This window comes from Apium graveolens, chromosome 5, assembly GCF_009905375.1.
Source record: "Apium graveolens cultivar Ventura chromosome 5, ASM990537v1, whole genome shotgun sequence".
Classification (NCBI taxonomy): domain Eukaryota; kingdom Viridiplantae; phylum Streptophyta; class Magnoliopsida; order Apiales; family Apiaceae; genus Apium; species Apium graveolens.
Genome location: NC_133651.1, coordinates 95,501,070 through 95,573,158, shown reverse-complemented (window position 1 = coordinate 95,573,158; position 72,089 = coordinate 95,501,070).

Here is a 72,089-nt window from a genome sequence, read left to right as displayed (position 1 = left end):
TAATTACGAATTTAAAATCCTACGGATTTTAATCCAAGAATGATACTTCAAAATATAAAGAATGTATACGAAAGGATTTACACCGCGGACCGCTTACGAGAAATTATTACGAAAACGATTAAGCAACCGAACAAATGCGTAAACGAATAAATAAATGTATCGAACTAAATCAAAGAACTAATCATGGATAGGTTACCAAATAGTAACCTAAGCTAAGTAGGGATGATCACCTAAGCTAGCAAATAGTAACCATGAATATTGCAAGGGAGTACTTAGCTAATAACCTAGCTTTGAATTTATGCAAGCTAGCAAAGATATGTATTAGATATGCATATTTAGGATGAGATATACACACAAACACTATCTTTTAAGAGAAGCAACAAGAAGCATCAGAGAAATCTCTTTCTCTCCCTCACCTTCTTTCCATTCGGCCTCACCAAGAAGAAAAAGAAAATCAAATTCAAAACCCTAAGTTCTATTCATGGAAAAAATCCCCCATTAATTTCCAAGCTTCATACATCCTAAACTAAGGTAAGATAAATTTTTAAGCTCATTTTATCATGGTTTGATGGGTGAAATAAATTCAAGAAAGATGATAATGAATAGTATGAATAGTAACTTTTCTTTGGTTTCTTGATTTTAATGGTTGATCTAGTTTGCAAAACCTTACCAAACACTCCCAAGACTTCACCATCATCAAGAACATATCTCAAGCTTTCCAGAAAGTATAAATCTTTGAACCATCTTGATTTAAGATTTAAGTTCAAGAATCTTTTGAAACCTAGTTATAAACTTAGTTTTAGTGGTTGATTTATTGTAATCTTGATGTTTAGTTAATTAGTTCTAAGGTTTATGATTGTTGCCTCAATAACATGATGTTATTAAGAGGAGTTAGTGTTGGTATGATGATTTGATGATTGTTGGTGGTAGTATAGAGATTTAAAATGTAAACGAAATTCGAATCGTAATCGTAATCTCGCTAAAACGAACAAAACACAACATTAAGTTTCTGCAGAAAGTCCCTAAGGTATAAACTATAGTTTTTTGAAAAGTAACAATTTATTATGATATAAAATGTTATTAGGATCGTTTAGACGCTTGAATCGCTTGATTCCAATTTACGGATCAAAAGTTATGACCGTTTTAGTAAAAGTGAATTAAGCGACAAAAACTGCTACGAGTTACGAACTTTGGAAATAAAAATAGTTGACTTAAAAATATTCATAAATCATAAAATTTTTACAGAGAGTAATAAATAGATTTACTTAACTTATATAAAAATTTCAAGTGAAGTTAATTATTTTTCAATTTTATAAAAATATCAGAACCAAGACCGGGTGATTAGAAAACCGTTACAAATCATAAGCGGAGCCGACGATAAAAATGTAAACGGATATAAGGTACTTCGAAAAGGAAGAGACCGTGACATGAATAAGTACTTAAAGGAATAATAAGGGTAAAATAAGTTGAAAGAATGAATAATAAGTAGCATATGAGTACGAGTCGCCGTAAATTAGAACAGGATCTAACGAAACGGTTTATATTTATGGTTATAGATTTCTGAGCGGACCCTAGAGCATCCTCTACCTCGAAATACCCAGGAAAGTTTACGAACCAAACTCCATATAATATTGTGTTGTGAAAGGATTGTTTTATTATTTTTTGCATAATTTCCATGCTTGCCATGATACTAAATATTTGAGTTTTCACATATATAGCTTTGGTGTTAAGATATGTATATGTCGTAGAATATTTCAACGCCGCCATGAGCATGACGTATAATTATAAGACCGAGAGTCGGTCAGGGTTTTTATAAAGTATAAACCCGGGAATCATCCCGAAGATGTTTTGGATGATTAAAAATCCGCACTTATTTTATTCCAAGGGACTTGATGTCCACTTACGAAATATTAAATACCTCGAACTTTTTTTTAAACGATTTTCAAAGATCGTATTCCCTCAACTATATTTAATTACTTGATTAATGGATATTATTTCATTTATTCATTTAATATAGGAGAATTATTCTCCAACGATTATTTATTTCGAACTCGATAAATTATTAAAGATTACTTTAATTACTTAAACATAAATTAGTTGAGGAATATTATTTCAAATATTCTTTTAAAATATAATTATTCGAGGTTTAATTATTTAATAATTATTATTTAATTCTTAAATATTTATTAAATGATTTAATATGATTTAAAAATCATAAAACCTGATTTAAAATACTTTCTGAATTTCAGAAAATCATTCGAATAATTTCAGATCGTCGAAGAATATTATCTCGACTTATTTCAAATATTTTTCATATAGTTTCAAAAGAAACTCCCCCTTATTTAATTATTTGTTAACAACGGTCAACTCACATCCTTAATATTTCCTCCAAAAATTCTCGGAAGTACATATATATATATATATATACACTGATAAGATAAGCTATTTCTATCAACAAGCAAAACGCTTGGGGAACTTCGATATGGTTCGAGTTCTCGAGATATGATAGGATTCTTTTAAGGACTTGGAGGGGTAGACTCTAGTATTATGTGTACTAGGGAGACAACCAAAGGTACCGTAGAAGAAGGTACTCTGTGTACTCAGGAACTTGTGAAGTATGTGTATACCCAAAATGGGACACGTAGCCCGAATGTGGCAAGGGTGATAACCGGGATACGAAGGTGTCATCCTTCTACTAGTAGAAAAGGTTACTATTTCGGTAGTACGACTGATCATCATATGCGGTGGCTCCAGTGAATGTCCTAAATTCTTCCAATTGAAATTGTGATATAATACCGTAACCCAAGCTAGGTGCTGGGTTTACCATTAAGGTATTCGCAGGATAATAAATCCACTAAAGAATTGTTTTCAAAAGAAGGTGTTTATCACCAATGAAAACTATTTTTGAATAAAACATATTCATCATATATGGTATTATACTTGAGTTTATCATATAGTCATTTCATACTGTACATTATTATGCTGGGCATTATAGCTCACACTTGTTTTCTTAAATTGACATAACATAACAGTGAATCAAGATGCCTATCATGATTTCACTAGATACACTTGGGTTTATTTTCTACACAGGAAGGATGAAACTCCAGAAATTCTTCTGGATCATATAAGGAAAATTGAGAATGGATCCACCCACAAAGTGAAAATTCTGAGAAGTGATAATGGCACTGAGTTCAAGAACTCAAAAATGGAGGAAGTCTGCAAGTACAAAGGAATACAACAACAATTCTCGGCTCCTGGTACACCTCAACAAAATGGTGTTGTTGAGAGAAAGAACAGAACCCTGATTGAAGCTGGCAGGACTCTGCTGGAAGAAGCAAAAATACCCACTTACTTCTGGGCTGAAGCAATAAACACAACATGTTATACTCAGAATATCACACTGATAAATAGACATGGTGTTACTCCTTATCAGATACTAAAAGAAAAGAAGCCCAGTCTCAAACATCTTCATGTATTTGTATGTAAGTGCTTTGTTTTGAGAACTCATACTGATCAGTTAGGGAAGTTTGAATCAAAAGTTGATGAAAGAATCTTTGTTGGTTATTCACCATCAAGAGCATACAGGGTTTTCAATCTGAGAACAAATACTGTAGTTATCTCCATAAATGTATCTTTTGATGATAAAAAGATTCCTAGTTTTGAAGAGGACTCTCATGAAAGTATAATCTTTGCAAATGAAAATGCATTGTAAGAATGTGGATCAAACTCTAATGAACTGTCAAATCATGATAGTCTAAATCCTGATACTCTTTCAGATTCTGAAGATGATTATTGTACTAATAAATCTGCACATGTTGAGGGGGAGCAACAGCAAGGTTCAGCTGATGGTACTAATAATGAATAATTAAGTCAAGTTTTTTCTCAATCTAGTCATTTAGAATCCAATTCTGATTCAATATCAGATGGACATGACTCAAGTCCCAAGACTTCATCAGGAGATAAAAGCACAGATTTAGGGGGAGCCTCAAATGCATTTGATGAGGCATACAATTCAGGGGGAACATCTAGCTCCAGAAGGACACTTTCTAGTGGCAGAAAATGGACTAAAGATCATACTCCTGATCTAATCATTGGAAATCCTGATGAAGGTGTAAAGACAAGGAGTGCAACTCAAAATGAATGTTTGTATCACAATCTACTTTCAAAAGAAGAGCCAAATAAAGTAGAAGATGCACTTAAGGATGCAGATTGGGTTATAGCTATGCAAGAAGAGTTAAGTGAGTTTAAAATAAATGAAGTTTGGAAGCTAGTGCCTAGACATAAGAACAGGCCAATTGTGGGCACAAAGTGGGTCTTCAGAAATAAGACTGATTCTGATGGAACAATAATCATAAATAAGGCAATATTGGTGGCTAAAGAATATTCTCAACAGGAAGGCATTGACTTTGATGAAACATTTGCTCTTGTTGCTAGGCTGGAAGCAATCCGAATTTTCTTGGCATATGCTGCACACAAGAAATTTAAAGTCTTTCAGATGGATGTCAAGAGTGCATTTCTCAATGGAGAACTTGAAGAGGAAGTCTATGTTGAACAGCCACCGGGTTTTATGGATCCTAAACATCCTGATTATATTTAAAGACTTGACAAAGCACTATATGGACTAAAGCAAGCACCTAGGGCATGGTATGAGACCCTTGTTCAGTTTCTACTGGAAAGTGGATTCAAAAGAGGTACAATAAATAAAACTTTATTTTATTTGAATCATGGTAAAGATCTGCTTTTAGTTCAAATTTATGTCGATGATATAATTTTTGGATCAACTAATCAAACACTGTGTCATAAGTTCTCAAAGTTGATGCAATCAAGATATCAAATGAGCATGATGGGAGAGATGAGTTACTTCTTGGGTTTACAAATTAAATAGACTGATAATGGTATTTATATTAATTAGTCAAAGTACACAGATAATATGTTGAAAAGATTTAATATGCAAGAGAGTACAACTGCAACTACTCATATGGCAACTGCTACAAAGCTTGATCCTCATGAAGGTACAACAGTTGATGTCACAAACTAAAAAGGTACGATTGGTTCTCTTTTGTACCCAACGGCTAGTAGGCCAGACATTATGTTTGCCACCTGTCTGTGTGCAAGATTTCAGGCAAATCCAAGGGAACTACATCTAATTACAGTAAAGAGAATCTTCAGATACCTCAAAGGTACTGTATCACTTGGTCTCTGGTATGCAAGGGAAGCTGACTTTGAATTATGTGGATATTCATACGCTGACTTTGCTCGCTACAAGATAGACAGGAAGAGTACATCTGAGAGCTGTCAGCTTCTGGGAGGCAGATTAGGCTCATGGTTTAGTAAGAAGCAGAAATGTAATTCTACTTCAACTGCTGAGGTTGAATATATTGCAGCAGGGAGTTGTTGTGCTCAGTTGTTATGGATGAAAAACCAGCTCATGGACTATGGATTATCATTTTCTAAAATTCCTATTTATTGTGATAATCAAAGTGCTATTGCTATGACAGGAAACCCAATGCAACACTCTCTTTCTAAACATATCAGTATCAGATATCACTTTATAAGAGAACATGTCATGGAAGGAACGATTGAGCTTCATTTTGTTCCTACTGATCAGCAGCTGACTGACATTTTCACGAAGCCATTACCTGAATCAACATTTACAAAGCTTATCAATGAACTTGGTATGGTTAGTTGGGACAGATAAATTCTTTTTAAATTTATATTTGATCAAATCTTGATGTATGTTGATCAAATCCTGATATGTCCTAAATATTGTTCAAGATATTAAGCTGGGAATTTTTGGTGTATTTTGTTTTATGCATGATAAACTAAGTGAATTTATTTGCTAAATGTGCATGTATGAATATATATCATTGTCATTATTATAAATTAGTTTAGGGAGACGTGTTTTAATAAGATATCTTTTGGTTAAATCATTAAGTTAACTCTACACTTAATAATTAATCAGTCTCCTAGTCCTTTGATATTCCTTTTCTCTCTCGGTTATTTAAACCATCATTCTCATTATGTCCAATCATATCTTCCTAAACAGAAAACACTCTCCTCACTATTTCTCATATCCCTTTCTTCTCAGACGATGGCGCATTTCAACTGGTTTTACAACCATTTCAATAATATTATGACTATATTTCATGAGGGAATGCAAACTCCATACCACTTCAATGCCATCTCAAATGACATTTGGATTCAACTTCCAGAAGTCATCAAAAATGAGCTTCTGGGGTTCCAAAAAGATCTTCACCTCTAGACTCTTCGACAACAAGAGAGAATCATTCATCTTGTTGTTCTCTTTGTTGAAAGCAGGAAGAAGCACTGAACATCCTCTGATTGTTTCTCTTCACCGTTAGCTTTTTTAGGCTTCTTAGACCAAGGCTGTTGATGTTCTTCTATTAGACTAGGATTTTCTTGTAATCATCTATGCATGTAATCAAAAATTTCATGAAATGCACTCTCTTGAATTATTAATAAAATTTTGTTTATTGTGCTTACAAGACCTAATATATGATCTTTAGTTGTGTATGCATGTGCTCGTTCCTTTATTGTAGCCTGTTAATCTTTACATCAGACTATTAACATTTATCTTGTGATGATTCTTTAGATTAAAATTGTGGTCTTTTGTTAAGCTTGAGTTGTTTTGACAAACACTGATGAATTTGAATCGACAAATCCTGACGATGTCAAATCCTGACAGATAAGAGGTACCAAATATTGATTACAGGTCAGCTTGTTTTAATTTAGAAAATTATTGACAAATGATTTCTGAATTGTTTAATGCTGAAAAAGTTATTGTCTTCTTAATTATTGTTTGAAAGTGGATAAACTGTTGAACAAAGTCACACGATGATTTACTAAAAGAGTAGTGCATCTTTTGATTCTGATTCCGCACATTACTCCACTTTTCACTCCAATTCTTCAGTAATTACCCTCTATCAGAAGTCTAATTCACTAAGCTTCCTTCTACGAGTGTGTTACATACAACAAAGCTTTACAAACCTATATTTGCGCAAGTACCTCTGTGACACATATTATCATACACACATAGCCTCACTATTCACATCTAACGAACATCTTTTCTCAACACCTACAAACATCATGTCATCATCTGAGCTTTCACCCTTCTTCAGTCAAACCACTATTATTCATGGCAATACTTTTGGAACCAATAACTACTTGGCTCCACGTACACATCAGCAGTTTCCTCAATCTTTTCATAATATACAAGATTCTTACTCCAATGTCCAATTGGATATGCTCTCAAAAATCCTACTAAGGTATCATACAGAGTTGTAATGCAGGTATGTGATACAGCTCTAGTTAATGCAACAAATACTGGTTTCTCTTTTGAATTTAAGGGATAGAGGTATGAAATTGATGCTGATGTTCTAGTTCAAGCATTGAGGTTGCCTGCTTGTGATGGTGCTCCTGACAATTATACAACTGAGCAGCTGTTTGATATGCTCAGAACTCTGAACTACAAAGGTGACATCACAACAATTGGGAAATTGACAAGAACAAAATTAAAGAGGGAATGGAATTTCTTCTTTGATTGCATCAGCAGATGATTCTTGAATAAGACAACAAATTTTGATGCTCTTCCATCCACTTCTATGAAAATTGGGTATTCTCTTCTCTATTATGGTAATTTTGATTTTGGTAACACCATTCTTCAATTCATAATTGCTAGGAGAACATATGCATCAGGAGTAATAGGGTATACTAGATTTCTTCAACTAGTTTTTAATTTTCTATGCCCTAATGTTGAATTTGATAATGATGAATTGCTTCCTGTATTTCAAATTTCTGAGAAGGTTATTATATATCATATCAAAAGAGATGGGAAGAATAAGTTTTCAGGACTTCCCTTCATACCTTAGGAGGTCAGGCAATTTCTATTGAGAAATAGACATACTCCTTCAAAAGTGCCTGCAAGTCCTGATGCTGACACCTCTGTTAAATTTCCCTATGCTGTGGAACAAGACACCACCCTTCTTGTTTCTAACCCAAGCATCTCTTCTACTAAACAGAACTCCAACTCAGCTCCTAAATTAGCCTCCTTTGATGTCTCTCAAAAGGCATCAGTTGTACTAAAGAAAGGCTGGTTAAGATGTAATAACCCCAATTTTTGGAAATTTTTGAAACCCTTATGAATAGTGATTTTGCAGATTATGCTGAATGAGAAAACTTTTCATGCCACACTATGTAGGGGTTCTGTTATTGATCTTCCTGGGATATTATTAGTACTCTATGTGGTATATAAGTGTATGTAAAGATCGTCAGAATCCAATTCCGAACACTTTGATTTTTCCCGAAAATCTACCAGATACAGAAAGAATTGAGTATAAGTTAACAGAATAAAAAGGATTTAAATTCAAGGATTATAAGAGAGGATTATGAAAGGAATATAATATATTGAGAAAGGTTAAAGAAACCTAAGTAATAAGATCCCGGGTATGATCCCTCAAACGATAAACGAAAACGAAAGTTAAGCGAACCGTATAACAGATCAGCGGTCATTAGGCAAGCAATTAGGAGTTAATCAAGGAGGTTAGGGATGATGATGTCATCAAACCAACAAGGTGTGGACAAGTGGAAGCATTATGACATGTGCAAGATGACATAAGCATGACAAGGGGTTTTGTTTTGTTGGTTGATTTTGGGCCATGTAAAATTTACCATGGTAAAAAGCTAAAACATTTTCCAAGGCCAAAAAGTAGAAGCAACCAAGCAAATATCATAAAACACAAAAATTAGAAGTTGACTTTCCCATTTCAAGAAGAAAGCTCTCGGCTAAAACAAACCCAGTAACTTCAAACTGCTATATCTCCTTCAATACTCACTCAAATATTATGTTCTATAGCTCGTTGGAAAGGTATTGAGATGTCCTACAACTCTTGTTCACAAGTCTCTTCCGAATAAGCATAGTAAGATCCTCATTTTTATAGTTCTTTAAATCGGACTTTTAGAAACTTCAAAACCTAACTTTGTGTTCTTGATTTCTTTGGAAAGATCAAGCTTGTAGGAGGCTCCCTAAGGCTTCCTAGCAACTTAACACCTCCCAAGGAAGGTATAAATCTTCACACCCTTTAGTAATAAGTTTGAATGTTGAAGTTTGGAGATGGTTTAGATGGATGAGTAGTAATTTGAATGATAAGCATGATTCGAGCTTAATTGTTAAGTAGTTTAGTTGAATTTGGAGATGTTATAATATATGATTGGATTGAGATCCTTGAGCTTATTATGACTGAAATAAGTAGCATTGATTTGTATCTTGAGTTGTTGTTTATTGGTAGTTGGATTGATATGATTTGGAATGGTAAAAATTTGGGAAATCGCGTAAACATAGCCGTCGTAATATCCGATTTACTTTAGACTGCTTTTGTTCATAATATTAGGACCCGAGAACTCCCTGCTAGGTTTTGACCATTTCCATTTTTAGATAGTTCATGTTACGAGCTTCGTTTTGATATATAGTTCGTTTGATTCCGATGTACGGTTTAGGAGAAACGACCGTTTTAAGTAACGACATTTCGCGACCGAACCATTACCCCTCGCCTTACTTTGAAACCTTGGTTAAAGACCAAAAAGGGTTAATTAGTGTATGAAACAATTATGGTAAGAGTGTTAGGCAGTTGGTAAGACACTCGCGAAGGAATCGCCTTAAAACTCGTAATGGTTAAATTATTAAAAATGGTGGAGCCGAGGGTACTCGAGTGACTTAAGAGAATCAGTAAGCGCAAAACAAGCGTTAGAGTCTAAGTTGGTTAAAGTATAGATTTACAATTGACTTTGGTTTAATTCCAACTTACTTGTTGTTTATAGGTTACCAGACACGTCCCGAGCCTTTTATCACCCCCAGTCGCTCAGGCAAGTTTTCTACCCGTTATACTGTTGTTGTGATGTATACACTTGTATATGTATTATCTTGTAATAGATGCATGATGGTTATATTAGAAAATTCTTGCGATATATTGTAGCATGTGATATGGTACATATGCATGCCTGTTCGTATTCTTGCCATATATATCTGTTGGTTCAGTTGATAATACCTATGCTAGAGAATAGCGGTAATTTGCATATACCCTTAGTATAGGGATCCAAAGGTGAAAATATTTTCTAAAACCGGGAGTCGAGGATCCCGAGTAGATTTGGTGTATATATATATATAATTTATATATATATATATATATGGTTATAGTTTTCAAAACTATTAATCGAATAAGGTTTATTCGATAACTTGATTTTATTAATGAATATTATCTTGAATATTCATTCGAGGACTTATGACTCCTTTATATTATTTATTGAATATTACTTGGATATTCATTTGAGGATGTATGACTCCTTTATTTTATTTAATGAATATTATTTATAATATTCATTCGAGGTATTATGACTCAGCTTATTATTTAATGAATATTATTTCGAATATTCATTCGAGGGCTTATGACTCAGCTTATTTATTTATTGAATATTATTTCGAATATTCATTCGATGGCTTATGACTCAGCTTATTTATTTATTGAATATTATTTCGAATATTCATTCGAGGGCTTATGACTCAGCTTATTTATTTATTGAATATTATTTCGAATATTCATTCGAGGGCTTATGACTCAGCTTATTTTATTTATTGAATATTATTTGAATATTCATTTGAGGATCTATGACTCCGATTATTTGTTGAGATATATTCTTTATTTTATTAAAGAATAAGGTGTCGATAATCAAACTCACTTTTGATTATTCAAATAAAGATAGTACTTTCGTATAGGTATATCTTTGGTTATTTAATATTCATTTCAAGTATAAGTTTTAAAACTTCTACTTCAATTATTTTTATAAAGATTATTCTTTATGGGAATATTATTTAAATAATAATATTCAGATATTTTCTAATATATTGGGACTGATTTACCTTGTTAAATCAGCATCACTCCAAACATTCTTAAAAATGTTTTGCGAGTCTTCAAAATGATTTTTAAAAGTTATAGCGGATCCCAAAACTCATTTTTATATTTAAGATCCTCCTTTCGAAGGGGATTTAAATACTTGCTCAAAACCTGAGGGATCTGGCTCTGCGGTGTGTTTTATATTCGCAACAAGGTTGTTGTTTTGATAAATGAATTGATTACTTACCCAACACTCGGGAAGTAAAATTCTTGGAACAAGTTAATCCATTAACAGGCATCGCCTGGGAAATATCGGTGAGTTTTCCTTTCCAACTAGATACGACTTCTTGGTGGAGCCGTATCAACAAGTTTCTACTTGGGGAAAGGGGGAACGAGCTTTACGTTTCAGAGTCATGGATTTCATCTGAACTAGGAGTGGCGTAAGTGGTCGAGTGGCGCCGGCCCAGCCTTATTATATTGGCCCAAATGGCCTGGAAGTTCCGCTAAGGCGGTCCATTCCTTAGGAGTTCAGTGTTCGGTTGACAAGTAAATCCGACAGGTTCTCCTCTATATGTAGAAAATGGTGGGGTTGCACTACTACGACTGATCATCGTAAGTGGTCTTCCTGGCACGGCAAACTCCCGTAATGAGTTCATCATCCAATTGGATATTTCTGCAACACTACACATAGCACTTCGATAGAAAGGCTACGGTTGGGCGATTGTTGAGTGTTGGCAGGGTCAAGTTTTCAAAATGATGTTTGCATCAAATGAAGTATCTCGTAACTTCATTTTATTTTGATGATATTTTAAAGATTTAATCTATTCAAATCTGGTCTTGTAGTCTCATCTATGTGATGAACTTTGGAAACTAATTATAACTTGAATGGTGGTAGTTCAAGTAGTATTTGGAAAAGATATAAGTATATTGGAGTATCTTGTAACTTCATCTTTTAAACTTATATCTAGTAAATGATTATCTTATGCATGACAAAGATTTTCAGAAAAACGTTGAGACAAGGTTAGATATATGAGATCACCTTGCAACGATATTTTTATACAGTTATACACTGGAACTCTGTGTGTATTATGCATGGAAGAGGACTTCCAATATTTTGAAAAGTATATATGTATATATATACTGAATATTTTGCGACTTCATCGCATTAAGATATCAACTTGGTTCATTTCTTTTGACCAAGACCTTCATGAGTACTATGAGAAGGCTCATATATTGTTAATCATTATACATATTATTTTGGTGGGCTTGCTGCTCACCCTTGCTTTCTTCTTTCATCACACAACATCAGATAGACAAGATGAACAGGACCAAGCTCCCAATTCGCGAGCGGATAGGAAACGTTTCGCAATTTCCTATAGGCGTTGATGTCGCTGTAGCTGAGGTAGGAACTACCAATAGGCTAGGCTTTTAACTTTTGATGTATCAGATTATGTATATTTATGAATTGTAATAATGGCAAAGAAAATGTAAATTTATTCAGAAAACCTTTTAAGGTGTATTGGCAGATAATTGTGGAATAAAATGACTTGTGATTATTTTTTGGATGTTCATCTCTGAGACTATAGCGTGTGGTGTGTGTGTTTATTGTGGGGTCACAATACAGAGTAGTTGATTGTGTATTAAGATTGGGTGTTATTAAGGGAAATGGAACTCGTGACAACCCGGATCCCCGACCCCGGATTTGGGGGTGTTACATAAGAAGTCTGTTCAATCTAAATAAAAAGCTCAACAGGCCTCACTAAGTGAGAGTGAGAAGAAAGAAGAATGTTTTCCAGTCAGGAAAAGAAGGCTGATCATGCAAGATGATTCTAACTCTGATGATCAGATGCCCATTGGGCCAAGGATGAAGACAAAGAAATCAACAGTTACAGTTCCTGATGACTACTCTGTTGACACAACCGGAACTAAGGATCCAACTACTGATGCTAGTGCTCTGATCAAAAAGATTTCAGTAATCAAAGAAACTGTTGTGCTCAAGAAAACTGACAAGAGCAAGTTGAAAAGAAAAGCTGAAGATGTGGTTAGGTACATCAGAAAGGAGAAAAAGAGTCAGTCTTCTACTATGGATATCAGTCCACAAGAACCTAAGTCTCAACGGGATTTAGCAATTGAGACAGATCCAGTCACACAAGAAACATCTTCTCAAAGTGAAGATACATACAAAGAGGCTGCACAAATAATTATTGATTTCGCTAAAGGTGATCTTCTTGCTGACTCTGAACAATTGTAGCAAGAAAAGAAAGCTCATCAGGATGTATTGTCAAAGGTGGATGCAGTTATTAATGATCTGATGTTTGAGGAGAGTACACAAGAACCTTCATCACATCTTGTTGAAGGCGTTGTTTGTTCCTCCACTGTCATCACTGCCACTTGAGGACTCACCTTCAGGTATTGCTTATTTTCCTATATTGTTCTCAATGTTTGTATGATTATAAATAGTCTCTTATTTGAGGTTACCTCTATTTATATGACAAGCATACTACTCCTCTCAGCCATCTCTTATTTTTTTGCAAAATATGTGATTGTGCCTTTCTATGAGACTGTGTGAAAATACTATGTAAAAAAAACTGAGCTGCAGTCTCCTGTACTGGAAAAAGGAGAGGTAGTTTTGAGAAAAGAATTTTATAAGTTTTTCTTTGCTTATAAACTATCTTATGTGAGAAACATATTACTCTTCAAAGTAATATATTGTGTGAGAAGTGATGAGATCACTTGAAAAAAAAAGAGAGACATAGGTGTTACATTGTTTTATATTTCAGGATCTCATCAGAAACTAATAATTATTGCTAAGGATCCTCTTAAAGGAAAAGCAATTCTGCCAAGCTCTGCAAATTCTTCTGAGGGTTTATCTTGCTTTGATTCTGATGAAGACAGTGATCCTGATGATCCTGACACAGCCCAGCTTAAGATTGCTATTGATGAATCTAAGAAATCCAATGTTGGTTCTTCTTCATATTTTAATAATGATCCTTCTTATTACAATGCTGATGCTGAGCATTTTCGAAAGACTGAATAGGATTTTGCATGGAGAGATGCGCATACTTATATCTCCTCAACTATTGGTATGCAACATATTCACAAGGCATATGATGGACTTCAAAACCCTGACCTTAAATTGCATCTCAAGCTTCTACCATCTCTGTGAAAGGAATTCTCTATGAACTTGCTGATATGAAGACATCTAATACTAATTTACAGAACAAGATTGATGCATTTATGATTAATCCACTTACTTCAGCTGAACTCATAAGTGTGATAAAGGCTGTTAAAGCCGTGGTTCAATCTCAACAAAGCATGGATACTCGATTTTCTTCCTTGGAATATAAAGTGTCTTCAATGGCTGATAAACTGGATGCTATGTTTTGTCTTCTTTCAAATACTGATGCCAAAAAGGGGGAGAAGATAGTTGTCACAAAATGTACACCTGACTCTATTCAGTTGAAAGATAAAGATACTGATGATGATGATGATGGTGATATGAATCCAGTTGCAAATGTTCTAATTGCTCCCATTGCTCAACAACCTCAACATTCTAAAAGATCTGATTCTTCAGGATAAGGAAAGTCTACTGGTGCTCATGAAGTTAAGCACAAGACTAATGCTGATGCTCCTGAAACTGGTGATGTTACTGTAATAACCCCCAAAATTTTCAACTTTTTGTAACCCTTGTGAATAGTATTTTAGCTGAATGAGAAAACTTTTCACGCCACACTATGTAGGGGTTCTGTTATGGATATTCTGGGATATTATTAGTACTCTATGTAGTATATAAGTGTATGTAAAGATCGTCAGAATCCAATTCCGAACACTTTGGTTTTTCCCGGAAATCCACTAGATACGGAGAGAATTGAGTATAAGGTAAGAGGATAAAAAGGATTTAAATTAAAGGATTATGATAGAGGATCATAAAAAGAAATATAATGTATTGAGAAAGGTTAAGGGAACCTAAGTAATAAGATCCCGGGTATGATCCTTCAAATGATAAACGAAAACGAAAGTTAAGCGAACCGTATAACAGATCAGCGGTCATTAGGCAAACAATTAGGAAGTTAATCAAAGGGATTAGAGGGAGTGATGTCACCCAACCAATGAGAGGAGGACAAAGAGGGAAAGATGACATCACAACATGACATAGGCATGATATGGGAAGGAAGGAGGTGTGGTGGCTTTTTAACCACACAAATTCAAGGGCAACAAGGTAATTGACTAAATCAAACACAAAAACAAATCAACCAAGCCAAGAAAAATCACTTTTCATCAAAATCAAAAAGAACCAAGGCTTTGTTCTTGAGAGCTCTCGGCTTTTTACTATTTAAAAGGCAAGGAAATTCAAAAATCAAAGATCCAAGCTTCCTAAATTGGTGAGTTAATTCCCTAATCATCTTCATGCTTAGTTAGGGCTATATCATGAGTTTAAGCCATCAATTCCTTCTCCATCTTCTTCATTTAATCAAAGAAGAAGACTATGAATAGTGTTTTCAAGTTTTTAACTTGAAATTTTTCTTGTTTTCCTTGAAGATCCAAGCATTCCTAAGACTTCTCAAAGCTTCTTAAGGCTTCCTAGCTCCTCCCACCACTTCAAGGAAGGTATATCATCTCCAAACCCTAGATTCCTATGTATTATAAGATGATTTTGATTAGTAGGATGATATTGTAGCTTGATGTTGGTGATTTAGAGTTTGGGATTGAATTGGTATTGAAATGGAATGGTAAATGTTGTTGTTTTGATTCAAAGAACTTAAGTATGGTTAAAGTTAAGCTTAGGCATAAGTATGAATGTTAAAATTGAATTGGTTGGGGTTGTTATGATGTGATAAGGATGGATGTTGGTTGTATGTTGGATTTGAGGTTGAATTGGTTTGATTTTGAATGGTTTAAAATTGGGAAATCGCGTAAACATAGCCGTCGTAATGTCCGATTTTCTTTGGACTGTTTTTGTGCATAACATTAGGACCCGAGAACCCCCTTCTAGATTATGACCACTGCCATGTTTAGATAGCTCATGTTACGAGCTTCGTTTTGATATGTAGTTCGTTCGATTCCGATGCACGGTTTAGGAGAAACGACCGTTTCAAGTAACGGCGTTTCGCGAACGAAACTTTTCCCCTCGCCTTACTTTGAAACAAAGGTTAAAGACCAAAAAGGGTTAATTAATGCATGAAACATTTATGGTAAGTGTGTTAGGCAGTTGGTAAGACACTCGCGAAGGAATCGTCTTAAAACTCGTAAAGGTTAAATTATTAAAAATGGTGGAGCCGAGGGTACCCGAGTGACTTAAGCGAGTCAGTAAGCGCAAAACAAGCGTTAGAGTCTAAGTTAGTTAAAGTATAGATTTACAAGTGACTTTGGTTTAATTCCAACTTACTTGTTGTTTATAGGTTACCAGACTCGTCCCGAGCCTTTTATCACCCTAAGTCGCTCAGGCAAGTTTTTCTACCCGTTATACTGTTGTTGTGATGTATATGTGTATATGCATTATCTTGCGATAGATGCATGTTGGTTATTAGCAAATGTTGTTATATATTGAAGCATGCTGCTATGGTATATATATATGCATGCCTGTTTCGTATTCTTTCCATATATATCTGTTGATTCAGTTGATAATACCTATGCTAGAGGATAGCGGTAATTTGCATATACCCTTAGTACAGGGACCCAAAGGTGAAAATATTTTCTAAAACCGGGAGTCGAGGATCCCGAGTAGATTTTGTATATATGGATATAAATATATATATATATATACTTATATATATATATATGGTCATAGTTTTCAAAACTATTAATCGAATAAGGTTTATTCGATAACTTTAACTTTATTTTATTATTGAATATTATTTCGAATATTATTCGAAGGCGTATGACTCCTTTATATTAAATGAATATTATTTTGAATATTCATTCGAGGACTTATGACTCCTTTTATTTTATTATTTGAATATTATTTGAATATTCATTCGAGGGCTTATGACTCAGTTTATATTATTTAATGAATATTATTTGAATATTCATTTGAGGATTTATGACTCCGATTATTTGCTGAGATATATTCTTTATTTTATTAAAGAGTAAGGTGTCAATAATCAAACTTATTTTCGATTATTCAAATAAAGATAGTACTTTCATATAAGTATATCTTTGGTTATTTAATACTCATTTCAAGTATAAGTCTTAATACTTCTACTTCAATTATTTTTATAAAGATTATTCTTTATGGGAATATTATTTAAATAATAATATTAAGATATTTTCTAAATATTCTGGGGACTGATTTACTTCATTAAATCAGCTTTACTCCAAACACTCTTTAAAGTGTTTTCGAGTCTTCAAAATGATTTTTAAAAGTTAGAGCGGATCCCAAAACTCATTTTTATATTTAAGATCTTCCTTTTAAGGGGATTTAAATACTCGCTCAAAACCTGAGGGATCCGGCTCGGTGGTGTATTTTATATTCGCAACACGGTTGCAGTTTTGGTAAATGAATTGATTACTTACCCAACGTTCGGGAAGTAAGTCCATCTATTAAGTCGGCATAAGCAACATGGGCTCAGTGGGCGTCCATGATAGTGTAAGTGGCTCAGTGGGAGTCCATCAAATGCATAAGTGGCTGAGTGGCAGTCCAGCATAAGGTCCTATTACGACCAGGGTGATGACCAGTGGGGAATTCGTCCATCTACTAGTAGAAAAGGTTACTTATGGGTATCTTCGCCTGATCAGCAAGATATCTGGTTTATGCCAAATTCTTTTCCTTTCCAAATTTATTGGATATTGCAATTCTGTTCATACTTTACATGACAGAGGTTTTCAGGAAATTGTATAAAGAAGATGTATATGTGGATATATATATATATATATATATATATATATATATATATATATATATATATCAGAACTTAATGAAGTATATCACGACTTCATTTCCTTTATTAAAATTTCAAAGATTTAATCTATTCAAATCTTGTCTTGTAGTCTCATCTATGTGATGAACTGTTGAAAACTCATAATACTTTGAACAGTGGTAGTTCAAGTAGCTTTATAAATGATATAAGTGTAGGGAAGTATTTGGTAACTTCATCCCTTGTTTTTACTTATATCTAGTAAGTAATTATCTTACACTTGATAAAAGATTCTAGTAAGTATCCATTTAGATACTTATATTATTGTTATCACTACATATTATCTTGCGAGCTGTCAGGCTCACTCTTGCTTTATTTCTTCATCACACAACAACAGTTAGGAAAGATGGCCAGACTCCAGCAGACCCAGCGCAAGCGCGTGGGAAGCGTCCCGCGTCTTTCCGATGATGTTGTAGCTGCTATAGCTGCAGAGGTAGATCTATTGTAGATCAGACCATCTACTTTTGAGAATCAATTATGTATAATTATAACTTGTGGCAGATAATGGCAATTAACTGTAAATTTATCAAGTAATCGTTTTGGGTTGTAATAACTTTTAAATTGTGGATTCAAAGACTTGTACTTATTTCAATTTCATCTCTGAGACTATAACGGGTTGTGGTGTGTGTTAGTGTGGGGTCACAGCATAAGGTTATTTTTATTAATTAAGTGAAGTGATATTGTGGAAGGAAAGACCGCGACGACCCGGATCCCCGACCCCGGATCTGGGGGTGTTACAGAAATGGTATCAGAGCTAAGCGTTATAAACCTCAGAGATGATGCGTCGATATAATAACAAACTCACAAAGATAATAAGAACTCTTGCCAAGTTCATGGTCGGACTACTTAAAGTAGTGCTGACAGTTAAGACCCTTACGGGAACCCTTATAAGTATTATGATAGTAACTTAGCTCATTTAATGTGTAGGCGCCTGAGATAGAGGACCCTGAGATGTTCGAGCGTGAACATGATGAGGCACTGCTAGATGTTGAGGATCAGGAGGAGCCTGAGATGGAGGAGGATGAGGAGCACCCCTCAGAGGAGTCAGAGACGGAGGTCATTGCTATTTCTGATGAGGAGGACCCCTCAGAGGAGTCAGAGACAGAGGTTATTGCTATTCCAGATGAGGAGGACCCGGATGAGGTCCCAGTAGCTGAGGAGCATGTTGGACCTATGGAAGTGTATGCTGGTACCCCATTACCCACACTTCCGGTGGTCAGAGCCCCTACCCCTCCACCACTATCTTGGATTCCTGATGATGACAGCTCAGAGACCCATACTTCCGAGCCTAGGCAGACCGAGGAGGCACCCTCAGCGGCTCCGGATTCACCACCTCTTGACCCTGCCCACAGGCAGTCTTCGTTAGCTCATGGATATGTTCAGGATGTTCTGAGGACCCGATCGGCTGTTGCCGAGGCCCGACTGGATGAGGCCAGGAGGGAGTTGGATGCAGAGAGGGCGGGTAAGCGTACCCGAGCTTATGAGACTAGGGCTTCTATACCCCGATCCTTGAGGAGGGAGCTTACGGGGATAGAGCTCACATCCCGAGCGAGGCTCAGATCGCTCCAGGGGGACAGGCATGGTAGGATCTCCAGGCGGCAGGCCGACTATATCTTCCGTCGTGCGATGGAAAGGGTATGGGAGCTGACCCGCTCCGGTGTGTGATTCAGGATTGATGATGGAATAGTCTAGTTGTCTAGTTAGCCGAGGCCTTAGTAAGAGCCAATTTTCCGGGATAGTTGACTTGTATATAGCATCCCTTTTTCTGACTAGACAGATAGACTCTTGTGTATCACTTTTGGGACAGATGACTGTAGCACTGTTATACTTTTGACCAGATCAAACTATGTATTTCTCGCATTATGTATATATTTGTTTCCTTTGGTTCAGTTCATTAGTGACGGGATCACTGTTTTTATCATTATTATTACTGCACTTCGTATTAGAACTGTCATAAAATAATAGAATTGCGATATACGTTCTCCCCATTATAAGAGCTGTGCAGGGCACAATGTTGTATATGATTGTGACCTAACGTTGAATTTTCCCAATAATTTTTTTTATTATCAGAATCATGCCGCCAAGAAAGATTGGAACTAGGGCGAACCCTGGATCTGAGGATCAGGGAAGCCATAACCAGGATGATAGGAACCAGGAATATAGTGAAGAGAAAGATGAGGATTATGTGGAACAGGATGACTCCCTGTATGAAGAGGAAGAGGAAACATATGATGTTGAGGGATTTAAGATAGAGGCTGAAGAAGGAGAAACTGAGGTTGAGCAACCAGTACCAAACCCAGGCATGGATCCCATGGGCCAGTTCATGCAACTCCTAAGGCAGAATTTGGAACGTCAACCCAACCCACCCCCTCAAGGAAATAACAATACTGTGGCAAACTCTTTCAGGGCTTTTAAGTCCCTTAAGCCCCCTGAGTTCCACGGATCAGCCGACCCAGTTGAGGCAAGGGCATGGTTAAAGGAAATGGAGAAATCCTTTGAGATTTTGAGTACCGATGAGGCACAGAAGACTGTATTTGCTACCTACCTTCTGAAAGGAGAAGCTAACTACTGGTGGGAGGCCAAGAAAAACATGGAGACAGATGCTATTATAACCTGGGAGAGATTTAGTCAGCTGTTTCTGGGAAAGTATTTCCCGAGGTTTATGTAAAACCAGATGGAGCTCAAGTTCTTGGAGCTAAAGCAGAATAACTTGTCTGTAGCAGAGTACGAAGCGAAATTTACTGAGTTATCAAGGTTTGTGCCGGAGTTTGTGAGCACCGAGGAAAAGAAAGCTAGGAGGTTTCAGCAGGGACTGAAACCGTGGATTCAGAATAGGGTGGCAATCCTTGAGCTTACGGACTATGCCACTGGTGCAAAAGGCAACGATTGTAGAAGTTGGAAGTGAACAGATGCAGAAGGAAAGAGAGAAGAAAGGAATAAAGAGGAAAAGTATGAGCATGGGTGGAGGTTCCGCAGGAAGGAGCTTCCCAACTAGATTTAATCGAGGAGCAATGTCCTTACCAGGAAGGAACACTGGGTTTAAGCGGCCAATGAGTGTGAGTGTGAGCCAGGGCGGCCAGAAATCAAGAATGTCCTATTCCAACCAGTCTCGACCCCCATTGCCAGCCTGTAACATATGTGGAAGGAATCACACTGGGGAGTGTAAAGGAAAGCCAGTAACCTGCTTTAAGTGCGGTCGGGAAGGCCACTATTCAACTAAGTGCCCATCATCAACCCCTGCCGTCATTCCAACCACCACTTGTCATCAGTGTGGACGCCCAGGTCATTGGAAGAGGGAATGCCCAATGAACAAACCAGCAGCTTCGGGAGCAAGCAGGGCTGCTTCTAATAAGCCACCTACTGCGAGGACTTTCAACATGACAGTCCAGGATGCTATGAAAGATTCAGATGTGATAGCAGGTACCCTTTCTCTAAATTCAGTCAGTGCAAATGTTTTATTTGATTCGGGAGCAACTAAATCTTTTATATCAAAGGACTTTGCGCGTAAGTTAAGACTTAAGGCTGAACCCTTGATAGAACCCTTGCAAGTAGAAATAGCCAATCATGAAATTATTCCTGTTAACCAGATTCACCCCGCCTGTGAGATAGGCATAGAGGAGCAATCTTTTAGTGTTGATCTGATTCCTTTTAAATTAGGGGAGTTTGACGTAATTTTGGGAATGGACTGGCTATCTAGCAATGATGCTCAGATAGACTGTAAAGGGAAGAAAGTTAAGCTAAATGTCTCAGGGAAGAAAGAAGTTATATTTAGAGGAAAGAGGCAGACGCATAAATTTTTGACTATGGCCCATGCCAGAAGGATGCTACGAAAAGGAAATGAGGCCTACCTAGCCTATGTGGTGGACACGCAGAAGGAGGTGCCCAACTTACAAGATATTCCAGTAGTCAACGAATTTGAAGATGTATTCCCACAAGACCTTCCGGGATTACCACCCGATAGAGTGATTGAATTTGCTATTGAGTTGGCCCCAGGGACGGCGCCAGTTTCAAAAGCACCTTACCGGTTAGCCCCGTTAGAAATGAAGGAATTAGCTATCCAATTGCAGGAACTCTTGGATAAGGGTATGATAAGACCCAGTGTGTCTCCATGGGGAGCACCAGTTTTATTTGTTAAGAAGAAAGATGGGAGCATGAGGCTGTGCATAGACTATCGAGAGTTGAACAAGCTAACCATAAAGAACAGGTACCCATTACCTAGAATAGACGATCTATTCGACCAGCTAAAGGATGCTGTTTATTTTTCCAAGATCGACCTGAGAACTGGATATCACCAACTGAAGATTAAACCCGAAGATATTCCCAAGACAGTGTTCCGTACCAGATATGGGCATTATGAGTTCTTGGTAATGTCCTTTGGATTAACCAACGCCCCAGCGGCTTTCATGGATTTAATGAATAGAGTATTTAAGAAGTACTTGGACAAATGTGTGATAGTTTTTATTGATGATATTTTGATTTACTCAAGGACTAAGATAGAACATGCAGAGCATTTGAGGATAGCTCTAGGAATACTCAGAGAGGAACAGTTATATGCCAAATTCTCTAAGTGTGAATTCTGGCGGAATGAAGTACAGTTTTTAGGACATGTGATCAATAAAGAAGGAGTATTGGTCGACCCCTCCAAGATAGAGGCGGTCTCAAATTGGGAAAGGCCAACCACACCCACAGAGGTAAGGAGTTTTATAGGATTGGCCGGCTACTATCGTAGATTTGTACAGGACTTTGCGAAGATCGCAACCCCTTTGACCCGACTTACTCGTAAGACAGAGAAGTTTGAATGGACGGAGAAATGTGAGAACAGTTTTCAGGAATTAAAGAAAAGGTTGATAACGGCTCCGGTATTGTCATTGCCGGACGGAAAAGGAGATTTTGTGATATATAATGACGCGTCGCACAAAGGATTAGGATGTGTGCTTATGCAGCACGGTAAAGTGATTGCGTATGCGTCGAGACAATTGAAGGAATACGAGGTTAGATATCCTACTCATGACCTTGAGCTCACGACAATAGTATTTGCCTTAAAAATTTGGAGGCACTACTTGTATGGAGAGAAGTGCGAGATTTTCACAGACCATAAGAGCCTCAAGTACATATTTACGCAGAAAGAGCTCAACATGCGCCAGAGGAGATGGTTAGAACTAATCAAGGACTATGATTGTGAGATTCTCTATCATCCAGGGAAAACCAATATGGTGGCTGATGCCCTTAGTAGAAAGGAAAGACTCAGAATGATAACGACTTCGGAAGAATTGATAAGGGATTTTGAGAGAATGGAAATAGAAGTAAAGGTAACCGGAACCGGAACTGAAAAGTTTTTTGAGATCTCAATGCAGCCAGAGTTATTGGAAAAGATCAGATTGTGCCAGGACAAAATAATGAATGAAGGCAGAGAGTCAATGACTGGAGAGGAGATCCATACTGAGAAAGATGATAAAGGGATAATGAGGTACTCCTACCGGATTTGGGTTCCGAATGTTCAAGAGCTTAAAGATGAGATATTGGATGAAAGCCATAGTTCAAGGTATTCCATTCACCCGGGAAGTACCAAGATGTATAGGGATTTGAGGGAATATTACTGGTGGCCCAACATGAAGAGGGACGTAGCAGAATGGGTAAGCAAATGTTTGACTTGCCAAAGGGTAAAGGCAGAGCACCAGAGACCCAGTGGACTCTTACGACCCCTGGAGATTCCCGAATGGAAATGGGAACAGATAGCGATGGATTTTGTTGTAGGCTTGCCAAGGACGAAAGCCAATCACGACGCCATTTGGGTAATTATAGACCGACTGACAAAGTCAGCTCATTTCATTCCTATCAATGAGAGATACACAGTCGATAGACTGGTGGACATTTACCTTAAGGAAATAGTGACGCGACATGGAGTCCCAGCGTCCATTATCTCAGACCGAGACCCCAGGTTCAACTCCAGATTTTGGAGGAGCTTTCAGGAATGTGCGGGGACCAAGTTAAATATGAGTACCGCATACCATCCCCAGACGGATGGGCAGAGTGAAAGGACCATCCAGACACTAGAGGATATGTTGAGAGTCTGTGCAATAGACTTTAAAGGGAGTTGGGATGATCACTTACCGTTGATCGAGTTTTCTTATAATAATAGCTTTCATGCTAGCATCGGAATGCCGCCTTATGAGGCCCTGTACGGAAGAAGGTGTCGATCTCCCTTATACTGGGATGAAGTAGGAGAGCGGAAGATGCTCGGACCCGAAGTGGTCCAAAGGACCAAAGATATAGTGGATCTTATCAGAGGGCGACTTGTAGCAGCCCAAGACAGACAGAAGAAATATGCAGACCTAGCCCGAAAGGACAAGGAATATGAAGTAGGGGACTTAGTACTGCTAAAGGTATCCCCTTGGAAGGGATTAATGAGGTTCGGAAAGAAAGGAAAACTAAGCCCAAGATACATTGGACCTTTTGAGATATTAAGACGGATTGGAAAGTTAGCTTACGAGCTAGCCTTACCCCCTAACTTGCAACAAGTTCATAATGTGTTCCATGTGTCAATGCTAAGGAAGTATCATCGGGATGCTAGACATATAGTGGAGTACGAGTAGGTGGATATGCAGCCAGATCTAACTTACGTGGAGAAACCAGTAAGGATTATAGATAAGAAGGAGCAGGTGCTTCGGAACAAAGTGATCAAGCTAGTCAGAGTACTATTGCAGAATCATAATGTGGAAGAATCAACTTGGGAACTAGAGAGCGCAATGCTAGAAAAGTACCCCCATTTGTTTTCTGTTTGATTCCGGGACGGAATCCTTTTAAGGAGGGGAGACTGTAATAACCCCCAAAATTTTCAACTTTTTGTAACCCTTGTGAATAGTGTTTTAGCTGAATGAGAAAACTTTTCACGCCACACTATGTAGGGGTTCTGTTATGGATATTCTGGGATATTATTAGTACTCTATGTAGTATATAAGTGTATGTAAAGATCGTCAGAATCCAATTCCGAACACTTTGGTTTTTCCCGGAAATCCACTAGATACGGAGAGAATTGAGTATAAGGTAACAGGATAAAAAGGATTTAAATTAAAGGATTATGATAGAGGATCATAAAAAGAAATATAATGTATTGAGAAAGGTTAAGGGAACCTAAGTAATAAGATCCCGGGTATGATCCTTCAAATGATAAATGAAAACGAAAGTTAAGCGAACCGTATAACAGATCAGCGGTCATTAGGCAAACAATTAGGAAGTTAATCAAAGGGATTAGAGGGAGTGATGTCACCCAACCAATGAGAGGAGGACAAAGAGGGAAAGATGACATCACAACATGGCATAGGCATGATATGGGAAGGAAGGAGGTGTGGTGGCTTTTTAACCACACAAATTCAAGGGCAACAAGGTAATTGACTAAATCAAACACAAAAACAAATCAACCAAGCCAAGCAAAATCATTTTTCATCAAAATCAAAAAGAACCAAGGCTTTGTTCTTGAGAGCTCTCGGCTTTTTACTATTCAAAAGGCAAGGAAATTCAAAAATCAAAGATCCAAGCTTCCTAAATTGGTGAGTTAATTCCCTAATCATCTTCATGCTTAGTTAGGGCTATATCATGAGTTTAAGCCATCAATTCCTTCTCCATCTTCTTCATTTAATCAAAGAAGAAGACTATGAATAGTGTTTTCAAGTTTTTAACTTGAAATTTTTCTTGTTTTCCTTGAAGATCCAAGCATTCCTAAGACTTCTCAAAGCTTCTTAAGGCTTCCTAGCTCCTCCCACCACTTCAAGGAAGGTATATCATCTCCAAACCCTAGATTCCTATGTATTATAAGATGATTTTGATTAGTAGGATGATATTGTAGCTTGATGTTGGTGATTTAGAGTTTGGGATTGAATTGGTATTGAAATGGAATGGTAAATGTTGTTGTTTTGATTCAAAAAACTTAAGTATGGTTAAAGTTAAGCTTAGGCATAAGTATGAATGTTAAAATTGAATTGGTTGGGGTTGTTATGATGTGATAAGGATGGATGTTGGTTGTATGTTGGATTTGAGGTTGAATTGGGTTGATTTTGAATGGTTCAAAATTGGGAAATCGCGTAAATATAGCCGTCGTAACGTCCGATTTTCTTTGGACTGTTTTTGTGCATAACATTAGGACCCGAGAACCCCCGCTAGATTATGACCACTGCCATGTTTAGATAGCTCATGTTACGAGCTTCGTTTTGATATGTAGTTCGTTCGATTCCGATGCACGGTTTAGGAGAAACGACCGTTTCAAGTAACGGCGTTTCGCGAACGAAACTTTTCCCCTCGCCTTACTTTGAAACAAAGGTTAAAGACCAAAAAGGGTTAATTAATGCATGAACCATTTATGGTAAGTGTGTTAGGCAGTTGGTAAGACACTCACGAAGGAATCGCCTTAAAACTCATAAAGGTTAAATTATTAAAAATGGTGGAGCCGAGGGTACCCGAGTGACTTAAGCGAGTCAGTAAGCGCAAAACAAGCGTTAGAGTCTAAGTTAGTTAAAGTATAGATTTACAAGTGACTTTGGTTTAATTCCAACTTACTTGTTGTTTATAGGTTACCAGACTCGTCCCGAGCCTTTTATCACCCCAAGTCGCTCAGGCAAGTTTTTCTACCCGTTATACTGTTGTTGTGATGTATATGTGTATATGCATTATCTTGCGATAGATGCATGTTGGTTATTAGCAAATGTTGTTATATATTGAAGCATGCTGCTATGGTATATATATATGCATGCCTGTTTCGTATTCTTTCCATATATATCTGTTGATTCAGTTGATAATACCTATGCTAGAGGATAGCGGTAATTTGCATATACCCTTAGTACAGGGACCCAAAGGTGAAAATATTTTCTAAAACCGGGAGTCGAGGATCCCGAGTAGATTTTGTATATATGGATATAAATATATATATATATACTTATATATATATATATATGGTCATAGTTTTCAAAACTATTAATCGAATAAGGTTTATTCGATAACTTTAACTTTATTTTATTATTGAATATTATTTCGAATATTATTCGAAGGCGTATGACTCCTTTATATTAAATGAATATTATTTTGAATATTCATTCGAGGACTTATGACTCCTTTTATTTTATTATTTGAATATTATTTGAATATTCATTCGAGGGCTTATGACTCAGTTTATATTATTTAATGAATATTATTTGAATATTCATTTGAGGATTTATGACTCCGATTATTTGCTGAGATATATTCTTTATTTTATTAAAGAGTAAGGTGTCAATAATCAAACTTATTTTCGATTATTCAAATAAAGATAGTACTTTCATATAAGTATATCTTTGGTTATTTAATACTCATTTCAAGTATAAGTCTTAATACTTCTACTTCAATTATTTTTATAAAGATTATTCTTTATGGGAATATTATTTAAATAATAATATTAAGACATTTTCTAAATATTCTGGGGACTGATTTACTTCATTAAATCAGCTTTACTCCAAACACTCTTTAAAGTGTTTTCGAGTCTTCAAAATGATTTTTAAAAGTTAGAGCGGATCTCAAAACTCATTTTTATATTTAAGATCTTCCTTTTAAGGGGATTTAAATACTTGCTCAAAACCTGAGGGATCCGGCTCGGTGGTGTATTTTATATTCGCAACACGGTTGCAGTTTTGGTAAATGAATTGATTACTTACCCAACGTTCGGGAAGTAAGTCCATCTATTGAGTCGGCATAAGCAACATGGGCTCAGTGGGCGTCCATGATAGTGTAAGTGGCTCAGTGGGAGTCCATCAAATGCATAAGTGGCTGAGTGGCAGTCCAGCATAAGGTCCTATTACGACCAGGGTGATGACCAGTGGGGAATTCGTCCATCTACTAGTAGAAAAGGTTACTTATGGTATCTTCGCCTGATCAGCAAGATATCTGGTTTATGCCAAATTCTTTTCCTTTCCAAATTTATTGGATATTGCAATTCTGTTCATACTTTACATGACAGAGGTTTTCAGGAAATTGTATAAAGAAGATGTATATGTGGATATATATATATATATATATATATATATATATCAGAACTTAATGAAGTATATCACGACTTCATTTCCTTTAATAAAATTTCAAAGATTTAATCTATTCAAATCTTGTCTTGTAGTCTCATCTATGTGATGAACTGTTGAAAACTCTTAATACTTTGAACAGTGGTAGTTCAAGTAGCTTTATAAATGATATAAGTGTAGGGAAGTATTTGGTAACTTCATCCCTTATTTTTACTTATATCTAGTAAGTAATTATCTTACACTTGATAAAAGATTCTAGTAAGTATCCATTTAGATACTTATATTATTGTTATCACTACATATTATCTTGCGAGCTGTCAGGCTCACTCTTGCTTTATTTCTTCATCACACAACAACAGTTAGGAAAGATGGCCAGACTCCAGCAGACCCAGCGCAAGCGCGTGGGAAGCGTCCCGCGTCTTCCCGATGATGTTGTAGCTGCTATAGCTGCAGAGGTAGATCTATTGTAGATCAGACCATCTACTTTTGAGAATCAATTATGTATAATTATAACTTGTGGCAGATAATGGCAATTAACTGTAAATTTATCAAGTAATCGTTTTGGGTTGTAATAACTTTTAAATTGTGGATTCAAAGACTTGTACTTTTTTCAATTTCATCTCTGAGACTATAACGGGTTGTGGTGTGTGTTAGTGTGGGGTCACAACATAAGGTTATTTTTATTAATTAAGTGAAGTGATATTGTGGAAAGAAAGACCGTGACGACCCGGATCCCCGATCCCGGATCTGGGGGTGTTACAGTTACGATCTCTAACATAGCAAATGCTAAAGGATTATTCTTTCCTTACAGCACAAGGAAATAGGTGAAGAGATTGTTATGTACTACAAGGATAAGAGGTTTGAGCAAAAGAATGCTAGACGTGCTGTTGGGTTGATAACTGAAGAATTTCTTGATCTAAAAACTGAAGAAGCAGTTATGCAACAGAAGGAGCTAATGGCTCAAATTGAATCTGAAGCAAACACCTCTAAAGGAAGAGGAAAAAGAGGTGGAAGAGCCACAAGAGCCAGAGGAAGAAGAGGAAGATGAAGAATTTCTAATTCAAGTCAAGGTTTCGTGATTGATTCTGTATTTCTGAATATTCTATTCAAGGAAGGTTTTGTTCATGTGCAAGGAAATGATGTAAAAGAAGAAGCTGAGGATACTGAATAAATGATTGTCCAAAGAAAGAAGAAATCAACCGCTGACATTGCTCAAGTTGATATAACTAATGCAAATGTGTCTCTTGAAGCAGACATAAAATCTGAGGAAAAAGCAAAACCCGATGATGTGAATCCGATAGCTGATTTTGACATTGATGAAAAGGTGATCAAAGTATTGGATCAATCAATTCTTGATGAATACGAAATAATTGACAGAAGAAAAGTTGATCGAGAATGCAGTGACTATGAGCAAAGAGTTCTAAATTCAAGAAGAGAGTTGTGGTAGAAAACAAGAGGAAAGATTCATGATTTATCTACAGGGTATGCTCCTCTCAGCAAGAAGGATAAAAGATGGAAATATGTTTATAGATTTAGTTATCCTAAAGAATTCAAGCATATTGAATTTTTGTCAGCAGGATTTAGGGATTCTATTTCAGAACAGGAGGATATTGATAAGTCCATCAAGAAACCTTCTTGGGTGGAACATAATAAAACTTATCAAAACTCGTACTAGAGGAGGTATTGGTCATCTTGGAATGGAAAATCCGAAGTCTGATTTACTGGACATAGATATTTTGACTGAAAATCTTGGTAAGAGAATTACTCCTTCACATCTTGAGAAAGTTGAAGCTATAAAGATTGTTTATAGGAAGATAATTCTTGGTGATGTCAGAGAAGAGATTTTGTACTTATTTAGAGATGGTAAAGTGAAAAGCTTTACATTGCAGCAACTCTTGATGAAGACTATGGCAGAGTTGAAATATATTCACTATCTTCTTAGAGTTGAGGATAATGTCACCAGAAACTAGTCTTCTACGATACTTGAGAGTATCATAAGAAGAGTCATGAACAAAGAGACAAATACAATGGTGATTATGTTCCTATATACAGAACTTATACTGGTCAAGAAATGAAGATGGAAAAGGGAGCTGCAGTTCTGAAAGTTTTTCTCAACAATCCTCGGTTATCTTTCAGTCCTGATCATGAAGATGTTAGCTTAAACTTAATGTCAATTGGTGATCTTGAAATAACTAAGAGTTCAATTTCTAAATTAAGATCAGCCATTTATCAGCTTGGAGAAGATACTGAAGAGAAGAAAGAGTTGAAGAAAAAGCTTGTCAAAGTCCTTCAAGATAAGGAGGAATAAAGGTTAAACAGATTTCTGAAAATAACTGTCACTTATCTTAGGATACCGAAGTAAGCCTTATTCCTTGTACATTTTGTAGTTGGTTTTGGCACCATTGAGAATGGAATTTGTGCTTCATTACATTAAGCATAAATTGGGGGTGGGTGATAGGACTTTGTATATTCTGTTAAACATATGTATCATTTTTTGTTAGTAATTGATAATGCATATCTTAGACTGATTTGTAGAAGTTGGTTTTTATATAAACACAGTTTAGGTCATCACATAGTGATTAACTCGAGTATTGTACGACCTAGCAGCTCTCAAGAACATCAGTACTTCTTGAGAGAGTTTGTAACAGTTTTTATCATAAATATAAAGAATTGTTATATTTTTGTACTTGTTCGAAATGTTTATACAATTGTATCCAACTCCCTTAAACAATTTTTTCATTACTGGACAACAGTTTCATATTCAATGACTACTCAAACCGAGAATACTAATCAGATTGCTCAGACTAACCATGATCCTGTGAGTCCATTCTATATTCATCCATATGATGCTTCATCTACAGAACTTATTTCAAGCAAATTTAGTGGATCAGGTTTTAACAATTAGAAGGGATCTATGGTTGATAAAAGATCATTCAACAATTTTAACAGAACTGGCAATTTCTCAAGATTCAAACCACAACATTCTGGAAACTTTGGCAATTCTAGCAATTCCGAAAACTTTAAAAATTATGGAAACTTTGGTAATTCTGGATATTCTAGAAATTTTAAGAACTTTGGAACAAACTATGAGAGTGGAACAGGTCCAAGAACTAATGTTGCTAAAAAAGGGAAGCCTGGTGCAAATTATTTTATTACTCATTGTCAGGTACCTAGTCAAAATGTTGATAGGTATTTTCAGATTCATGACTTTCCTCCAGGATTTAAAACTAAAGAGAGGAAAGTAGTTGTAATAGCTCATCATAGTTCAGCTAATTTTGCAAGCTCAAGTAATGAAACTAAACCTGAAGGTACTGGAAATATGTCTTCTGATCAATACAACCATCTCTTGTAAATGATAAAACATCAACAAATCTCTGGAGATTCTTCTGCAAATAAGGTGTCAGGAAATTCCAGCATCAACTCAGGGTCTTACACAGGTCATGCACTCTTGACAAGTAATATATGTCTTGTATATACTTATAATATCACTTAGTTAATAGATAATGGAGCTACATGCCATATCTTCTCTACACTAGAAAGTTTTCAGTCTTATACACCAGTTTTTTATAATAATATCACTGTTCCTGATGGTAAATCTATTCAAGTTAAATATGTTGGCACTATTCAGATTTCAGACAACTTAACTTTGAATAATGTGCCTCATATGCTAGATTTTTATTTTAAATTGATAAATGTACATAAGCTATGCAAAGATATGTGTTGTGATGTTCTGTTCACTGATACACAATGTTTTATTTAGGGCCATTCTCAGAAAGGGCATCTGATTCATCCTGGTGATTTGAGAAATGATCTTTATGACCTAGAGCCTACTGAAAAGATTCAGACTTCTCTTTCTTCTCAGAAAAAAACTGTTTTGGAGCTATTCAAATGCTCAATTATGGCATATGAGATTATGGCATATTCCTTTTTCTTAGATTAAACTAATACAACCAGATTGTTATGTAAAACCTTGTATTGACTCTTCTGCTTGTCAGGTTTGTCCTACAACAAGACAAACTAGAAAATCATTTCCTCATAGCTATATCAAATCTATTAAACCTTTTAAACTTGTTCATCTAGATTTCTGGGGTCCTTACAAAACCAAAACTCAAAATGGTTGTACACAATTTCTTGTTATTGCAATTTCTTGCTATTGTGGAAGATTTTAGTAGATATAATTGGGTTTATTTACTAAAATTTAAATCTAATGTATGTGAAGTTATGCAGAATTTTGTTAGCTACATTGATAATCATTCAGTGTTAAGCTGCTTACTGTTAGATGTGATAATGTGCTAGAGCTGACAGAGGGTAATTTTAAAGCTTTCTTTGCTAGTAAAGGAATTATTCAACAAACTAGTTGTCCTCACACTCCTCAACAGAATGGTGTAGTGGAAAGGAAACATATACACTTGTTAGAAACTACTAGAGCTTTGATGATTCAGTCCAAAATTCCTGAATATCTTGGGGGTGATTCTATTCTTTGTTTTTCTTATTTGATCAATAAAATGCCTTTGAACAACTTAAATTTTGATACAACTTATCACAAACTCTATAATGAGCAATCTTATTTAGATCATCTTAGGAACTTTGGTTGTTTATGATTTGTTAATTCTTCCATGGTTCAAAGATCTAAGCTTGAACCTAGAGCTACTCCTTGCATTTTTCTTGATTACCTTCCTAATACCAAAAGTTATAAAGTCATGGATTTAGCTACCGATCATTTTATTATTTTCAAAAGTGTTACTTTTCATGAGTTGTATTTTCCATATCATTTGATTTCTGCTGAGTGCAATAAATCCATATATCTTCATTCTATTTTTCTTCCTTCTATAACCACTCCAATTATTGACACTAATTATTCAGAGTCTGTTGCTTCAATTCCTGATCCATCACCAACATACAATCACCTTCTCCTGAACCATTACCTATAGTCAAACAGTCTACTAGAACAAGAGTTGTACCTAGTTACCTCCAGGATTATCATTGTCATTTAAGTAAACTCACTAGTTTACCCTCCAAATCTCTTCACTGGTGCAATCTTATCTCCACTCAGAATTCTGCTTCTCATATCATCACTGAACCTCAAACTTACTTGGAAGCTTCTAAGAATCCATTGTGGATGGAAGTCATGCAAAAGAAAATCAAAGATTTACAACATAACAAAACTTGGGATATTGTAGATTTACCTATTGGGAAGGAAGCAATAGATTGTAAATGGGTTTATAAGGTAAAATTAAAGGGTGATGGGACACTTGAAAGATGTAAGGCTACGCTAGTTGCCAAGAGTTATAATTAGACATATGGTATTGACTTTCTAGAGACCTTTTCTCCCGTGGTAAAGATGGCAATTGTTAGATATCTGATTGCTATAGCTGGTAGCAAGACATGGCCAATTTATCAACTTGACATCAATTATGCAAGCTTACATGGATACTTGCATGAAGAAATTTACATGAAAATTCCTAAAAGCATTCCTTGTTTTGGGAATAAGGTTTGTAGATTAAGGAAATCTTTGTATGGTTTAAGGTAAGCATCCATAAAATGGTCTTCCAAGATGATTAGTGAGTTGTTAACACAGGGTTTTACTCAATCAAAAAATGACCATAGTCTGTTCATTAAGAAATATGGTGATCATATTATTCTTGTTGTTATATATGTGGATGATATCATAGTTACAGGCACTGATTTGGCTGCAATTAATGGTTTGAAGTTACATTTGGATTTAGTTTTTAGTATTAAGGATTTTGGGCTGCTTTATTACTTTCTAGGTTTTGAAGTTTCTTATTTCACTGAGGGTGTTGTTTTATATCAAAAGAAATTTACAAAAGAATATCTGGCTGATTGTGGATTTGATCCGCCAAGAAAAACATCTACACCTTTGCCTTTGAATCTGAAATTAACAGCATCTGATAGTGCTCTTCTTTCTACTCCAAAATTTTATAGGTCTATGGTTGGGTAAACTTAATTTTTTAACCAACACTCTACCTGACATATCTTATGTTGTTCAAGTTCTAAGTCAATATATGCAATCTTCTCGCATCAGTCCCTAGGCTGCTTTTGAACATACTTTATGTAATATTTCTCAAACTGCTGCTCAAGGTATTTTGCTCAAAGCAACATCTCAGTTGACTTTACAGGCCTTTACCGATTCAGACTGGGCTGCTTGTTCAGATTCTAGATGATCAATTACTGAATATATTATGTTATTAGGTCAATATCCTATTACTTGGAAATCCAAGAAATAGAGTACAGTTTCCAGATCTTCCTCTGAATCTAAATACAGGGATATGGCTTCTTCTTCAGCTGAAGTTACTTGGTTAGTCAGGTTGCTCCAAGAGATGGGGGTTGATTCTTTAACACTAGTTTAGTTACATTATGACAATATGTCTTCTATTCACATTACCAGAAACCCGGTTTTTCATGAGAGGACAAAGTATATAGAAATTGATTACCATTTTACCTAAGACAAAGTTTTAGAAGGGCTTATTCAGCTATCTTATCTTCCAACTCAACAACAGTTAGCTAATGCTTTACAAAAGGTCTTTCATCTGCTCAGTTTCAGTTTCTCTTGTCCAAGATGGGATTGATTAATATTTAATACTTTACCTTGTTCAATGCCCATCTTGAGGGGGGATATTGAAATTACTGATAGATCAAATACCGATGCACTAGCATCAGGACCTAACCGACCAAATACTGATGCACTAGCATCAGGACCTGACCGACCAAATACTGATGCGCTGGCATCAGGACCTGATCATATTGTAAATAGTAATACTAATAGTTCATTACTGAAAATAGATTAGTATTTTTTAGAATGACAACAAGGCATAAAAATTAGTTATTTCCTGCCAAGCTTCATTCAAAATCAATTGGTTTGTATATTTTCTAGTATAGAACAAAGACTCTGTACCTTTTTCCATTCTGAAAAAATAAACTTGTTATTTCAGTTTTACAAAACTTCTAAGTTAGTGTAGTTTAGGAGAATTTATGTAAAAGAAAATTATCAACTGAAGATGTTGTGATGTTTCTTATAATGGTAGTTAATACAAGGACTCATGATGTGAATAGTTGTAGTTTAGGGTTTTCGATAATTAAAGTTACTGACTAACCATGCAGCTAGTAAAATTGTTGAATGAGGAAGCAAAAGTGTGTAGTTTTTGATAGATGGACAGTAGGACAGACGGGTAAAAAGAAGCATTGCCTTTGGAAAATGATGGAGATACTACTGGTGTTCAACTTTGAGCATCCATTTAGAACAAACTAGCATAAATTTTTAACCTAACATTCCAATCAATGAAGTAATCGGTGGTACCAAATTTAGAAGTTATTGATTGTACTGGTACTTGTATGTATGTATATATATATATGTATATATATCGATAACATAAGAAGCAGTACGAGCAAATAAGAAAGTTAGTTGCGCATGAAGAGTCAGTGCATATGTCATAGAAATTGATAAAATCAGCAGAAATTCTTCCAGTTTGTAAAATCTATGAGACATACATTTTAACTATTTGAATTCTGTTAGTATTGTTTCTTATGAACCTTATTATACTTGGAAATACTTGTGTTTGTTTACAGTCAGACATCCTATTGTATATTTGTTGCCCAGTAGTAATACAATTGTTTAAGGGGGATTGGATACAATTGTATAAATGCTTCGAACAAGTATAAAAATATAACAGTTCTTTATATTTCTGATAAAAAATGTTACAAACTCTCTCAAGAAATATTGTTTAAGGGGGGTTGGATACAATTGTATAAATGCTTCGAACAAGTATAAAAATATAACAGTTCTTTATATTTCTGATAAAAAATGTTACAAACTCTCTCAAGAAATACTGATATTCTTGAGAGCTGTTATGTTGTACAATACTCGAGTTAATCACTATGTGATGACCTAAAATATGTTTATATAAAACACAGCTGCTACAAATCAGTCTAAGATATGCATTATCAATTACTAACAGAAAATGATACATATCTTTAACTGAATATACAAAGTCCTATCACTCAGAACGTAACGGATATTTATCCCTCAAAATAAGGAACAAAATCAATCTTCACAACAAACTGCCTTCAAATGCTGATGTTCTGCAGATACTGATGATGCATCAAATCCTGATGACACATCAAATACTTATGACATCCAAACACAGTCAGATCCTGAGCTTCTCCTGATCATTAAGAATCAACACGTAACAATCACCCCCAATTTATGCTTAATGTAATGAAGCATAAATTCCATTCTCAATGATGCAAAAACCAATTACAAAATGTACAAGGAATAAGGCTTACTTCAGTATCCTAAGATAACTGACAGTTTTTTCCAGAAAATTGTTCAACCTTTCTTCCTCCTTGGCTTGAAGGACTTTGACAAGCTTTTTCTTCAACTCTCTCTTCTCTCCAGTATCTTCTCCAAGCTGATAAATGGCTGATCTTAATTTAGAAATCAAAATTTTAGTTATTTCAAGATCACCAATCAACATAAAGCTTAAGCTAACATCTTCATGATCAGGACTGAAAGATAACTGAGGATTGTTGAGAAAAACTTTTAGATTTGCAGCTCCCTTTTCCATCTTCATTTCTTGACCAGTATAAGTTTTGTACATAGGAACATAATCACCATTGTATTTGTCTTCTTTGTTCATGACTCTTCTTCTGATACTCTCAAGTATCATAGAGGACTAATTTCTGGTGACATTGTCCTCAACTCTAAGAAGATAGCGAATATATTTCAACTCCGTCACAGTCTTCATCAAGAGTTGCTGCAATGTAAAGCTTTTCACTTTACCATCTCTCAAGAAGTATAGAATCTATTCTCTTACATCATCAAGATTTATCTTCCTATATACAATCTTTATAGCTTCAACCTTCTCAAGATGTGAAGGAGTAACTCTTTCACCAAGATTGTCAGTCAAGATATTTGTGTCCAGTAAATCAGACCTCAGAGTTTCCATTCTAGAATCACCAATACCTCCGCTAGTATGAGTTTTGATAAGCTTTAGCTTTTTATTATATTCCACCCAAGAAGGTTTCTTGATGGACTTATCAAAATTCTCTTGTTCTGAAATAGGATCCCTTAGTCCTGCTGACACAAATTAAATATGCTTGAATCCTTTAGGATAACTAAATGACTAAACATCTTTCCATCTTTTATCCTTCTTACTGAGAGGAGCATACCCTGTAGATAAATCATGAATCTCCCCTCTTGTTTTATGCCACAGCTCTCTCCTTGAATTTAGAATTCTTTGCACATAGTCACTACATGCTTGATTAGCTCTCCTTCTATCAATTCTTTCTTATTCATCAAGAATCGATTCATCCAATACTTTGATCACCTTTTCATCAGTATCAAAATCAGCTATCAGGTTCACAGTATGAGGATCTGCTTTTTCCTCAGGATTTGTGTTTGCTTCAAGAGACACATTTGCATTAGTTATATCAACTTGAGCAATGTCAGTGGTTGATTTCTTCTTTCTTTGGACAATCATCTCTTCAATATCCTCAGCTTCTTCTGCTAAATCATATCCTTGTACAGGAACAAAACCTTCTCTAAATAGAACATTCATAAATGCAGAATCAATTGCAGACACTTGACTTGGTTTAGAAATTCTTCCTCTAGCTCTTGTAGTTCTTCCACATCTTTTTCCTCTTCCTTTAGAGGTGTTTTCTTCAGCTTCAATTTGAGCCATTAACTTCTTCTATTGCATAAATGCTTCTTCAGTTGTTAGATCAGGAAATTATTCAGTTATCAACCCAAGAACACTCATGGCATTCTTTTGCTCAAACCTTTTATCTTTGCAGTACAGAACAATCTCTTCACCTGTTTCCTTGTGTCTTTAATGAAAGGAATATGTGCTAAGTCCAATCATGTATTAGGATTTAGGAATAACTCTTTATGTAATATGTTTTGATTTCATTAATATTAATAAAAGACTTGTTTTGTTTTTATTACGGGCTCTATCTATTTAAGTGTTTAAATAAGATATACCATAGTTTAGAGTAAAGTTTTTTATGGATTATGATGAGATCATAATAATGAGACCTAAAAGATGATAACTCTAAACTTAAATAGTTCTTGATCATAGGATTACTAACTGGTAATTAATAATCCGCAAAGATCGGTACATACTATGCTTGCTTCATTATAAAGGATGTCTGTTCTCATTGACATTTGTGTGGTGACACTATAGCTAGTATGTAGGTGCTTATTATAGAATAAGTTCACTGAACATGACTCGCACAGCTGAATAACTGATGAAGTTCACTCACGTGTCAGCAGTTGTTCACATAGTGATAGTTGTACAAGTATCCTTAGACTTTAGGTCATAGTCATCTTGTGTACACTGAACTATGCTTTGGTTTAGTTCTTAGTCTCCAGGGACAATTATTAGGGCTCTACTGGGTATAGGAATTTGTACACGAAGATAGAGTATGATCAATAAAGGATCTACCCCTTCCAGTGAAGGAAGCGAATGTTCAAGGCTGATCCACTTATGCTAGTTCAGGAATCTCTGGCCAAAGTGAATGAAATTAGAAAGGAGTTACTAATTTGCATAGAACTACGCATAGTAAATGGTTAGCAAGTGATTAAATTAGATAGGCTTGACACGAGATCCATGCCTTGTATTTAATCGGGACATTGTAGGGTAGAAGGAGTTTATTGTACGGTAACTATTCACTGAATAGGTTCTTGGTATTCTAAGCAGTGAATTCATATTATCCGGATAGTCGCGATATGCTGAGAAGTATCCCTCACGATGTAGAATAAATGTGATTAATTAATTAATCATATTTAATAAATTAGAGAATTTATATAAATAATGATAAAATAGTTTTATTATTATTTATTTCTACTACCGGCTTAATATTGAACCTACAGGGTCACACCATAAAAAGAGAATGATTTAATGGTGGAGAAATTAATTAATAATGGCTAATAATTATTTATTTGTGAAATAAATAATTAATTGGCAAATTTAATAATTAATTAAATAAGATTTAATTGATTATAAATTAATTAAGATAAAGTTCTTAATATTATTAATTAAAGGATTTAATTTTTGGAAATTAAATCAAGAGAGAGAATTATTTCTAAAGTGTTTAGAAAAAGGATTAATAATTAAAAGGTGTTTTAATTATTAATGAGAATAATAAATGGGATAATAATATTATTTATGGGAAAATTTCAGCTGAAAATTTTGCCTATAAATATACTATTATAAACCCTATTTTTATTCGAACCCCAAAATCCAAAAAGTTTGGAAAACCCAATTCTCTCCACCTCCTTCCTCCTCCTTAACATCGTTTTCTTGGTGGATACCGGTGGAGTGCTTCACACTTGAGGAGCAACTGCTAAGTATCTCTGATCGTTGTCTCCGAATTATTTTAAAGGTTAGATTCGATCCCTATATTTTTACCAAGATTTATATGCTTTTATTTGGATTATATATGTGTAAAATTATTTTGCCATGCCCCGCTGCGATTAAAAATCCAACAATGGTATCAGAGCATAGGTTGTATGCATATAGATCTGTGGTAAAAATTTCAAAATTTTATGTGCTTGTATGAATTAGTTATGATTTTTATAAGTTATATCATGGATTAATTTTGTCTGATGAGAAATCGTTTCTCAGAATAATTTTGAATGTTGATCTGGGTTCTACAAGTGTTGTAGATCGTCTGGGTATTTTTTTTCATAATTTTAGGATGTATAATTTTTTTATTATGATTTTTTGAAGTTCTTATAATTAAATTCGTAATAAAATATAGATATATATATAATATGTTGTATATATATATTATCAGCTATTGTGAATCTTGTGATATACATCTGCTGTGGTCTGCTATTGTCCGACTGGCTGCACGGAAGCAAAGAGAATGACAGATGTTAGGCTCGTTTTCCGAGGAAAGCAACGGCGGCTGCTGAAAAAGAAAAAAAAATAAGGGTGTCGCGCATTCCGGGAATGCGTTACACCCTGTGGCGCATTCACGGAATGCGTTACACCTTTTAATTGGTTAAAAGGGTTGTAACGCATCACCGAAATGCGTTACAGGGCTTGTAACGCGTTCCTGTAATACGTTACAGCCCGACTGTCCATATTAAAATTGATTTTCTGGGAGTTTTGTAACTCCGTTTTAGGGTGCAATATACCGTTGGATTCATTTTTCCGAGACGGATCTAATGGAGTGATCAATTTTAGTTTATATAAAAGTTTTGAACTGTTTATATTTCCATGAAGTGTTTTAAAGCTGTTTTTAACTGTTTTAATTGCTTTTAAATGCTTCATGTGATACATAGAGATGTATAATGCTTAGACTAATGTGCTAGATGATATAACATGCCTACCTTGATGTTTATTCATGTTTATATATGTGATATATGCTTAGTTTATCATGCGATGATAGATTTAGGTGAACTTAAATGAACATAAGGCGTTTGTTAGACAACCTAGTATAGTGAAATTGTTTCATAACCTTAATAACAATATTATGAATACAATCATGAGATTCTTGTGTTTGTGAAACACGTAATTGAATATGAATTTTCAATATGAGAGAAAGGATGATTCTGTCAACAACAGATTTCTATCTGTAAGAAAGGGTTATTAAGTGACGCCTCTTGACAATGCTCCACCCGATCTGGGAATCATCTGATTATTGATTATTGGTTTGAAATATTTAATTTAAAAGGAAGAATCTCTTTATAATATGATTATGATTGTAACGTAATATAATCCCTCTAAAATTAAATAATATCAAGTAGTAATTGGCCAATGACACAACGGGCTTGTGTCGGTCATAGCCTTCCAACATGATAGAAAAGTAGTTCTTATTTTTGAATCATTGTCAGTTCGTGCTACAGCCGAGGGCTTTGATTTCGAAATAAGAAATACTTGTCTATTACATAGAGATGTGTACATTGAATAAGAATCTAAAGGTCGTTACGTGCCACAGCCATGGGCCTTTGGGGACTGATTCAATTGTACAGAATGTTGGGTTAGACTTGACTTAGAATATTGAGTTTGTCGTGCCACAGCCGTGACTCAATTATTCAAGAGGCTAAAGTTTGATTAGGGAATAACATAAGATGTAATTGACAAGAGTTGTCTGCCTATTGAACATTACCTGGCGGTTCGTGCTACAGCCGGGGTTGTGTAATGGAATGTAGGATCCCTATCTCCACTAGCATTATGAATGCTTAATTTTTCACGTAGGGGGTTGAATAAATTAGGTAAACTAGTGGGAGCCACTTATGAATAAAGACCCGATTCATATAGTGTTTTTAAAATGAAATCAAATATTTGCTAAGTGTTGTTATGTGTTTATCATTTACAGATTTACTTTGTACGTTATGTCTTCTGTACTATCACTCAGGAGCATACTAGATGCTCACAAATTGACTGGTCCTAATTATGCTGACTGGCTTCGAAACTTGAGAATTGTTCTCAGGATTGAGAAGCTGGAATACGTGATTGACTCACCTAAGCCTACTGAACCTGCTAGTGATGCACATAATGATGAACATGTTGTATATCGTAGGTGGATAGATGATGCAAATGTTGCTCAATGCATCATGCTAGCTTCCATGAACATTGAGCTACAGAAGCAACATAAGCATATGGATGCTCACACTATCCTCATGCATCTACAAGAGTTGTATGATGTGGCGGGGAGGACAGCTCGATATGAGACATCGAAGGAGCTGTTCGGTTGTAGGATGTCTAAGGGATCATCTGTTAATGACCATGTACTTAAGATGATCAATTTGATTGAACATCTTGGATAACTTGGTTTTTCCATGGATGGGGAGTTGAGCCAAGACTTGGTCTTGCAATCGCTTTTGAGTTTGTTCTCGCAGTTTGTTGCGAAATTTCACATGAATAAGTTGGATGTCAGCCTGCATGAACTCCACAACATGTTGAAGACTGCGGAATCGAATTTTCCCCCTAAGAAGAGTTCTGTTCTTCTAATTGGTGAAGGTTCCAATCCTAAGAAAAGGAAGAGGAACCCTTCCAAGAAAAAGAAAGTAGGTGAGAAAACGCCGGTTCCACCAAAAGCTAAAGACCCCAAGAGCAAAGTTGTTTGCTTTCACTGTAATAAGGTGGGGCACTGGAAGAGGAACTGCAAGGTTTACCTTGCAGAATTGAAGAAGAAGAAGGGTAGTGAGACTACCGCTTCTGATTCAGGTATGTTCATGATAGAAGTGAATATGTCATTAAATCAAATTTCTACTTGGGTATTAGATACCGCCTGTGGTTCTCATATCTGCAATTTATTGCAGGAACCAAGGAGAAGTAGGACTCTTGAGGAAGAGGAGGTGATTCTACTGATGGGAAATGGAGCAAGAGTTGTTGCTGAAGATGTAGAACCATTTCATTTACATATGCCTACGGGCAAGACTATTGTTTTAAATAATTGTTATTTTGTTCCCAGATTGTGAGGAATATTATTCCCATGTTAGACTTGGCTGGATTTTCATTTATTATTGAGAATAATGAATGTTCTATTCTTAGAGATAATATTCTTTATGGACGTGGTACTTTAAATAATGGTCTGTATAAATGTGACATAATTTACTTTAGATTGAACAAACTAATAAAAGAAAAGGGATGATGAAAATCTCACTTCATAATGGCACTGCAGTCTCCATTTAGTTGACATGGAGAGAGGACTGCAAATTTGCTAGGAATGGTACACACAAATGTATGTGGACCAATGTCTAAGCAAGCCATGGGTGGATTTTCATACTTCATTACTTTCATAGATGATAGATCTAGATTCGGATATGTGTTTGATGAAACACAAGTCTGAAGCCTTTGAAAAGTTCAAAGAGTATAAGTATGAAGTGGAGAAACAAACCAAACATAGTATTATAATTCTTCGATCAGATCGAGGTGGTGAATACTTTAATGGAGTGTTTCTGGATTATCTCAAAGTAAATGGTATAGTCTCCCAGTGGACTCATCCAGATTAGTATCTGAAAGGAGAAATCGAACTTTGTTAGACATAGTTCGGTCCATGATGAGCTATGCAAATCTTCCAGTATTCCTATGGGGTTATGCATTGGAAACCTCAGCATTTTACTGAATAAGGTGCTTTCCAAATCTGTTCCTCAAACTCCATATGAGATATGGAAAGTAAGGAAACCGAGTCTTAAACACGTTAAGATTTGGAGATGTCCAGCTTATGTCAAGTAAGTTGACCCAGATAAGCTGGAATATTGATCCGTAAAATGTAGTTTTGTGGGATATCCTAAAGAGACTTTAGGGTATTACTTTTACACCGATCATCGGGTGTTTGTCTCCAGAAATGCTACCTTCTTGGAAAAGGAGTTTATCCTTGAAGGAAATAGTGGGAGCAAAATTGAACTTGATGAAGTTCAAGAAGCACAAACTACTACGGATCAAGTGGAAACACCTATTCTGACTGAACAACCTTTTGTGGAACAGCCCATTCATAGAATAGGGAGAGTGTCTCGCCAACCTGAGAGGTAATATGGCCTTGTCATTAAGAATGACAATGAGTTGTCGATCATTGATGATGATGACCCTGTGACCTATAATGAGGCTATGAGTAGTGTTGACTCAGAGAAATGGCATAGTACCATAAAATCCGAAAAGGAATCTATGTATACGATATATGAAAGAATGATTGGAGCAGATGGCCAGGTGGAGACCTATAAGGCCAGGCTTGTGGCAAAAGGATTCAAACAAAGGTAATGGATTGACTTTGATGAAACCTATTACCTATAGCCCTGTTAAAATCAGTTCGGATTTTGCTTGCGATTGCTGCTTACTACGACTATGAGATCTGGTATATAGCCAGATGGTTTTCTTTCCGAGGGAAATGAAAACCTAGTGTGTAAGCTACTGCGAATCATATGTGGTTTAAAGCAAGCTTCTCGTAGATGGAATATCCATTTTGATGAGACAATCAAAGAGTTTGATTTTATGAAAAACGTAGATAAACCATCTGTCTACAAAAGGGTTAGTGGGAGCGCGGTAACATTTCTTGTATTGTATTGAATTAGAGTTGACACACATAACAACATAGCAGACCCACTCACAAAGCTACTTTATGAAAGTCACTTTGATCGTCATAAAGACAAGATGGGTATTAGATACCAGAGTGATTGGCTTTAGTTCAAGTGGGAGATTGAAAGGAATATGTCCTAAGTCCAATCATGTATTAGGATTTAGGAATAACTCTTTATGTAATATGTTTTGATTTCATTGATATTAATAAAAGACTTGTTTTGTTTTTATTACGGGCTCTATCCATTTAAGTGTTTAAATAAGATATACCATAGTTTAGAGTAAAGCTTTTTATGGATTATGATGAGATCATAATAATGAGACCTAAAAATGATAACTCTAAACTTAAATAGTTCCTGATCATAGGATTACTAACTGGTAATTAATAATCCGCAAAGATCGGTACATACTATGCTTGCTTCATTATGAAGGATGTCTGTTCTCATAGACATTTGTGTGGTGACACTATAGCTAGTATGTAGGTGCTTATTATAGAATAAGTTCACTGAACATGACTCGCACAGCTGAACAACTGATGGAGTTCACTCACGTGTCAGCAGTTGTTCACATAGTGATAGTTGTGCAAGTATCCTTAGACTTGAGGTCATCATAGTCATCTTGTGTACACTGAACTATGCTTTGGTTTAGTTCTTAGTCTCCAGGGACAATTATTAGGGCTCTATTGGGTATAGGAATTTGTACACGAAGATAGTGTATGATCAATAAAGGATCTACCCCTTCCAGTGAAGGAAGCGAATGTTCAAGGCTGATCCACTTATGCTAGTTCAGGAATCTCTGGCCAGAGTGAATGAAATTAGAAAGGAGTTTCTAATTTGCATAGAACTACGCATAGTAAATGGTAAGCAAGTGATTAAATTAGATAGGCTTGACACGAGATCCATGCCTTGTATTTAATCGGGACATTGTAGGGTAGAAGGAGTTTATTGTACTGTAACTATTCACTGAATAGGTTCTTGGTATTCTAAGCAGTGAATTCATATTATCCGGATAGTCGCGATATGCTGAGAAGTATCCCTCACGATGTAGAATAAATGTGATTAATTAATTAATCATATTTAATAAATTAGAGAATTTATATAAATAATGATAAAATAGTTTTATTATTATTTATTTCTACTACCGGCTTAATATTGAACCTACAGGGTCACACCATAAAAAGAGAATGATTTAATGGTGGAGGAATTAATTAATAATAGCTAACAATTATTTATTTGTGAAATAAATAATTAATTGGAAAATTTAATAATTAATTAAATGAGATTTAATTGATTATAAATTAATTAAGAAAAAGTTCTTAATATTATTAATTAAAGGATTTAATTTTTGGAAATTAAATCAAGAAAGAGAATTATTTCTAAAGTGTTTAGAAAAAGGATTAATAATTAAAAGTTATTTTAATTATTAATGAGAATAATAAATGGGATAATAATAATATTATTTATGGGAAAATTTCAGCTGAAAAATTTGCCTATAAATATACTATTATAAACCCTATTTTCATTCGAACCCCAAAACCCAAAAAGTTTGGAAAATCCAATTCTCTCCACCTCCTTCCTCCTCCTTAACATCGTTTTCTTGGTGGATACCGGTGGAGTGCTTCACACTTGAGGAGCAACTGCTAAGGAACTCTGATCGTTGTCTCCGAATTATTTTAAAGGTTAAATTCGATCCCTATGTTTTTACCATGATTTATATGCTTTTATTTGGATTTTATATGTGTAAAAGTGTTTTGTCATGCCCCGCTGCGATTAAAAATCCAACATTTAAGTAAAGAATAATCTTTTAGCATCTGCTAAGTTAGAGATTGTAGCATCACCAGTTTCAGAAGCATCAACATTAGTCTTGTGCTTAACTCCATGAGCACCAGTAGACTTTCCTTGTCTTGAAAAACCAGATCTTTTAGAATGTTGAGGTTGTTGAGCAATAGGAGCAATTTGAACATTTGCAACCGGATTTTTATCATCATCAGTATCTTTATCTTTCAACTGGATAGAGTCAGGTGTACAATTTATGACAGCTATCTTCTCCCCCTTTTTGGCATCAGTATTTGAAAGAAGAGAAAATATAGCATCCAGTTTATCAGCCATTGAAGACACTTTATCTTCCAAGGAAAAAATCGAGTATCCATGCTTTGTTGAGATTGAATCACGGCTTTAACAGCCTTTTTCACACATATGAGTTCAGCTAAAGTAAGTGGATTAATCATAAATGAATCGATCTTGTTCTGTAAACTAGTATGAGATTTCTTCATATCAGCAAGTTCAGAGAGAAGTCCTTTCAAAGAAATGGTAGAGGCCTTAAGATGCAATCTAAGTGCAGGGTTTTGAAGTTCATCATAGGCCCTGTGAACATGTTGCATAACAACAACTGAGGAGATAGAAGTATGTGCATCTCTCCATGCAAAATCCCATTCAGTCTTTCGAAAATGCCCAGCATCAGCATTCTAATAAGAAGAATCAGCATTGAAATGGGAAGAAGAACCAACATTGGACTTCTTAGATGCATTAATAGCAATCTTAAGCTGAGCTGTGTCAGAATCATCACGATAACTATCTTCATCAGAATCAGTGCTAGACAGACCCTCAGAAGAATTTGCAGAGCTAGGAAGAATTGCTTTTCCTTTATGAGGATCCTTAGCAATAAGTATTTGTTCCTGATGAGATCCTGAAATATAAAACAAGGTAACACCTAAATCTCTCTTTTCTTTTCAAGTGATCTCATCACTTCTGCACAATATATTACTTTTACGAGTAATATTTTTCTCTTAGAAGAAAATTTATAAGTAAAGAAACACTTATAAAATTCTTTTGTCAAATCTACCTCTCCTTTTTCCAGTACAGGAGACTGCCACTCAAAATTTAATTTTCTCACATAGTCTCACTGAAAAACACAATCACACATTTTGCAAAGAAATAAGAGATGGATGAGAGGAGTAGTATGCTTGTCATATAAATAGAGGTAACCTCAAACAAGAGACTATTTATAATCATACAAACATGAAGAACAATAGAGGAAAATAAGCAATACCTAAAGGTGAGTCCTCAAGTAGAAGTGATGATAGTGGAGGAACAAACAATGCAGCAGGATGCTTTATCAAGCTAGTTAGCAGCAAGGAATCATCAGTAGAAGTTGCTTGAATAGACAGTTGATCAACATCAGGATTTGTTGTAGCATCAGGATTTGATTTGTCAGGAGAATGAACTAGGCCAGCATCAGTACTTTGAACTAATGGTTCTTGTGGGGCCTGAGGAATATGAGCCGCTTCAGCAAGTATTGGTGAAGGTTCTTGTGTACTCTCTTCAAACATAAGATCATTAATAACTGCATCCACCTTTGATAATACATTTTGACGAGCCTTCTTTTCTTGCAGCAGTTGTTTAGAGTCAGGAAGAAGATCATCTTGAGCAAAGGCAACAATTATTTGTGCCGCCTCATTGTCTGGATCTTCCCTTTGAGAAGATGGTTCTTGTGTGACTGGATGTGTCTCAGTTGCTAAATCCCTTTGAGACTTAGGTTCTTATGGACTGACATCCATAGCAGAGGACAACCTTTTTTTTCATTCTGATGTACCTAACCACATCATCAGCTTTTCTTTTCAACTTGCTCTTGTCAGCTGTCTTGGGCACAGCAGTTTCTTTGATTACTGGAATCTGTTTGATCAGAGCACTAGCATCAGTAGTTGGCTCCTTAGTTCCATTTGTGTCAACAGAGTCATCGGGAATTGCAATTATTGATTTCTTTATCGTCACCCTTGGCCCAGTGGGCATCTGATCATCAAAGTTAGAATCATCTTGCATGATCAGCCTTCTTTTCCGGATTGGAAAACATTCTTCTTTCTTTTCACTCTCACTCAGTGAGGCCTGTTGACCAACCTTTTCTTTAGTACAACTGATGCCTTTTGAGAGACATCAAAGGACGCTAATTTAGGAGCTGGATTTGAGTTCTGTTTAGGAGAAGGAATGCTTGGATTAGAAATAAGATGGGTAGTGTCTTGTTCAACAATATCAGGAAAAGTGACAGAGGTGCCAGCATCAGGATATGTAGGCACTTGTGAAGGAGTAGGTCTATTTCTCAATAGAAATTTCCTGACCTCCTGAGGCAGGAAAGGAGGTCCTAAAAACTTATTCTTTTCATCTCTTTTAATATGATCAGTGATAGCCTTCTCAGAAATTTGAAATAGATGAAGCAATTCATCATTAGTAAATTCAGCATTAGGGCATAGGAAATTAAAAACCAGCTGAAAAAATCTAGTATACCCTATTACTCCTGGTGTATCTATTCTCCTAGCAAATATGAATTGAAGAATGGTGTTACCATAGTCAAAATTACCATAATAGAGAAGAGAGTACCCAATTTTCATAAAAGTAGACGGAAGAGCATCAAAATTTGTTGTCTTATTCAAGAAACATCTGCTGATGCAATCAAAGAAGAAATTTCATTCTCTCTTTAATTTTGTCTTTGTCAATTTTCCAATTGTTATAATGTCACCTTTGTAGTTCAGAGTTCTGAGCATATCAAATTGCTGCTCAGTTGCATAATTATCAGGAGCACCGTCAAAAGCAGGCAACATCAATGCTTGAACCAGAACATCATCATCAACCTCATACCTGCGTCCCTTATATTCAAAAGAGAAAGAAGTATTTGTTTCATTAACTAGAACTGTGTTCCATGTAACGACTGAGAAATTTACGTTTATATTATATCATAATTATAATAAAATATGTGTATTACTATGTCATTTATGTGTGATTATCTGATAAACCCTAACTGTTATGTGTTACGTGTATTCCATGTCATTTCTGTAATTTTAAGGTATTTTTCAGATATTTTATTATGCATTCATAGGTTTCATTTCAAACGTTTTACGACCCAAATAATGATTTTAAAGCCAGTATTTCAAATAAAATAATGGGCCTTATTTTTCATTAAATGGCTTTTACAATCGCATTATTCTGAACATCTAGATATTTTATAAATTTTCTCGTTTTGCGAAAATTGACTTTTCCGGGCCCCATTGGGTGTCAAAACCCCATAAAATCATATTTTTATTTTTATAAAATTATAGGACTTTCAATTATATTATTTCTTTGCATTTTTGCATTATTCACAATTTTTGGAAAATTTTGGCATATATATTGTATATATAAAATATTTATAAATTAAATTTTAATACTCAAAAATTATAAAATTAGGGGCCTATTAATTTTAAAAAGTGTAGAATTAGGGCCTTAATTTTAATTAGGAGTATTAATTTTACTACTATAAATAGCTTAATTTTTATTTAATTAATTATAAATAATCATTAAAATCTGCAAAAATACACAAAATTCTCTGAAATCGGATGGGGAAGAACAGGTTCGGGTCGAAGAATCAAGTCGTGATTTCTCACTGATTGCAACATCAAATCGTGTGATTCAAGTACTCAAATCGAAGGTTTTGATCCGTTTTTTCTGTTTCTTACATCAATTTCATGTTTTATTACATCGTTTTTGATTTTCGATTTCTAGGGTTTATGTTCGAATTAGGACTTTTTGATTCTAGGGTTATTTTGATGTTTTGATGATTGATAAAGCTTTGTTGGTTGATTTACAGTCGATTTATGGTATTTAATTGAACAAACGATGCCTGGATAGTGATTCACGATTTCTAGGGTTTATGTCAGATTTTCAAAACACAACTCGATGATTTCTGTGAATATTTGGTTCTTGTAATATTAGGGCTTTGATTGTATATGTTCTTAGCTTCAATTTGCACTATAGAACGTTGAGTTTGGTTTACAGAATCAAAAGATGATATTTTGGTCGGAGTTCATGTCGATTTTGACCGGAGATTGTGATTCTGAGATGTTTTTGGTATGTTTTGGCCGTGGTTAGATTGCTGTATTGATTTGCAATGAAAAGCACTCAAAAACAGCACCAAACGGTGTTGATTTGAGACTGATCGGAGTTGGCCGGACTCCGGGAACTCACCGGATTCTGGGAAAAATCCGGTGATGTTCTTGGCAACCCGGAATCCAACCCGGTTGACCCGTTTCCAGAACCCGGGTTTGATCTGATTTTGTCAGGAATTGGGTTCTGACATGTGTTTCTGTAATTTTGATTATGATTTTATTTTTATTAATTTTAAAAATCAGTTTTATTTATTTTGTAAATTGATTAATTAATTGTTTAATTAATTGATTTATATTATAAATAATTCTGAATTATTTTCTAAAAATCAGATTGAATTATTTTCTTAATTATTTATTATTTAATTATTATTTATTAGTTATTTAAAAGTGATTAATTATTTTGATAATTAATCAAATAATTTTCAATAAATCATAATAAATTTATTTTAATTCCAAAAATTATAGAAAAATTATTTTTAATTCTGATTTTTCTTAAATAATGGTTTAAAAATTATTTTTGAGTTTTAAAAATTAGTAATAATTATTTATAATGATTAATAAATGGAATTAACAGTATTTAATTGATAATAATTCAACCGTTAGTCCAATTTGCGTGAAACGAAAGCCTGTTGACTCAGAAAAATAAATTCTTTTCATTAAAAATAATATCAAAGCTTAATTTCTTTTAAAAAATTAGTTGATTCTGTTACTTGTTTGATTATCAGTCGAGTTACGTGCCGAGACGAGTCCGAAAAATTCCGGAAAAATGGGAAACGAGTCAGATAACGATCAGCGAGGTGATTTTGGTTTTAAAAATTATTTTAACCATAAAATGATTATGTGCTTATGTGCTTATGTGTATTACGTGGTTAATCGAGTCTTACTTGCTTATATGTAATACATGAGTCAGTCATAAGCGCATGGGTAGATGTTAAGAACGGTTTGAAGTCGATTCAAGATGCAAATGAAGTACGACGTGACGTAACCAGTCTGTTTTGCCAACAGAAGCTAAGCCAGCCAGGCAAGTTGAGTCGGTAATAGTCCAAGGTGATAGACAGAAGTGATTCAATTGCAGTGAGTCACACAGAAGGCAAGTTTTTCCCCTATTCTACTTTCAGAATAGTGATATTGATTCAAATGCTTATCACATTTGCATTCTTTTGATTATTGTTCTTGATCACTGATATACACTTGATATTCCTTTGTTCATATTTCATTTCGATTCTTGATTTCTCCGTTTCTTCGGATTCTTGATTCATATTCTGTTGGTGACACATGGAGATTGATATATTCTGGTGTTTGGAATATATCAAAGTATACCGATTGTTCCGGTTGCTAAGCGATGGACTGGATAATGATATTTTTGGGATTGAGTGTATCTTAATCCTGAGGACCGGGATGACTGGTGCCTCGACGTGGGCCGCAGTGCCTGGGTACCCGACTGGATCTATATATTGAGATATGGATCTGCATTATATTCTGACTGTTCAGCAGAATATAGATGTGAACTTGTGTCCAGTTTAGTTCATTTGTACTCCCCAGTAATGGCCTTCTTGCTACTCTCGTGAGGTTATATCTTTACAGATATACCTGGAATGACGAATTCATTTAAAATGCTTTAACACTATTTATATTTTGTGGACTTGTTGAGCAATTTTTGGCTCACCCCTTTTATTGTTATTCACTTTATTGTTTTCAGTTAAGAAGGAATATAAAACCAATCAGGACTCGAGTGGTAAAGAAGCGGGTCAAGCCTCGGGATCCTCTCATACCCAAGGTATTGATCCTAATCCAGGAAGAAAGCTTTGAATTTCCCGAGTAGGTTGAGTGTTAATAGATAGTGTGTGTGTTTGAATAAAAGTTGAACTTAACTTCAAATGAATTAGACAATGGTTTGTAATAAAGAGAGTTTGTGAGATTTCGAATGTTTGGTTGTAATAAAAGCAGTTAGTGGTTCTTGTTTTCATACTTCAACCTAAAAAGATCCTGGTTAGTGTTAAAGGGGTTTAATTTCATTTCTTTATTAATTGTTAATCAAATTGTACAGGTTTGGTGATTAGCTAGTAACCCCCAGACTTATACCCCGGGTCTGGAGGGCGTTATAGGTTTGGCATCAGAGCTGTAGGTTTGGTCCCTGAAAACAAGAACATTAGGATTAAGATAGGATAGGGAGATCACATAAGATAGGGATAGTTAAATTAGGAAGAATAGTGTTAGGATTGAGGTCAGATTAGAATAGGGAAGTATAAATCTTAGGATTGTTAGTGACTTTTTCTTTTCTTTGGTACATTATCAGATGACATCTTCTGGTTATTCTGCGTCTTCCGAGAGAACAGTCACTGGGCCAGCAACACCAGTTATACCTCCAGTATCTGAGTATATGTTTCCTCCTCTACCACCTCCACCACCATTGTCACAGGAGCCGGTACCACCAGTTCAGGGGATAGTTCTTGACCCCATAGAGATGTTTGATCCATATGAGTTCTTTGAGTCGATGGTTCCTTTACCTATTGAGCACCATTTTATACCAGGTATTGAGCAGGAGTTACCACCACCACCATTGTTACCTCCTATACCAGTGCATGCCTCAGAGCCGGACATAGTTCAGATGATTCCAGTCGAGGGGATGGGAGAGCATGATGTGGATCTACAGTTAGGTTTACCATAGCATGGTGCAGGTATACCGAGGGTTCCTTCCCAGGAGTCAGTAGGTCAGGTTGCTCAGCCACATATGGTACCATACCATGAGTATAGAGTTATGAGGGATGATATGGAGTATTGGCGGGCACAGTGTCGGGAGATTATGCATCTGTTTGATCAGAGGGACAGAGGACCGTTAGCGGCCCTACAGCCGGATTATTATATGAGACAACGATTGCAGTTAGTGTTGATGAGTGCTACTTGGGAGCTGGATGATTTGACTCATGATGAACCTCCTTCTTTTGCAGAGTTCTACAGGGTTTTCCGCTTGGCACAGACTTTGGTCCAGGCACTTAGGGAGGATCTTAGGCGTATTCCGCCTGGGTTTTGAGGCAGTGATAGTTTGAGACAGTGACTCTAGAGTACATATGTATATAGAGGCAGCATAGTATATCTTAGTGAGTAGTGTGTATGCGTGTATCAGTAGTTTAACTTGTAGTAGTAGTTTAACTTGTAGCCGTAGTGATGACCAGTAGCCCGAGACTTTTTGTATCAAGTATTTACACCTGAAGCTGGTGTCACGCATATATATAAGATGAACTTTTTCAATTCCTTTTATTTAAATTTCAGTCTTTATAGTTTACAGCATTTACTTTCACTTTATAGTTTTCCATAATATAATTCCTGTTGAAGAAAAAAAAGAAAAAAAAAGAGAGAACAATTATTTTATTTAACTGTTTACATTTCCAGTCTTTACATTCAGCAACTGTTTTCTTTAAATAAACCATGTTATTAATACAGGATAAATTGTTTTTCTTACATATTGTCAATTGTTTATTAAACTGTTAAATAAATATCACCTGTTTTATTATCAGAAGAAGATGGCACCAAAGAGAAAGACTAGGGCTGAGACCTCTAACAGCAATTTCGAAGACCAGACTAATGAGACCATGAACCAAATGTTCCATCTGATGCAACAACAGATGGTAATGATGCAGCAGCAGATGCATCATCAGCAACAGCAGATACAACAACAAATATTACAACAGCCACCTCGTCTTGAGCCTCAATTACCACAAGTATTACCTGTTTTTACTTTTAAACAGTTTCAGTCAGTTAAACCTCCAGAATTTGAAGGGTCTACTGATCCTATTAAAGCTACCACCTGGTTAAAAGAAGTAGAGAAAGCGTTCGCACTAGTGAAGATAGGTGATGACCAGAAGACTGACTTTGCTAGTTACTTGTTGAAAGGAGAGGCGAATTATTGGTGGGAATCTATAAAGGCTTTGGAGGGTGAAGATGTTATTGTGTGGGATAGGTTTAAAGAGTTGTTTTTAGAAAAGCATTTTCCTCGTTATGTGAAGAACCAAATTCAGATTAGGTTTCTTGAACTAAAACAGGGAAGTCCGTGGCAGAGTATGAAGCCAAATTTACTGAGTTGGCTAGGTTTGTTCCGGAACAGGTTGACACTGAAGATAAGCTAGTTCAAAGGTTTCAAGAAGGGTTACGACCATGGATTCGTGGCCAAGTTGCAGTTTTCGAATTGACAACGTATACAGCCGTAGTTCAGAAAGCTTTGATTATAGAAGGGGAAAGTGAAAGATCTCAGCAAGACAAGGGACAGGGAAGTTTCCAAGATCGCTCCAGCAGAAAGCCGGGATTTCAAGCCCGGGCAAATTTGAATTTTAAAAGGATAAGACAAGGTCCACAGAAGGCAGGTAATCGTTTCCAAACCTCCAGTCAGCAGGGAATGGTCAGAGTTCCAGTGCCGTACTGTAAGACATGTAATCGAAAGCATACTGGTGTATGTATCAAAAGGGATGTAACGTGTTATCAGTGTAAGCAGAAAGGGCATTATTCTAACGAATGTCCAACAGGTAGAACAGCGGAAATGACTTGTTTCCAGTGTGGAAAGAAAGGACATATCACCAGAAATTGTAAAGGACCAGCTATGGCAACCAGTGTTCTGAGAGTGTTAGCATTACCTCTGCCGCCGCCTAATCAACCCAAAGTAAAAACTTTTAACATGACAATGAAAGAAGCGGTGCAGAGTCCAAGTGTGATTGCAAGTACGCTTTTGGTGAATTCCGTAAGTTCAAAAGTATTAATTGATTCTGGAGCTACTCGTTCATTTATTTATGAAGAATTTCTTGATAAGTTACATTGTGAAATCGAATGGTTGGGCGAAACATTAATTATAAAATTAGCGAATGACGACCAAGTTCCGGTAGATCGAGTATGTCCTGCATGTGATATAGAAATAGCCGGACATCATTTTTTGGTAGATTTAATTCCTTTTAAGCTAGGAGAATTCGATATTATTTTGGGAATTGATTGGTTAGCATGTCATAATTCTCAGATAGATTGCACGAATAAGAAAGTCAAATTGCGGACTGCGGAAAATGCAACGGTAATATTCAAAGGCGAAAAACAACGGAAGAAATTTCTTACTGTGATGCAGACTAAATGATTGCTTCGACAAGGATGTGAGGCGTACATAGCTTACATGTTAGATACTGAAAAAGAAAGTCCTAGAATAGAAGATATTCCAGTGGTATGCGAGTTTCCAGACGTCTTTCCAGACGAGCTTCCAGGGTTACCGCCAGATCGAGAAATCGAGTTCACGATTGATCTAGCACCAGGCACAGAACCATTTTCAAAAGCTCCATATCGGATGGCTCCAGTCGAAATGAAGGAATTGTCAACGCAACTGTAAGATCTTTTAGACCGAGGCATCATACGACCTAGTGTATCCCCATGGGGTGCACCGGTGTTATTTGTGAAGAAGAAGGACGGCAGCATGCGATTATGCATCGACTATAGGGAATTGAATAAACTCACTATCAAGAACAAGTATCCCTTACCGAGAATCGACGATTTGTTCGATCAGTTAAAAGGAGCAGCATGGTTTTCAAAGATAGATTTGCGATCAGGCTATCATCAATTGAAGATTAAAGCTGAAGATATTCCAAAGACTGCATTTCGTACAAGATATGGGCATTACGAGTTTTTGGTAATGACATTCGGTCTGACAAACGCCCCAGCAGCATTCATGGATTTGATGAACAGAGTATTCAAGAAATATTTGGATAAATTCATGATTGTATTCATTGATGACATCTTGATTTATTCCGAGACGGAAGAAGAGCATGCGGAACACTTGAGGATAGCTTTGGAAATTCTGAGGAAAGAACAACTATACGCAATATTTTCGAAATGTGAATTCTGGTTAAGAGAAGTACAATTTTTAGGGCATATCATCAGTAGAGAAGGCATCCAAGTTGATCCAGCGAAGATTGAAGCTGTGTTAAATTGGGAAAGACCAAAGACGCCGACAAAAGTTCGAAGTTTCTTGGGGTTGGCAGGATATTATCGAAGGTTTATCAAAGATTTTGCGAAAATAGCAACGCCGCTGACCAAGTTAACTAGAAAAAGTGAAAAGTTTGAATGGAATGATAAGTGTGAAGAAAGTTTTCAAGAGTTGAAAAATCGATTAGTAACCGCACTAGTACTTGTATTGCCAGACGAGCAAGGAAATTTTGTCATTTATAGCGACGCTTCGTATCGCGGGTTAGGATGTGTACTGATGCAGCACGGTAACGTCATCGCATATGCTTCGAGACAACTTAAACCTCATGAACAAAAATATCCTACTCATGATCTGGAATTGGCAGCGATCGTATTTGTGTTGAAGCTTTGGAGACATTATCTCTACGGTGAAAAATGTGAAATCTACACGGATCATAAAAGTCTGAAGTGTATCTTTACGCAAAAGGAGCTGAACATACGACAACGTTGATGGTTGGAATTGATAAAGGATTACGATGTCACGATCAGTTATCATCCAGGGAAAGTAAATGTTGGAGCACATGCGCTGAGCAGGAAAGAAAGATGAATCGATTAACTTCATGTGAAGAATTAACCAAGGGATTCGACAAATTGGAAATTGAGATTCGTATTTCCCATGAATCTGCAGAAGCTATCTACACTATGACTTTCCAACCGGAGTTGTTAGAGAAGATTCGCCGCTGTCAAGATGAAGTGATGAGTCAAGATGACGACCTGACGAGAGAAGAGATCACAACTCAGAGAGATAACGAAGGAATTTTATGCTTTGCGTCAAGAATCTGGATCCCTAATGTGGTAGAATTAAAAGAAGAAATAATGCGAGATGCGCACAGTTCAAAGTATTCCATTCATCCAGGAAGTACAAAAATGTATCGCGATCTGAAAGAAAACTTTTGGTGGCCGAACATGAAGAAGGAAATAGCTGAATGGGTGAGTAAATGCTACACATGCCAGCGACTTAAAGCGGAACATCAACGTCCGAGCGGATTATTACAACTGTTAGACATTCCAGAATGGAAATGGGAACATCTAGCGATGGATTTTGTAGTAGGACTACCAAGGACAAAAGCAAATCATGATGCGATATGGGTAATCATTGACAGACTCACAAAGTCAGCACAATTTCTACCAATTAACGAAAGATTTTCACTCGACAAGCTAGTGCACTTGTATCTCAAGGAAATTGTAATGCGACATGGAGTTCCAATATCTATCATGTCCGATCTAGATCCTCGTTTCAACTCAAGATTTTGGAGACAATTTCGAGAATGTTTTGGAACCAAATTGAACATGAGTACCGCTTATCATCCGCAAACTGATGGGCAAAGTGAAAGAACTATTCAAATGATTGAATACATGCTATGAGTTTGTGCGATCGATTTTGAAGGCAGCTGGGATGAACATCTACCTCTGGTGGAATTTTCTTATAATAACAGCTATCACGCCAGCATTGGAATGCCACCGTATGAAGCATTATACGGGAGGAAATGCAGATCACCAGTACATTGGGATGAAGTCGGAGAACGCAAAATTTTGGGTCCAGAATTAATTCAACAGACGAAAGAAAAGATTGAACTCATTCAGAAACGACTCCATGCAGCACAAGACAGGCAGCATAAATATGCAGATCAAGCCAGGAAAGATATGGACTATCAAGAAGGAGAAAATGTACTACTCAAAATATCTCCATGGAAAGGATTGACCAGGTTTGGCAATAAGGGTAAATTGAAACCACGATACATCGGACCATTTAAAATTTTGAAGAAAGTGGAAAAAGTTGCATACGAATTAGTTCTACTGCCTCATATGCAGCATATTCACAATGTGTTTCACGTGTCAATGCTTAAGCGATATAATCCTGATTCTAGGCATGTAATAGAGTATGAGCCGATAGAAATCCAAACTGATTTGTCTTTTGTAGAACAGCCGATAAGAATTTTAGATCGGCGAGAGAAAATGTTGAGAAATAAGTCTGTATATTTAGTGCGAGTGTTGTGGAGAAATCCTATGGTTGAAGAATCAACCTGGGAACTCGAAAGTGAAATGTTAGAGAAATACCCTCATTTGTTTTCATAGAAGATTCTGAGAACAGAATCCTTTTAAGGGGGGAAGGATGTAACGACTGGGAAATTTACGTTTATATTATATCATAATTATAATAAAATATGTGTATTACTATGTCATTTATGTGTGATTATCTGATAAACCCTAACTGTTATGTGTTACGTGTATTCCATGTCATTTCTGTAATTTTAAGGTATTTTTCAAATATTTTATTATGGATTCATAGGTTTCATTTCAAACGTTTTACGACCCAAATAATGATTTTAAAGCCAGTATTTCAAATAAAATAATGGGCCTTATTTTTCATCAAATGGCTTTTACAATCGCATTATTCTGAACATCTAGATATTTAATAAATTTTCTCGTTTTGCGAAAATTGACTTTCCGGGCCCCATTGGGTGTCAAAAACCCCACAAAAATCATATTTTTATTTTTATAAAATTATAGGACTTTTATTTATATTATTTCTTTGCATTTTGCATTATTCACAATTTTTGGGAAATTTTGGCATATATATTGTATATATAAAATATTTATAAATTAAATTTTAATAATCAAAAATTATAAAATTAGGGGCCTATTAATTTTAAAAAGTGTAGAATTAGGGCCTTAATTTTAATTAGGAGTATTAATTTTACTACTATAAATAACTTAATTTTTATTTAATTAATTATAATTAATCATTAAAATCTGCAAAAATACATAAAATTCTCTGAAATCGGGTCGGGAAGAACATGTTCGGGTCGAAGAATCAAGTCGTGATTTCTCACTGATTACAGCATCAAATCGTGTGATTCAAGTACTCAAATCGAAGGTTTTGATCCGTTCTTTCTGTTTCTTGCATCAATTTCACGTTTTATTGCATCGTTTTTTATTTTTGATTTCTAGGGTTTATGTTCGAATTAGGACTTTTTGATTCTAGGGTTATTTTGATGTTTTGATGATTGATAAAGCTTTGTTGGATGATTTACAGTCGATTTATGGTATTTAATTGAACAAACGATGCTTGGATAGTGATTCACGATTTCTAGGGTTTATGTCAGATTTTCAAAACACAACTCGATGATTTCTGTGAATATTTGGTTCTTGTAATGTTAGGGCTTTGATTGTATATGTTCTTAGCTTCAATTTGCACTATAGAACGTTGAGTTTGGTTTACAGAATCAAAAGATGATATTTTGGCCGGAGTTCATGTCGATTTTGACCGGAGATTGTGATTCTAAGATGTTTTTGGTATGTTTTGGCCGTGGTTAGATTGCTGTGTTGATTTGCAATGAAAAGCACTCAAAAACAGCACCAAACGGTGTTGATTTGAGACTGATCGGAGCTGGCCGGACTCCGGGAACTCACCGGATTCTGGGAAAAATCCGGTGATGTTCTTGGCAACCCGGAATCCAACCCGGTTGACCCGTTTCCAGAACCCGGGTTTGATCTGATTTTGTCAAAAATTGGGTTCTGACATGTGTTTCTGTAATTTTGATTTTGATTTTATTTTTATTAATTTTAAAAATCAGTTTTATTTATTTTGTAAATTGATTAATTAATTGTTTAATTAATTGATTTATATTATAAATAATTCTGAATTATTTTCTAAAAATCAGATTGAATTATTTTCTTAATTATTTATTATTTAATTATTATTTATTAACTATTTAAAAGTGATTAATTATTTTGATAATTAATCAAATAATTTTCAATAAATCATAATAAATTCAATTTAATTCCAAAAATTATAGAAAAATTATTTTTAATTCTGATTTTTCTTAAATAATGATTTAAAAATTATTTTTGAGTTTTAAAAATTAGTAATAATTATTTATAATATTAATAAATGGAATTAACAGTATTTAATTGATAATAATTCAACCATTAGTCCGATTTGCGTGAAACGAAAGCCTGTTGACTCAGAAAAATGAATTCTTTTCATTAAAAATAATATCAAAACTTAATTTCTTTTAAAAAATTAGTTGATTCTGTTACTTGTTTGATTATCAGTCGAGTTACGTGCCGAGACGAGTCCGAAAAATTCCGGAAAAATGGGAAACGAGTCAGATAACGATCAGCGAGGTGATTTTGGTTTTAAAAATTATTTTAACCATAAAATGATTATGTGCTTATGTGCTTATGTGTATTACGTGGTTAATCGAGTCTTACTTGCTTATATGTAATACATGAGTCAGTCATAAGCGCATGGGTATATGTTAAGAACGGTTTGAAGTCGATTCAAGATGCAAATGAAGTACGATGTGACTTAACCAGTCTATTTTGCCAACAGAAGCTAAGCCAGCCAGGCAAGTTGAGTCGGTAATAGTCCAAGGTGATAGACAGAAGTGATTCAATTACAGTGAGTCGCGCAGAAGGCAAGTTTTTCCCCTATTCTACTTTCAGAATAGTGATATTGATTCAAATGCTTATCATATTTGCATTCTCTTGATTATTGTTCTTGATCACTGATATACACTTGATATTCCTTTGTTCATATTTCATTTCGATTCTTGATTTCTCCGTTTCTTCGAATTCTTAATTCATATTCTATTGGTGACACATGGAGATTGATATATTCTGGTGTTTGGAATATATCAAAATATACCGATTGTTCCGGTTGCTAAGCGATGGACTGGATAATGATATTTTTGGGATTGAGTGTGTCTTAATCCTGAGGACCGGGATGACTGGTGCCTCGACGTGGGCCGTAGTACCTGGGTACCCGACTGGATCTATATATTGAGATATGGATCTGCATTATATTCTGACTGATCAGTATAATATAGATGCGAACTTGTGTCCAGTTTAGTTCATTTGTACTCGCCAGTAATGGCCTTCTTGCTACTCTCGTGAGGTTATATCTTTGCAGATATACCTGAAATGACGAATTCATTTAAAATGCTTTAACACTGTTTATATTTTATGGACTTGTTGAGCAATTTTTGGCTCACCCCTTTTGTTGTTATTCACTTTATTGTTTTCAGTTAAGAAGGAATATGAAACCAATCAGGACTCGAGTGGTAAAGAAGCGGGTCAAGCCTCGGGATCCTCTCATACCCAAGGTGTTGATCCCAATCCAGGAAGAAAGCTTTGAATTGCCCGAGTAGGTGGAGTGTTAATAGATAGTGTGTATGTTTGAATAAAAGTTAAACTTAGCTTCAAATGAATTAGACAATGGTTTGTAATAAAGAGAGTTTGTGAGATTTTGAATGTTTGGTTGTAATAAAAGCAGTTAGTGGTTCTTGTTTTCATACTTCAACCTAAATAGATCCTGGTTAGTTTTAAAGGGGTTTAATTTCATTTTTTATTAATTGTTAATTAGATTATACAGGTTTGGTGATTAGCTAGTAACCCCCAGACTTATACCCCGGGTATGGAGGGCGTTACATTCCATACATGCATTACAACCCTGTATGATACCTTAGTAGGATTTGTGAGAGCGTACCCAATTGGACATTGCAGTAAGAAATCATGTATATCATGAAAAGATTGAGGAAACTGCTGATGTGAAAGCGGAGCCAAGTAGTTATTGGTTCCAAAAGTATTGCCATGAATAATAGTGGTTTGACTGAAGAGAGGTGAAATCTCAGAAGATGACATGATGTTTGTAGACATTGAGGAAAAATATTCGTTAGATATGAATGGTGAGGCTGTGTGTATGATGATTTATGTTACAAAAGTTCTTGTCCAAATATAAGTTTGCTAAGCTTAGTTGAATGTAATATACACAGAGAAGGAAGCTTAGTGAATTAGACTTCTGATAGAGGGTAATTACTAAAGAATAAGAGTAAAAAGTGGAATAATGTGCGGAATTAGCAACGAAAGATGCACAGCTCTTTCAATAAATTGTTGTGTGAATTTGTTCAACAATTTATCCACTTTTAAACAATAATTAAGAAGACAATCACTTTTCAGCATTAAACAATTCAGAAATCATTTTTTAATAATATTCTAAATTAAAACATGCTGACCTGTCATCAGTATATGGAACATCTTATCTGTCAGGATTTGACAATCCCATTGCGGTGCTTCATGGAAGTTTTATTTATCAGGATTTGTCTATTCAAATTCATCAGTATTTGCCAAAACAACTTAAACTTATCAGAAAATCATAATTTTAATCTCAAGAATCATCAAAAGATACATGTTAATTGTATAATTTAGAAATTAACAGGCTATTATTAAGAACAAGCACATGCATACACAACTAAGGAACATAGATTAGGTCTTGTAAGCAAAACAAACAAAATTTCATTAATAGTTCAAGAGAGTACATTTCATGAAATTTTTTGATTACATGCATAGGTGATTACAAGAGAGTCCTAGTCTTAGAGAAGAGACATCAACAGCCTTAGTCTAAGAGACAAGGTTGTTGCGATTTGTTAGTTCCTCTTGCTCTGCACGAACAGTACAACAAGATGAATGATCCGTTCCTGCTGACGAAGAGCTTCTCATTTTTCTTCCTTCAAGCGATCGAGATGGAGGCGATAATATATTTCAAGGAACAGAGATGCGCCGTGACCTCCTGTGAAACCCAGTTCCACACTTCATTGGGAATGGCAGTGATATGCCATTCCTGCTACCAATCTTCACAGCTAAACTCCACATTGAAGGTTTCGTAGTTCATGAACAGATTGCATTGAACCATTTTTATGGAAGAGGAGAATAATAAATAGAGAGTTGAGAGTTGAGTGATGTGAATATATGATTGGACTTGATGAGAATGATGGTTTAAATAATCGAGAGAGAGAGAGGGAATATCAAAAGACTAGGGGTCTGATTAATTATGAAGTGCAGAGTTAACTTAATGATTTAACCGAAAAATATCTTATTAAAGCGCATCTCCCTAGACTTATTTGCAATGATGACAATGATATATATTCATACATGCATATTTAGCAAATAAATTCACTTAATTTATCATACATATAATAAAATATATCAAAAATTCCCAGCTTAATATCCTGAACAACATTTAGGACATATCAAGATTTGATCAATATACATCAGGATTTGATCAAATATAGATTTAAAAGAATTTATTTGTCCCAATTAACCATACCAAGTTCATTGACAAGCTTTGTGAAGATATCAGCCAGCTACTGATCATTAGGAACAAAATGAAGCTCGATCATTCCTTCCATGACATGCTCTCTTATAAAGTGATATCTCATGTTGATATGTTTAGTAAGAGAGTGTTGCACTGGGTTTCCTGTCATAGCAATAGCACTTTGATTATCACAATAAATAGGAATTTTAGAAAATGATAATCCATAGTCCATGAGCTGGTTTCTCATCCATAACAACTGAGCACAGCAGCTCCCAGCTGCAATATATTTAGCCTCAGCAGTTGAAGTAGAAATGGAGTTTTGCTTCTTACTGAACCATGAGACTAATCTGCCTCCCCAAAATTGACAGCTCCCATATGTACTCTTCCTATCTATCTTGCATCCAGCAAAGTCAGCGTCCAAATATCCACATAATCCGAAATCAGCTTCCCCTGCATACCAGAGACCAAGTGATACAGTACCCTTGAGGTAGCTGAAGATTCTCTTCACTGCAATAAGATTTGACTCCCTAGGATTTGCCTGAAATCTTGCACATAAATAGGTGGCAAACATAATGTCTGGCCTACTAGCCGTTAGGTACAAAAGAGAACCAATCATACCTCTATAGTTTGTCACATCAACTGTTGTACCTTCATGAGGATCAAGCTTTGTAGCAGTTGCCATAGGAGTAGTTGCAGTTGCACTTTCTTGCATATTAAACCTTTTTAACAGATTCTTTGTGTACTTTGACTGATTAATGTAGATACCATTATCAGTCTGTTTAATTTCCAATCCCAAAAAGTAACTTATCTTTCCCATCATGCTCATTTGATATCTTAATTGCATCAACTTTGAGAATTTATCACACAATTTTTGATTAGTTAATCCAAAAATGATATCATCCACATAAATTTGAACTAAAACCGAATATTTACCTTGATTCAGATAAAATAAAGTTTTATCTATTTTACCTCTTTTGAATCCACTTTCAAGCAAAAATTGAGCAATGGTCTCATACCATGCCCTGGGTGCTTGCTTTAGTCCATAGAGTGCTTTATCAAGTCTAGAAAATATAAACAGGATGTTTCGGATCCACAAAACCTGGTGGATGTTCAACATAGTCTTCCTCCTCCAGTTCTCCATTGAGAAATGCACTTTTGACATTCATCTGAAAGACTTTAAATTTCTTGTGTGCAGCATATGCCAAAAAAATTCTGATTGCTTCCAGCCTAGCAACAGGAGCAAATGTTTCATCATAATCAATGCCTTCATATTGGGAATATCCTTTAGCCACCAATCTTGCCTTGTTTCTGACAATGGTTCCATCAGAATCAGTCTTATTTCTGAAGACCCACTTTGTGCCTACAATTGACCTGTTTTTAGGTTTAGGCACCAGCTTCCAAACTTCATTTCTTTCAAACTCATTCAACTCTTCTTGCATAGCTCTGACCCAATCTACATCCTTGAGTGTATCTTCTACTTTCTTTGGCTCTTCTTTTGAAAGTAGATTATGATACAAACATTCATTTTGAGTTGCACTCCTTGTCTTTACACCTTCATCAGGATTTCCAATGATCAAATCAGGAGCATGATCTTTAGTCCATTTTCTGGCACTAGGAAATGTCCTTCTGGAGCTAGATGCTCCCCCTGAATTGTATGCCTCATCAAATGCATTTGAGGCTCCCCCTGAATCAATGTTTTTATCTCCTGATGAATTTTTGGGACTCGACTCATGTCCATCTGATATTGAATCAGCATTGGATTCTGAATGACCAGATTGAGAAGAACCTTGAGTTGATTCTTCAGTGTTAGTACTATCAGTTGAACCTTATTGTTGTTCCCCTCAACATGTGCAAGTTCATTACTACAATGATCATCACCAGAATCTGAAGGAGTATCAGGATTTGGATCATCAGTAATTGATAGTTCATTAGAGTTTGATGCAGAATTCAATAGTGCATTTTCATCAACAATTACAAGTGTGTACATTTTCTTGTTGATAGACATTATGTTTACTGGTCCAAAGATATCCAAGTGTAACATGTGATATAGCTCAGTGATAGAGAATTATGTTTTACTTTTGAAAGATACTCTTCTTTGCTTGGAATTTTGACAAGCATCACAAAGACCATCAGATGAGTATAGCATATTTAGTAATCCTCTTACTAGCTCATTCTTAGAAAGTTCATTGATTGAATTGAAGTTGAGATATGAGAGCTTCTTATGCCAATTCCAGCTCTCATCTACTGATGCCTTTGAGACCAGGCAAGTAGCTTCTTGCTCAAGACTTTCATGCAGTCTTGCTTTGTTAGGTCTCACAACACTGTAGAAGGGGGTTGAATACAGTGTTTATACAATCAAATCGATTTACCACAAGTATGTAATAAAGATCAAGTATATTGAATAAACTCTGTTACACCTGTTGTTCTCTCTCAGTGATGAACAAATATCACTAAGAGCTGCTAGGTTACAATGTATAATCTTCTCGATAATGATAATACATATAGTGTAAACCCTAAGTCTGTGTTTATATAGTATACAGTTACAAGATAACTTCTAATTGATATGGAATATAATTCTGTCTCCTAAAATATATCAATCAGATACCTTCTACAAGTCATCCAGTCTTCTAACTCTTTCCATGCATATCTTCTTTTGTTTTAGTCTCGATCTTCTACTGTAAATCAGCTTCCTTCCTTATATGAAAGCCTTTCCGCACTTAAGTTTTGATATGACCTTAAGTTCTGATATTAAGTTCTGACTTCCAGTAAGTCCTGATTTCAGTAAGTCCTAATATGTCCTGTTTGTTAAGATCTGAAAACTAAATATGAATCATATTAGATATGACATCTCAAATATATCTAACATGCTTCATACATATTACCATGTCTGTATCCCATCAAGACAATCTTCTTTGACTTGTTGTGAACAACTTCACAGTGAGAGTCATAGAACACCACATGATAACCTCTTTCAGTGATTTGACTGATGCCTAGAAGATTATGCTTCAGTCCCTCCACCAGAGCTACAGTCTCTATTGTTATATTTCCAATTATCAAGTTGCCATATCCCAGAGTATGTCCTATATTTCCATCTCCATAATATACATCTGGGCCAGCCTTCTTTTCAAATTCTGACAACAGGAATTTATTTCCAATCATGTGTCCTGAACATCCACTATCCAAGACAAGAGTATTTTTCTTGTTACCCTGTAGTCAGAAGAGTAATTAATTAGAAGGATTTTTAAGGACCCACACTTGTTTGGCCCTCTTTTTGGACAACTTAAGCCTTTGTGATTCAGAAATACTTCTGACAGTTTTTCCTTTGTCAGGATTTGTCTTATCAGAAGTAGATTTAGTAGAACTAGAAGAATTGAGCACACAAGCAGTTTTATTGAATTTAGGCAAAGGTTCATAATAGTTGTGATACAGCTTATGATAGGAACTACAAGTGTAAATTGAATTCCAAATACTACCACAATGAAAACAAGGATTTTGTGGTTTATAAAATACCTATCTACCCCTAACATCAGACTCAGGAATAGCAGTTTTCATTTTCTTACTCCTCCTGCAATCATTAGAAAGATGATTAGTATTATCACAGTTAAAACAAGTTTTTCTAGGAGCATTGGGAACAAACTTGTAATTAGAATCCTTAGAAATACCTTGCTTACCATTCCTGTTCCTTTTAGGACTTTTAACTTGAGGTTTGTTAGTAACCTCATATAATTTCTTTTTCAAATATCTTTTAGACAAAAGTCCTATATTCTTTTCTTACTTAACAGTCTTAATGGTTTCCTTGTTATCCTTTCTTTAAGATTTATCACTTACTGACTTTTCTTGGGATGTCGATGTTGAACCCTTTTCAAAGATAGATTTAGGTTCATCAGCTTTTGAAGAGATAAACTTAACAGGAGTTTTAAGGGTAGTTTTATTTTCAGTGTCAACATCCTTAACTCAATCTACATAACCAAGACATTCTTTCCAGTTTTTCTTAGAGAGCATCTCATGAACCTTTTTGCCTGAAACAGTCCAGGATTTAAGGGTTTTCCTCTATATCTTTGTTGTATGTTTAGCTTTCTAACTTTCTTTCTGAATTTCAATCTGATTTACTAAGTCAGACTCTAACTGATCATTTCTAGATTTTAAGATTTCATTTTCAGTTAACAGTCTATTGTTCTCTAGAATCTTATTTTTAAAATTTCCATGGAGAGACTTAAGAATAGATTTCAGTTCAGATATATCTTCGGTATCAAAAGAGAATAAAGAAGTTGATACCTTGGAATCAGTGGAAGCAGGAGCATCAAAGCCAGCCATCAGTGCATAGCATGTTTCTTCATCTTCTGAATTAGTGGTGTCCATCCAATCCTTGGTTGATATGATCAAGGATTTGTTCTTCCCTTTGTCATGCTTTGTCTTCTTGCACTCAGTAGCAAAGTGACTAGGTTCATCACAGTTGTAGCACTTGATTTTTGACCTTTCACCTTTTCCAGCTTTAGAGTCCTTCCCTTCTCTTCTTCCAGATGACTTCCTTTCTCCTCCAGTGAACTTTTTCCTGAAGCTTCTATTCTTCTGAGAATTCCTGAATTGCATCCTCTTGAAGCCTTTAACTAGCAATGCAGCCATTTGCATGACATCAGAATCTGTCACGTTCTTATCAGTTTCAGAATCAGTATCATCATCAGGATTTGATGATGAACCATCAGTATCTGATTCTGGCAGATTGTTCTTTTTCCTTGCAGCTTCAACAGACCTTTATTTTGAAGCTTTAGCATTCACTTTCGAAGAAACTGATTTTCCCTTATTGCTATTCCTCTCTTTCCTTTGGTGAACTTCCAAATCATGAGTTCTTAGCATGCCATAGTCTTCATCCAGGGTGATTATTTCCAAATCATACTGATGTCGTATGATTGAAGTCTGACTCTCCCATTCCTTATTCAAGGATCTCAGAAACTTGGTGTTTGAATCCTCCCAATCATACACCTTTCCCAACAAGGATAGATTGTTGAGCAGGGTGAGAAACCTGTCATAGATTTCGGTGAGAATTTCATCAGGTTTGGCCTCAAAATGTTCATATTCTTGAATTAGAACAGCCCTTCAGTTCTTCTTGATGGTCATGGTTCCTTGACATTGAGTTTCAAGAGTATCCCAGATCTCCTTGGCAGTCTTGTAGTCTATAACCATGTTTGACATCACATAATCAAGACTGTTATGCAAAATGTTTCTTACATTTGCATCCTTCAGCACACCAACTTTCTCTTCTCCTTCAACTGATAGTGTTCAGCAACAGTAGGAGTTGCAGGCACCAGTTTTGTTGGCATGTAGGGTCCATCATTGATTACGTCAAGATAGTCTGGATCTTTAGCCTCCAGGTGCATGAGCATCTTAACCTTCCATGTAGGATATTCAGCCTTTTTCAGAATGGGGATTTTAATACTTTCATATTTGTTCAGAGACATGTTCAGATCGCTTCTGATTGTAAATTTATCAGTTCACTCTGATACCAATTGTTCCCAGTAGTAATACAATTGTTTAAGGGGGGTTGGATACAATTGTATAAATTCTTCGAACAAGTATAAAAATATAACAGTTCTTTATATTTCTGATAAAAACTGTTACAAACTCTCTCAAGAAATACTGATATTCTTCAAAGCTGTTAGGTCATAAAATACTCGAGTTAATCACTATGTGATGACCTAAACTGTGTTTATATTATACACAGCTGCTACAAATCAGTCTAAGATATGTATTACCAATTACTAACAGAAAATGATACATATCTTTAACTGAATATAAAGAGTCCTATCACTCAGAACGTAACAGATATCCATCCCTCAAAATAAGGAACAAAATCAATCTTCACAACAGACTGCCTTCAGATGCTGATGTTCTGCAGATACTGATGATGCATCAAATCCTGATGACACATCAAATACTGATGACATCCAAACACAGTCAGATCCTGAGCTTCTCCTGATCATTGAGAATCAGCACGTAACAATATCTATCATCCTTCTTTATTAGTCCTAGGTTGATATATTGGGTGAAAAGCTATCTAGCTAATTATTTTTAAAATTATTTTATTTTTTTACAATCCTACTTAAAGAATGGATTGTAAGTGAAAAATAACTTAAAACTTGTTTATAGTTTAAATTTTAAGAAATTGTATAAAAACATTATATAGTGAGTATTTCGGCTTATCACATAAGTAACTTATATGTGCCTAAAGATGATATCAGCTTATATATATCTATGTAAAAATTTGTGAATTTTATATAACTTTTGTGAAAGAAATCGAATGCATGCCTTTTTGTTCTGTAGAACCTAACTTATCTCATGGTGTTCAGCTATAAGAGGTGGAGTTGTTGATAGACTACTAATCTGCAGACTTTTCTCCCAGGATCCTATACTTTAGACGACATATCGGCAATGACCAAATTATGAGTAATTTGTATTTTCTTGCTTAATTGTGGGACTACATTATACATTCAGGTATTCTAGGTACCAGGAGAAGCTAGTTATCAGTTCAGTTCAGTTACCTGTTTCAGGTTCTTTTCTAGTTTGACTCGCCATAAGTAACATAACTACTGTTGTTGTAACTTTTAATTTTTATGTTTGTCTTTATAATACATATTTTACAGAGAAATTACCAAATACTATTTTTTTACAAGTTTATTTGTAATTTTACGACTTGGAAAAATTGCAAAAATACTGGTTTGCAACCAAAAGCAACCATATATGCAACTTCTCTAAAAAAGTACTAAAATTTTTTTTGGTTGTAATTGAGATTGAATCAGGTTGCATTTGAGATTGCATCTGGTTGCAGCGGGTTGAAAAGTCGTATTTTTATAAAAAAAATTGAAAAATCGTATATTTGCAAACTAAAAAAAAAAATTATATTTTTGCAAAAAATTAAAAATATGTATTCTGAAAAAGCCTCTTTTTTAATTTTATATTAACATATATTTCACCAATAACATCTAAGTCATTTTGTTCGTGAGTACTGAAATATTAAATAACAAAGGTTAATTTTTTTAAGAAGCAAATTGGATGAGGCCTATATATAAATATCAACAAATAGATCAAATGAATCTGTATTGTTAGATTGAATCTTTAACAAGTGGTATCAAGAGTCAAGGTTTAATTTTATGGTGAATTGGTACGATGGAGTATGATGATGGATTTGAAGTCTACCAACATGGGAAGAGGCAAAGTTACATGCAATTTGGCGATTGACTTGCACCATGGATAAATTTGTTCGGACTCGAGATGGAAGAAGATGGAAGTGATCATCGCAATGATTTCAGTGGCTTGATCAACCAGGTGAAGAATTTGGATTATGTTCGCGATGTTCTTCAGGAGACCGAAAAAATTGAAAAAGCAAGGATCAAGTGACTCAACAGATGGAGGGTGCTCGTGATATTTGATGCACGTTGAGTTTTTAAATCGATATGTCGTTATGATGAAAAATGGTAGTTTAGAGGTCACTATACGGGTTTTATTGATTTTCATATGTTGGAATAACGAGATGAAGGGATTCTTGTTCGAGGGAAGGCATCAGCGGACGGGCATTGATGTTTTGATGGTTACCGTTCAACCAGATCTGGAGTATTGGATTGAAGGGGAGGATTGTTGGGTTTCAACCTAATAGTTGTATGAGCTTGGTGATAAAAGACATAATTGAATTGGTTAATAATTGTATGGTTGGACAATTATTATCATATTTGGGTTGAGTAATAATGGTATTTAGATAATTATTATATATGGTATGTCATGATCACAAAGATAAAAGATTAGACATCAAGAAAGAAATGCTTGTATAACAAGTATGGAGGACTTGTAGAATAATTATGGTAAATCTTGGTGGCTAAGTATTGGATGGCGATCTATACATAGGCATATTGTGTTTGATAAGTATGCTTAAGAGATATAGTTGTTTTATGTATCGTTTGAGAGATGCTTGAGCATTGGTTGGCTCAACTATCAGTTAAAACACCATTGAAGTGTTATTGTTTTGATTGTATGCTTGAGCATTATTTGGCTTAATCTGGTTCGGTACACCATGGAGGTATTATGTATTGATGTATTATTGATAATTGTTTTGATTAATAATATAAGTTGAGACGTGGATTTTTTATGTCATATATTTTGTGTATGTACTCCTCATTGTTAGATTGAATCCCTACCAGTGTCTCAGAATGATAGTTAATTACTTACAAGGACTCATGATGTGATTAGTATTAGTTTAGGGCTTTTGAAAATTAAAGTGAATGTGCAACACTAGTGTTGAATCAGGTTGCAAAATTGTGTAGTTTCTCATAGATGGATGGCTATGACAGGTAATTAAGAAGCGTTGCCTTTAGAAAATATGGAGAGAATACGGTTCAACTTTGAGCATCTGTTAAAACAAACTAGCGTATATTTTAACGAAATATTCTAATCAATGAAGCAATCAAGGGTACCAAATTTAAGAGTTATTGATTATTTCTATACTTATATAAATGCCACGAAAAGCAGGAAGATCAACTAGCAAAGTTTTAAAACAGCGAGGATGTTGATATTTATTAATCAATTTAATATGTTATGTATACAATGTTTCGGGTAAGACTTGTAGCCCTAGGAAAATTTGTATTTTTATTTAAGACTTGGTAAATGTGGGTTGCTAATTTTGGATACTGATATTTGGTCCTGGCACTTTATAGGACTGTTGTTATATTGTAGCTCTTACCGTTGCTTTATCTAGTGAATTGTTAATTTTAAGAAATGAATTTTTAATTTTTTTAGGATTTACTTTGATATGAAAATTGTACAGACTTACAAGAATTTACTATTTTCATAATTTTATATTCACTTATCGAAAGTTACCAACCAATGATTCTGTTGAAAAAGTGTTGTTGCATTATCATTTCGTTAGCAATCTGTTATTGAAGTATATATAAATTTGTTTGCACTTTATTCCTAAAATTAATAACGAAAATTTGTTGTTACTTTTTATTAAATTAACAACCGAAATATGGTTGCGAGGGTGTTGATAGGGTTATCAAAGGAATTCCTTACCAAACGGTGATTACAACTGCCAAAAAAATATTATGTTAGAAAGTTGGTGGTTGTGTGGTGAATTACAAAATAACACTTCTGTTATTAGCTTGTTAAAGTTCCGTTGGTAAATTTAATAACGAAAAAAATTCATTGTTAA